This window comes from Nicotiana sylvestris, chromosome 8, assembly GCF_000393655.2.
Source record: "Nicotiana sylvestris chromosome 8, ASM39365v2, whole genome shotgun sequence".
NCBI lineage: Eukaryota > Viridiplantae > Streptophyta > Magnoliopsida > Solanales > Solanaceae > Nicotiana > Nicotiana sylvestris.
Genome location: NC_091064.1, coordinates 150,856,190 through 150,928,278, shown reverse-complemented (window position 1 = coordinate 150,928,278; position 72,089 = coordinate 150,856,190). Strand labels below are relative to the sequence as shown.

The window sequence follows — 72,089 nt, the reverse complement described above, 5'->3', positions numbered from 1 at the left end:
CTAAAATTCTACAAAGTATGGAATTAGGAACAAAGTCTGAAGATATCATAAATAACAGAAGATAAGGGAGAAAACGGGTTTGCAAATGTCATGCAGCTACCTCGATAACTCCGATGAAAACTGAACAGCAGAAAACTCGCTCTATGCCTCAGGAATACCTGTACTTGCACACATGGTGCAGGGAGTAATGTGAGTACTCCGACCCAGTGAGTAATAAATATAAATAATGACTGAAGGTAAGAAAACACGTTAAGGCACACAACATTCTATACAGAAGCAGTGAAATCATTTAAAATAACAATTCAGTGAAACATCATGTGAAATTTCTTTTAAACCAGTAAAACAGGTAATTTGGCAGTAAAATGACGAGTAGAAATCTGCCCCTCGGGCTCAATATCAAAACAACAAGTAGAAATCTGCCCCTCGGGCTCAATATCAAAATAACAAGTAGAAATCTGCCCCTCGGGCTCAGTATCAAAATAATAATTAGAAATCTACCCCTCGGGCTCAGTATCAAAATAATAAGTAGAAATCTACCCCTCAGGCTCAGTATCAAAATAATAATGATAAATCTGCCCCTCGGGCTCAGTATCAAAATAATAATTAGAAATCTGCCCCTCGGGCTCAGTATCAAAGTAATAAGTAGAAATCTGCCCCTCGGGCTCAGTATCTCAGAATAGTATCAGCTTCTCAGGCTCAGAATAGTATGAAGCAACCAGTCAATGAAATAAGAGCACATAATTATTATGGCAGATAATGCAAATAAGGAATAAATGCATGAGTGCAATGCAATGCATATGACGGTACCCTCTGGTACCCACTGCGGCGTACAGCCCGAGCCATCCATATTTATTTATCGTCGACGGCGCAACCGCAATATCAAGCCATCTCGTGGCATCAAATCTAGGCCCTCGGCCTCATATCAATATCAGTATAATCACCCAGGCTCTCGGCCTCAATATCAATGTATCAACCAAGCTCTCGGCCTCAATATCAATGTAATCAACCAGGCTCTCGGCCTCAATATCAATGTAACACTGTTGCGGCGCGCAGCCCGATCCATGCTCAGTCCAGAAATCATCATAAGCCCCTTGGGCATTCGTAAAATAATAGTTCTCAGCCCGAAATATCATTTAGAAATATCATTTATGTTTTCAAATCTTAGAAAGATGGCTGAGTTTGCAAAACAGTATTTAAAACCTTGGACTGAGATCAAATGATATGCAAAATATGCAAAAACAGTGATATCAATCCCTGAAGGATTCAAATAATTGGCAAGAAGCCCAAATGTAACAATCAAATCTAAGTAAGGATGATTCTCAATTTAGTTCAAGTAGAAAACACGGTAAAAACATCTCTCGGGACGGACCAAGTCACAATCCCCAATGGTGCTCTACCCCACGCCCGTTATCCGGCGTGCAAGTCACCTCAATATAGCGCTACGATGTGAAATTCCGGGGTTTCAAACCCTCAGGACATCATTTACATCAATTACTCACCTCAAGACGGCCAAAAGTCTAGCTCGCTATGCCCTTGCCTCTCGAATTGGCCTTTTCGTGCGTCGAATCTATCCAAAATCAGAACGAATATGTCACATTATGCTGTAGGAACAATACCCAATCGAAAATAACTGAAAAACATCAAAATCCCGAAATTTGGCAAAACCCGAGCCCCGGGCCCACTTCTCGAAATTCAGAAAAATTAACATCAACGGATTCCTTATCTCGCCACGAGTCTATACATATAAAATTTACCAAAATCGGACATCAACTCGACCCTCAAATCTTCAAATCTTATTTTCAAATCTCTAGGCCTAAATCCCCAATTTACTCCTCAAAAACATGTAATCTAGTCGGATTATTCGATGATAATTCAATATTACGGAGTAGAAATAATCACAAGTGACTTACCTCAAGATTTCCCATGATTTCTTGCTCAAAAATCGCCCCAAGTCGTGTTCTTTCACAAGAAAAACGTAAAAATGAGCTAAAAAACAGAACAACACTAATAAAGCTCATTGTGGTCGCTCAAAGACCTTTCCGGTCGCTAAAGGTGCCAAATCTGGTCGCTAAAGGTGCACACCAGAACCTTCTGCACCAGCAATATTTATTTTCACTAAAAAGGCTCTAACTCCACCATACGAACTCTGAATTCGATGATTCTTGTTCTTATGAGTCACAAATAATGATACAAACATAGTCCTTCAATCGAAACTCAATTCGGAGCTCGTTTGCTCAGTGCGATATCCATTACGCTCGTTAAACAATTAACAGATGTTTCGCATCAAAAACCCAATCGCGACTTGATGAAATTAGACCAAACTTTCCAGATCAGTCCTATAATTCATAATCAAAATTCCGGAAGTCTCGAAATCAAATTTCAATCGCTAGAACTAAAAATGGACCTTTGGATCATTACGTGCTTATGCTCAAAACGACAAAAATCTTCCAAAAACTCTTCCAAAACTTATCCGAGCCTCATGTGACCCCGACCAAACATGCCAACACACCCATAACATCATTCAAACTTTTTCCAATCAACAAAATACCTCAAACAACATCAAAACCATCAATTCACATCGAATTCAAGCCTAAGTTTTCCAAAAACTTCCGAAACACGCATTTGATCAAAAACCCGACCAAATCACCTCCGATTGACATGAAATTTTTCACACACATCCCAAATTACATAATTAAGCTACAGAAACTCTCGGAATTCCATTCCGACCCTTGGATCAAAATCTCACCTATCAACCGGAAATCGCTAAAATACTACTTTCGCCAATTCAAGCCAAATTCCACACCGGACCTCCAAAACCAATTACGATCGCGCTCCTAAGTCATAAATCATCTAGTGGAGCTAGAAAAATCATAAAAATTTCGATCCGAGATCATTTACACATAAGTCAACTCTTGGTAAAACCTTTCAATTTCAAAGCTTTCAACTGAAACTATTCTTTCAAATTCATTCCGATTTTTTTTTCCTGAAAATCAAAACCAACGATCTACATCAGTCATAATACATAACACGGGGCAAGTCATGCCCGAGAACTAGCGATCAAAGTGCAAAAGCTCAAAACGACCGGACCGGTCGTTACATCCTCCCCCACTTAAAGACACGTTCGTCCTCGAATGTTCCAGAGTTGTTCTAGAAGCTAACCAATAGCTGAATAACCTTACCAAACACATACCCGGGGGTCCCACATCACCCTATCTCATATAGTTCCGATAGCACAATATAACTGAAATTTCACAACACAATCTAGCCCATAACCTTAGAACCACATTTCCATTTCCGAAATCATACACAAGGTCAGAACCTCACATCTATATTCAGAATAAGCCTGAACCAGCTGTAATAACCGATACCTACAACCTCAGGTGCAATTACATGATAGACCACATAACTCAAACGCCTGTAGTGATAACTTCTAATCACAGCAGTTGCACACAACACCCGAATACCGATAGAAAAACTCTTATCAACTAAAGTGTCATATCAACACTTTTACATACTGCCAATGCTAACTAAATCACGCGGTAAGCCATAACCATTTTCCATATCAACCATTCATGAAGCCACTTCTCCTTTGGCAAATGCTACATCAAATATTTGAGCCGAAGATCAATATTATCCTTCCAACATGCTGAAATCAAATCCGTTCGTATTCATTAATGATCCCACTGATCTCTTCTAATCCAACACATTATTTTGGTGACATGACACATCAATATAGGCCTAAGCCACCACTCTCACAATACGCGCACCAATAAGCAACCGTTCGAGCATACTCAATTCATGAAAATGACAAAAAACGAAAGAGCTGTACCTCAAGCTCACCAGTACCACCACAATACAAGGCTGAGAACCCGTCTCACATCATAGAAATATAACACACAAATCTAAACCGGAAGGTCATATCTCCATATAGCTTCGCTGCCATGCGCGACCCTATCCAGACACTAGTTCACATGAGACGCCCCAAGTCACCATGCTCAAAATCATCAACCAAGCGCAATTTGATATCTAGTACCACCAGTGAATCACCATACCCACGGAGAAGTACATAATACAATGCCATACCGGAAAACCTCACTATTGCGCCATCCGGTTACCCCAAAAAGGAAGAATACCTTAAAGAAAAGAGCCGCTTTGCAAGTTCCACAAGTACCACCCCAACGATATGCTATGGACTCGTCAATCACAGTGGAACCAAGATATATGAATAGAATAATAATAACCGGCTCTTCTATAGCTCACATTGACATCAACCTCACGAGCAACTTAGCTGCCAATAACATAATCCACCTGGCACGGTCATAGACCTCCAGTCCAAGCATATCATATAGAAGAAATCCAACAAGTACACATGTATATGCTAACTGAAACAAGATTCTCATTCTCCTTGACTGGAATAAATAACACTCTATATCGTAGGCATGAGCAAACTGCGCTGTCATAGCTCAAATTAGCAAGTTAACACAGAATTTGTAATTACCAAGTTTGTTCTGGAATTTAGCATCTTGGAAATCTCAAGTATAGTCCAGATAGTTCTTAACAGAGTTACGCATACGAGAAAAATTATACCTTAGCCCAATATCCCACTCTAGGCATATCATAGCCTACGTATCTTCCGAGCATTAATATTAGCTCAGTGCTTGCACACAGGTTCAACCCTCACATATATTCTCGCTCACAGCGCATAGTTATCACCATCAATTAGCTCAACTAGTGCATCCAAAGAGTTTAGATAAGACACTTACCTCAAACATGCCACAATCCCGAAATAGTATATTTTTGAGAATTCCCCGTCTCCAAATTCCTAGATTACATAAATCACCGTAACTGATCACAACCTCAGCACTCAATGACTGACACATCCCTTAAGTACAATCATTTCATGATAATTATTCTCAAAAGTTTCCTACAATACATAGCAAGATTGAAATATTGGCAGTCGATCAACCAAGTGGGTGTTGAAATACCAATAGACATTTGTTGGTTAAAATATAGTGTGCACCCTTCTAAGGTCTTACCGAGTAGTTGTAACATTCATCTAAATACCTCAAACTGACTATTCCATCCAGAACTCGTGACTTTCCCTTTAAGAATGAACTGCCACGTTGCACATGAAAATATTAATCATGTACCACACACCACGTCTATCATGCCATCTTGTTGCAAACACAAAATCTCATTAGAAATTTTTGGGCTATAGGAAAATTACATTCCGGTAGTTAGAAATCTTCTATTTTCTCCCATTTAGGAGGAGTTCGTAATATACAATATGTTCTGCGCACCGGTAGAAGATATCCGGCTCGAACTATGGTAAAAACCATCAAGAAAACTTTCAAATCTGCTCACACATACCCAAGTTATCAAAACGGAATTCCTCTGGCTTGACCAGGCCATGTAGGTCACCAACCCAAAAATATTTCCATAAAACATCTATAAAGCATCACAATATACGGTATATGAATCTGAAGCTGATGGCAAAACCAACACTGGAGATGTGGTCAAAGCTGTCTTGAGCTTCTGAAAGCTCTTCTCACATTCGTCCGACCATACAAATGGTGCACCCTTATGAGTCAACTTGGTCAAGGGCGATGCAATGGATGAAAAATCCCTCACAACTGGGATAGAATCGATACTAGTAGTCTCAGCTCCAACATCTAGCACAAACGCTAGATATGACAGACAACCCTTTCCAACTATACACTGGGCTTTCAAGAAAGAAATTACTCTGTTAGGAACATAATCAGTCATACCACGCCACTCGATCCGCGGTACACTCGGCATAGCCAAAGTAACTTTCTTAGCATGACAGTCTAGAATAACATGACACGGAAATAACCAATCCATGCCCAATATAACATCAAAGTCCACCATGCACAATAGCAATAGATCAACTCGGGTCTCCAGACCCTCAATAATCACAACACATGACCGGTACACACGGTCTACAATAACAGTATCACCCACCGGGGTAGATACATGAATAGGTAAAGAAGGAAACTCTCGGGGCGTACCCAAATAATGAGCAAAATATGAGGACACATAAGAATAGGTGGAACCGGGATCGAATAATACAGAGGCATCTCTGTGGCAGACTGGACAATTCATGTAATGACAGAATCTAAAGTAATAACATAAAAAAACAGGCCCGTCCACCGCCTGATCGACCTTAATCCCCGTAAGCAATAACTGACTCACCAACACGCCTCAAACTAGAACCAATATAGCACATAATCGTGCAATCAACTTATTTAATAGCAAACTCCCCAACTTGGCTCAAAGACATAGATCAAAACGCACTCAATAAATCATAACGCACATACTCTATTATTGCCGTAATACCATAGTGAGATTGAACTCACTCCTTCATAAGCTTGTGGAAACACAAATCATCTACAATTTTAACTCTTCTGCAATTCTTGCATCCACTCACATAACACTTAAGCCCACTCTCTAGGCGACCAAATTGAGATTTTAACGCATATTCTTCACTTGTAAATGAGATCTTCTAATAGACAGTATAAGAATCGCACCACCTTAGAACACTCCGCAGGAGAACCCACCTGTTTCACTTCTAATTAATATTTTTGTATACCTTCCACCGTCATTCACATTACACAATCACTCAGTCTTCCTGAGTCTAAACTCATACCGTAACATGAAATTTACTTCACTCCAAACAGGAGACATGAAAAGATTCTTCACGCGCCCATAACTCGGGGCTACACATCAGATCACAATGAAAATCAAACACTTAATAGTTCATCTATCATCCTGCTACCCTTCCTCGTCACCTCCATATCATATAGATATATCTCGCAGTACTAACATACTCCTCACGTGGCTATCCAACCATCATTCCCACTAATAGGGACAATACCATACATATAATTTCAAAACTCTTGCTCGCACAATCAGCACTTCGATGCTCAAGCCATAGGCAAGGATCCAGCCTCAAGTCCTCTAGACTGGCCTAACATCAAACTCACAGCGATTACGTCTCGCCCTTCGACCAGGGAATTACAAGCCATCAAGGCACATCTAATACTGAGCGCTCGTTCGCGCATACGAACACGTGGATGGAATTGTAAGAGTTACTTTTTTTCCAGCTGAATCAAGGACGCACGATAAGAATTCAAGAATATGAAGTTTTCCTAAAGGTTCTGCAGCCTCTCGAGGATAAATACAGACGTCTCCGTACCGATCCGCGAGAGTCTATTAAACCTTCTCATGACTCGCGAGACCTAGTAACCTAGGCTCTGATACCAACTTGTCACAACCCAATTCCCGAACCTGGTCGTGATGGCGCCTCTCATGAAGACAAGGCCATCCATTCAACTCAATTCATCCTTTTAAGACAATTAATTAACACAATTATAGTATAAACATGGTTTAATAATATCCAATAGCAGAAAGTATAGATAAAATACGGAAATCCAACCCAACTCAGCCCTAACCGGGGTGTCACAAGTCATGAGCTACTATAAAGTTTACTAAAATTTTACAAAGTATGGAATTAGGAACAAAGTCTGAAGATATCATAAATAATAGAAGAAAAGGGAGAAAACGGGTCTACGAACGCCATGCAGCTACTTCGATAACTCCGACGAAAACTGAACAGCAGAAAACTCGCTCTATGCCTCAGGAATACTTGTACCTGCACACATGGTGCAAGGAGTAATGTGAGTACTCCGACCCAGTGAGTAATAAATATAAATAATGACTGAAGGTAAGAAAACATGTTAAGGCACACAATATTCTATATAGAAGTAGTGAAATCATTTAAAATAACAATTCAGTGAAACATCATGTGAAATTTCTTTTAAACCAGTAAAACAGGTAATTTGGCAGTAAAATGACGAGTAGAAATCTGCCCCTCGGGCTCAATATCAAAACAACAAGTAGAAATCTGCCCCTCAGGCTCAGTATCAAAATAACAAGTAGAAATTTGCCCCTCAGGCTCAATATCAAAATAATAATTAGAAATCTGCCCCTCGGGCTCAGTATCAAAATGATAATTAGAAATTTGCCCCTCGGGCTCAGTATCAAAATAATAATTAGAAATCTGCCCCTCGGGCTCAGTATCAAAGTAATAAGAAGAAATCTGCCCCTCGGGCTCAGTATCTCAGAACAGTATCAGCCTCTCAGGCTCAGAATAGTATGAAGCAACCAGTCAATGAAATAAGAGCACATAATTATTATGGCAGATAATGCAGATAAGGAATAAATGCATGAGTGCAATGCAATGCATATGACGGTACCCTTTGGTACCCACTGCGGCGTGCAGCCCGAGCCATCCATATTTATTTATCGTCGACGACGCTCACTGGGGGTGTGTACAGACTCCGGAGGGGCTCCTACAGCCCAAGCGCAATATCAAGCCATCTCGTGGAATCAAATCTAGGCCCTTGGCCTCATATCAATATCAGTATAATCACCCAGGCTCTCGGCCTCAATATCAATGTAATCAACCAGGCTCTCGGCCTCAATATCAATGTAATCAACCAGGCTCTCATCCTCAATATCAATGTAACACTGTTGCGACGCACAGCCCGATCCATGCTCAGTCCAGAAATCATCATAAGCCCTTGGGCAATCGTAAAACAATAGTTCTCAGCCCGAAATATCATTTAGAAATATCATTTAAGTTTTCAAATCTTAGAAAGATGGCTGAGTTTGCAAAACAGTATTTAAAACCTTGGACTGAGATCAAATGATATGCAAAATATGCGAAAACAGTGATATCAATCCCTGAAGGATTCAAATAATTGGCAAGAAGCCCAAATGTAACAATCAAATCTAAGTAAGGATGATTCTCAATTTAGTTCAAGTAGAAAACACGGTAAAAACATCTCTCGGGACGGACCAAGTCACAATCCCCAATGGTGCTCTACCCCACGCCCGTTATCCGGCGTGCAAGTCACCTCAATATAGCGTTACGATGTGAAATTCCGGGGTTTCAAACCCTTAGGATATCATTTACATCAATTACTCGCCTCAAGACGGCCAAAAGTCTAGCTCGCTATGCCCTTGCCTCTCGAATTGGCCTCTTCGTGCGTCGAATCTATCCAAAATCAGAACGAATATGTCACATTATGTTGTACGAACAATACCCAATCGAAAATAACTGAAAAATATCAAAATCCCGAAATTTGGCAAAACCCGAGCCCCGGGCCCACTTCTCAAAATTCAGAAAAATTAACATTAATGGATTCCTTATCTCACCACGAGTCTATACATATAAAATTTACCAAAATCGGACATCAACTCGACCCTCAAATCTTCAAATCTTATTTTCAAATCCTTAGGCCTAAATCCCTAATTTACTACTCAAAAACATGTAATCTAGTCGGATTATTAGATGATAATTCAATATTATGGAGTAGAAATGATCACAAGTGACTTACCTCAAGATTTCCCACGATTTCTTGCTCAAAAATCGCCCCAAGCCGTGTTCTTTCACAAGAAAAACGTAAAAATGAGCTAACAAAACAGGACAGCACTAATAAAGCCCATTCTGGTCGCTAAAAGACCTTTTCGGCCGCTAAAGGTGCCAAATCTGGTCGCTAAAGGTGCACACCAGAACCTTCTGCACCAACAATATTTATTTTCACTAAAAAGGCTCTAACTCCATCATACGAACTCTGAATTCGATGATTCTTGTTCCTATGAGTCACAAATAATGATACGAACATAGTCCTTCAATCGAAACTCAATTCGGAGCTCGTTTGCTCAGTGCGATATCCATTTCGCTCGTTAAACAATTAACAGATATTTTGCGTCAAAAACCCAATCGCGACTAGATGAAATTAGACCAAACTTTCCAGATCAGTCCTATAATTCATTATCAAAATTCCTGAAGTCTTGAAATCAAATTTCAATCTCTAGAACTAAAAATGGACCTTTGGATCATTACGTGCTTATGCTCAAAACGACAAAAATCTTCCAAAAACTTTTCCAAAACTTATCTGAGCCTCATGTGACCCCGACCAAACATGCCAACACACCCCATAATATCATTCAAACTTTTTCCAATCAAAAAAACACCTCAAACAACATCAAAACCATCAATTCACATCGAATTCAAGCCTAAGTTTTCCAAAAACTTCCGAAACACGCATTTGATCAAAAACCCGACCAAATCACCTCCGAATGACATGAAATTTTGCACACACATCCCAAATCACATAATTAAGCTACATAAACTCTCAGAATTCCATTCCGACCCTTGGATCAAAATCTCACCTATCAATCGGAAATCGCTAAAATACTACTTTCGCTAATTCAAGCCAAATTCAACACCGGACCTCCAAAACCAATTATGATCGCGCTCCTAAGTCATAAATCACCTAATGGAGCTAGACAAATCATAAAAATTCCAATCCGAGATCATTTACACATAAGTCAACTCTTGGTCAAACCTTTCAAATTTAAAACTTTCAACTGAGACTATTCTTTCAAATTCATTCCGATTTTTTTTTCCTGAAAACCAAAACCAACGATCTACATCAGTCATAATACATAACATGGGGCAAGTCATGCCCGAGAACTGGAGATCAAAGCGCAAAAGCTCAAAACGACCGGTCGGTCATTACAGGAGGACTGCCAGGTTATGCTGGAAAGTTGACTGGGTTATGCCGGAAAAGAAAAAAGGGCCTCGGGTTGTGCCCGGGGAGATCCACGGGTTATGCTGGGATAATAGAAAAAAGGTCCTTGGGTTATGCCAGGGAGATCCACGGGTTATACCGGGATAAAAGAAAAAAGATCCTTGGGTTATACTAGGGAGGTCCACGGGTTATGCCGGGATAAAAGAAAAAGGGTCCTTGGGTTATGCCAGGGATTTCCACGGTTTATGCCGGGATAAAAGAAAAAGGGTCCTTGGGTTATGCCAGGGAGGTCCACGGGTTATGCCGAGATAAAAGAAAAAGGGTCCTTGGGTTATGCCAGGGAGATCCGCGAGTTATGCCGGGATAAAAAAAAAGGTCCTTGGGTTATGCCAGGGAGATCCACGGGTTATGCCGGGATAAAAGAAAAAAGGTCCTTGGGTTATGCCGGGATAAAAGAAAAAAGGTCCTTGGGTTATGCCAGGGAGATCCACGGGTTACGCCGGGATAAAGGAAAAAGATCCTTGGGTTATGACAGGGAGATCCACAGGTTATGCCGGGATAAAAGAAAAAAGGTCCTTGGGTTATGCCAGGGAGATCCACGGGTTATGTCGGGATAAAAGAAAAAGGTCTTTGGGTTATGCCAGGGATCGATTAGGGAGTGGAACCCTATAATGGAAAAGATTACCAGGTTATGCTGGGAGTGACTAGGGAATGAGACCCTATGTTGGAAGAACGTAGCTAGAGATTGGATACCCTAGGCTACCACGCTTTTGGAATTTTTCTTCTTCTTGCTTTCATTACCTCACTTTCTTTTTATTTAGGAGAATGAATGAAGAGTTTAAAAGGACTTCCCTTTTCGGGTCAATTTTTTTGCTGCAAAACCATTTTGGTTTCTGCGTGCCTTGCTTTTATTGCACCTGCTTCTTGCAGGGTTGTTTTGAAATGCACCCGTTTTCCTGTTTTCACACCAAAGAACAATTTGTCAGTTTGAAACGGTGGTTGGCTTTGTGGCCTTGATTGTTTTGATCGCTTGATCTCGGCCCAACTCTTTTGGTGATAACCTTTGCTACTTGCTGGCTTTTTTGAAGTTTGGTCTCTCTCCTAAAACCGAGGAACTCAAATTTTCAAAATTTCTCATGACGGCCCGCCCGTATAGGGCTTTGACCCTTCCACTTTATTCTGCCTCTAGGGTTTTTGACTTGGATTTCTTTTCATTTTCAATAACTCTGGTTTCAGAGCATCGGCCATTATGGCCAGCCGGGATCGACTTGATGCACCCGCTGAGGTTGGGTATTTTCTTGGACTTGGCTTTTATTAAGCGAAAACCTGTAAACTAATCTTGCCACCTTTTCTTTGTATCAGTTTCGGAACAGAGTTAGACCGAAAGGGATTCAAGGAAAAGTAAATAAAGGACAAGAAAAATGAATTTAAAGGAGAAGCGTCCCTTTCGGGAAGGAAGGAAGAACTTATCTGTGGTGCATGCGGGCTTCAATAGACATGACATGCTTCTTGGACTGGATGTCTGATCCTTACAAACTAACCCCACTTCTCATAAACCAATTGCGGCCCGTGTCTTAAAACCGAGAAACCTTTCCAGGATTCTTTCAATACTAATGGTGGTGAGGGGTTTCTTCTTTTCGATCAACGGCGCCCTTTGTGGGTTTCGCCAATCGACCTCTCTCATTTCTCTTCTTACCATCGCCTTATAGTTCTCTTTTACGAGTTTTCACTAACAATACTCTCTCATTTTCAATTTCTCTGCTCTCCATCACCTCAAGGTGCCCGTAGGTTTTCACCAATAAGACTCTCTCATTTTATTTCTCTCATTTTGATTGTGTTAGATCCAAGCAGCTATGTTTTCTAATTCCGATGCCTTTGCCGATTGATCAGAAGGACCTGGACAGGGTTCGGGTAAAAAGAGAATTGGATCGCATTACAACTTTGGAACCGTTCGGCGGGATCATTGCCGAACCATTATATTATCTGCCCCAATTTCACTTTTTGGGGAAAATTGGCTTTTTGTTTTGGTGTGACTGAACCCCAGGGAGAGGCTGCTTATGTATCCTTTCGGAATCAAGTCGAACGTAGTTCAGGAAAACATTTTGTTCTGTTGTTTCTGGTTCTTTTTTTTTCATAACACTTTCTGGTTCCAAAGAGGGCAATCAAAGAAGAGTAACCGACTCAAATGGTTTACAAAAGGTAGATAGTGTTTGGGTAGCGAGAATGAAAGCCTTCGTCATCCCAATCAAACAATGTTGTCGCTGCAGAAAGCCTAAACATAATACCTTTTGACTGCATCCGCATTTATAGCTGCTTCGGGATCAATTCCTTCGATATCGCCCAGATACAATGCTCCTCTCGGAAATATCTTTCTGATGATGTATGGGCCCTTCCAATTAGGAGCAAATTTTCCTTTTGCTTCCTAGTGATGGGGGAGGATACGCCTTAAAACGAGTTGCCCCACTTCAAACTTTCTAGGACGCATTTTCTTGTTGTAGGCACGGGCCATTCTTTGTTGGTACAACTGCCCGTGGCAGACTGCGGCCATTTGCTTTTCATCGATCAAGGTTAACTATTCCAGACGGGTTTTAACCCACTCACTGTCTTCAATTTTAGCTTCAACAATGATCCGGAGAGAGGGGATTTCAACCTCTGCGGGCATTACGGCTTCAGTGCCATAAACCAAAAGATATGGGGTGGCTCCAATTGATGTGCGCATAGTAGTGCGATATCCCAACAATGCAAACGACAACTTTTCATGCCACTGTCTGGAACTTTGAATCATCTTTCTCAAAATCGTTTTGATGTTTTTGTTTGCTTCTTTGACGGCACCATTGGCTTTGGGCAGATAAGGAGTAGAGTTCCGGTGCATTATCTTGAATTATTCACATATCTCTCCCATCAAATTACTATTCAAGTTTGCAGCATTGTCTGTGATAATAGTTGCAGGAATGCCAAAACGGCAGATAAGATTGGAGTGCACGAAATCTACCATAGCTTTCTTGGTGATGGATTTGAGAGTGATGGCTTCAACCCATTTCGTGACGTAGTCAATGGCAACTAGTATGAATCTGTTCCCCTTTGAGGCTTTCGGCTCGATTGGCCCAATGACGTCCATACCCCAAGCAACAAATGGCCAAGGTGCTGACATGAGATGTAGTTCCATGGGAGGTGCATGAATCAAATCACCGTGCACCTGACACTTCCAGACAAAGCTGAAACAGTCCTTTTCCATGATTATCCAGTAATAGCCTGCTCGAAGGATTTTCTTTGCTAAAACATACCCGTTCATGGGGTCCGCATACTTCCGCATGTACCTTATTCATGATTCTTCCAGCCTCTTCTGCGCCGACACATCTTAACAAGTTGAGGTCCGGAGTTCTCTTGTACAAAACATCACCACTCAAAAAGAAACCACTTGTGTGCCGCCTAATGGTTCTCTTCTGGTCTCCACTGGCTTGCTCGGGGTATTCTTTTGTTTTCAAAAACCTTTTGATGTCATGGTACTATGGTTGGGTATTTGGTGCTATTTCAACCGTATTACAATAACCATGCCTTTCCCGGATTTGGATTTCCAAGGGATCAATGTGGGCATTGCCTGGGTATGGCAGCATTGAGGCCAAAGTGGCAAGTGCATCAGCTAGTTCATTATGGCAGCAAGGAATGTACCTGAACTCTATTGACTTGAATTGCTTACCAAGTTCTTCCACATGTTGCCTATAAGGAATAAGCTTAACGTCTCGGGTTTCCCATTCTCCTTGAGCTTGTCGGATAATCAAATCTGAGTCTCCCATGATTAACAGTTCTTCTACATCTTGGTCAATTGCCATGTTCATACCCATAATGCAAGCTTCATACTCGACAGTGTTGTTTGTGCAGAAAAACCGAAGCTTGGCTGTGGCCGGGTAATGCTGACCGGTGGGCGAGATCAAGATTGCCCCAATTTCAACACCTTTTACGTTTAACGCTCCATCGAAGAACATTTTCCAAGCATTGACATCTTCGGATATTGTCTCAACTGATTTTACCTCTTCATCCGGGAAGTAAGTATTCAAAGGTTGGTATTCATCATCGATCGGATTTTCAGATAAATGATCTGCTAACGCCTGGGCTTTCATTGTCGTGTGTGTGACATATACTATGTCGAATTCCGTAAGCAGGATCTGCCATTTTGCTAGCCTCCCAGTGGGCATTGGCTTCTGGAATATGTATTTTAAAGGATCCAACCTGGTTATGAGGTAAGTGGTGTAAGCTTGCAAATAATGCCTCAACTTCTGAGCGACCCAAGTCAAAGCACAACAAGTTCTTTCCAACAAAGTGTACTTGGCTTCATAATTGGTGAATTTCTTGCTCAGACAGTAAATGGCCTGCTCTCTCTTTCCGGTCACATCGTGTTGCCCGAGGACACAGCCGAAGAAATTTTCCAAAACCGTCAGGTACAAGAACAAAGGCCTCCCTGGCTCAGGCGGGACCAAGACTGGCAGATTTGACAGATATTCCTTGATTTTATCAAAAGCTTCTTGACATTCATCTGTCCACTTGACTGCCGCGTCTTTCTTCAGCAATTTGAATATGGGTTCACATGTGGATGTCAACTGGGCAATGAACCGGCTGATGTAGTTCAATCTACCTAACAAACTCATAACATCCTTCTTGGTTTTTGGAGGAGGCAAATCTCGAATAGACTTTATCTTTGTTGGGTCTAACTCGATGCCCCTCCGGCTGACGATGAATCCCAAGAGTTTGCCGGATGGTACCCCAAATGCACATTTGGCTGGGTTCAGCTTTAAATCATATTTGCGCAGCCGCTCAAAGAACTTTTTAAAGTCCCAAATGTGGTCGTCCTGGGTTTTGGATTCGATGATTACATCGTCCACATACACCTATATCTCTTGGTACATCATATCGTGAGAAATGGTAGTCATGGCCCTAATATAGGTTGCCTTAGCATTCTTTAGACCAAATGGCATGACTCTGTAACAATATGTACCCCAAGGTGTGGTAAAAGTTGTCTTCTCCGCATATTCTTCATCCATCAACACCTGGTGATATCCTGCGTAACAATCTACGAAAGATTGTATCTCATGCTTGGCGCAGTTATCAACAAAGATGTGGATGTTCGGCAAAAGGGAATTTATCTTTGGGGCTTGCTTTGTTTAAATCTCTATAATCCACACACACCCGGGTCTTCTCGTCTTTCTTTGGCACCGGGACAACATTAGCTAGCCATGTGGTGTACCGGACCACTCGGATCACCCCCGCTTTCAACTGCTTCGTGACCTCTTCTTTGATCTTATCACTGATATCAGTTTTAAACTTTCTTTGCTTTTGCTGGACTGGGGGACAGTCTAGGTAAGTAGGCAACTTATGAACCACCAAATCAACACTCAGTCCTGGTATGTCGTCATATGACCAAGCAAACACATCTTTGAACTCAAACAGGAGTTGGATTAAGGCATCTCAGGTTTTTTCGTCTGTGTGAATGCTTATCTTGGTTTCCCTGATTTCTTCAGAACTACCCAAATTAACCGGTTCAGTATCATTTAAGTTCGGCTTAGGTTTATTCTCAAATTGTTCCAATTCTCGAATTATTTCCCTAAAAGCCTCTTCTTCATTGTATTCCGGTTCTTGGTTCATCATTTCACAGTTAAATAGCGTGTTTGGATCTGGGCATGAAGTCCGCAAGCATGTCATGTTATTTAAAGCCGCATTATTAGAACTGAAAGAAGAAATAAAAGAGAAAAAATAACAAAATCAGAAAGAATAGAGAAAGATGAACGATGAAATATTGATTTCATTTCTTGGATTTTGAAGATAACAGGCTTTACATTGAAAAATTAAAAGACAAGAAACTAAAGAAAAAATCTGAGTTACACCCCAAAAATAACTCATGATGCAGAAAAAGTGGCAGGACAGGTCTACCGGGACTCCCGCCTGATTGGGAATGGCGTAGCCTTCCAATTCTGCAGCCTGGCATTAGGTCCCATATACAACACCTTAGCGTGCTCGAGCCCTCCCCAGGTTGGACCATGTGGGTTTCATATAGTATCTTCCTCATTGTCCCACAGATCTCTTCAATCCCTTTGGATGTGAAGGCTTCATCTTCTTCTTCCTCATGGTATTTCGGCTTGACAAATATTCTGTACAGATGCGGCACCGACTAAGGCAAGACCCAACCATCATTCTTTCTATCATTTGCCCATCTTATATCAGCTGGGGTGGGTCAGAAACCTACCCCGAAGAACTTTTCACTAGCAGGCAGGGTGATGGGTTCAGCTATTCCTTGCAATGATTTCCCGAGCCTCTTCCCCGGTTAGAAATCATGTCTGATCATTTCTTTGGCCACCATGATTAATGCATTAGAAAGAAAGGGTTGGGGGCAAGGGTTTCCCTCTTCGTACTGGTCTGCGACCACAATTTCAAAGGCCTGATAAACTATGTGCTCACTCCCCTCTCTTGCTTCAAGACATGGGACTGATGGATCCCGATAAATTGATTGCTTGTCTTCCCCGTGGACCACAATCTCTTGATCTTCACGCTCAAACTTTACCATTTGGTGAAGGGTAGAAGGTACAGCCCTCGCTGCATGAATCCATGGCCTCCCCAAAAGAAAGTTGTAGGATGTGTCCATGTCCAGAACCTGGAAGGTTACATCAAAGTCTACTGGGCCGATGGTCAGAATCAGATCGATCTCTCAAATTGTGTCCCTTTTTATACCATCGAAGGCCCGTACATAGACATTGTTGGGTCGAATTCTTTCGGTCCCAATTTCCATGCGTTGTAGAGTTGAGAGTAGGCAAATGTCTACCCCAGAGCCTCCGTCAAACATAACCCTTTTCACGTAATACCCTTCGCATTTGACTGTCAGGTGCAGAACTTTGTTATGTGTGGCACCTTTTGGGGGCAAATCATTTTTGCTGAAGGAAATCTGGTTAATTGCGAAAAACCTTTCTGCCATCCTCTCCAACTGCTCTAATGAAGTCTCAACAGGCACATATGCTTCGTTAAGGGTCTTGATCAGTACCTTCTGGTGTTCGGCGGAGTTCATCAACAAAGCCAACAAGGAGACTTGTTCGAGAAATTTTCAAAGCTGGTCGATCACCTCATAATCCGCCATTTTCATCTTTTGAAAGAAGGTCTCCGCTTCTTCGGCACTCACGGGCTTCTTGGATGGGAAGCGCTTTCTAGTGGCATTTTTCACCTCTTCCAAATTAGAATATTTTTCAATGGGATTATTTTCTTGAACTTCTCCTGAGATTTCTTTGCCCTTATAGGTCACCACCATTTTGTTGTAGTTCCAAGGCATAGCGGTAGGATCTGTCATGGGATTTTGTGGTGCGCATCCAATAACCACGGGCTCATTCAGCCTTGGTGGATTAATTGTCCCCCGCATCACATAAGCCCCCTTGGCCACATACATCTGGGTTGTCTTGTTCAACTCGAATCTCCTAGGGGGACTCAAAGTCATCTGCTTTTCTTTGCAGCCTCACGGGACATAGAGAACAACATCTTTGAGAGGCGTTGCCCCAGTTTCGACTTCAACTTTCTTCTCTAACTTTGGAGGAGTAGTTTTGTTCTTTTCCTCCCCTTTGTCTTGCTTCGTGGCAGCTTTTTGTTTCTTTTCTACATCAGCAATGGCAATGATGGCCTTCAATGCTGGGTAAAATTCCTTATCCTCACAAATCATTCCGATTACTGGCCCGTTGTTGTGGGCCGGCAGTGGGTTGTTAGTCACATTGGGAATATCTTCATCCTTTAGCACTATCTTCCTCTATTCTATCAAATCTTCCACAACTCTTTTCAAAGTCCAACAATTTTTTGTATCATGCCCCTCAGCCCCTGAGTGATAAGCGCATCGGGTGCCATATTGGTAAGAAAGTGATTCTGGGTTTTGCCTATTTGGGGGTACGGGCTGCAACAAACCCATTTGGACCAATTTTGGGAATAGGCTAGAATAAGACTCGCCAATTGGAGTGAAGTTTGATTTCTTTGGCGGCTCCCGGGCACGAAAGTTGTTTTGTGGAGGTCGGGGATTGTAGTGGGCTTGGTAAGGAGGCTGGTTTCTGGGAAATAGAGCTTGGTTTCGGTTGGCTTGTTGTTGTGGTCAGACATAAGGTTGAACATTCATGACCGGGTATGGTTGAGGAGCATAAGTCATGTCTTAGTGGGAGTAATAGTGCTATGGGGGTTTTTCTGAGAAAAGGGATCTGGGAGTACGGTGTTTTCTTGCACCTGACGCTGCCATGGATGTTTCTTCCTTCTTCTTGCCCTTTGATACTCCTCCAGACCCACCCTAAATGGCTTGGGAGGTGTCTCTAATAGCAGATTAGCTTAGAACTCGACCTGTTTTCAATCTGTTTTCAACCATTTCGCCAATCTTGATGGCTTCAGCGAACGGTTTGCCCATTGCGAACATCATATTTTGGAAGTAGTCAGCTTCCTGAGCTTGGAGGAAAACCGTGACCATTTCAACCTCATCCATTGGAGGCTTTACCTTGGAGGTCTGCTCACGCCACTTAACTGCATTCTCTCGGAAGCTTTCCGAGGATTTTTTCTTCAGGTTTGTCAATGAGTTCATATTTGGAGCAATATCAATGTTGTACTAGAACTGCCTGACAAAATCTCTAGCAAGATCATCCCAGATGTGCCAGCGGGATATATCTTGGTCCATGTACCACTCAGATGCGATGCCCACCAGACTTTCTCCGAAATAGGCCATGAGGAGTTCTTCCTTTCCACCGGCTCCTCGCAGCTGGTTGCAATATATCTTAAGATGAGCAATAAGATCACCGTGTCCATCATACTTCTAAAATTTTGGGGTTTTGAATCCCAATGGTAGGTGCACATGGGGAAACATGCATAAGTCGGCATAGGATACATTTTTCTGTCCACTCAAGCCTTATATGCTTTTGAGACTCTGTTCTATACTCCTCATCTTCCTCACACTTTCTTCTTGCTCAGGAGTTTTGGTGGTCTTTTCTTTCCCCGCAGTGAACTCAAATTGGGGTGGCTGAGGGTAAGTAGGAAACTGAGGAGGTTCCATTTGGAAGGTGAAAGCTGAGGGGTCAAAACTAGGCCTAGGCAGTGTAGGTTGTGCCGTGGCCGAGCATGGGGGAGCGGTGAAGATATTTGAAGCTGCACCGGACATTAACACCTGGGGGCGAACCTCAGAAGGTGTTCCCACAAAATGAGCTGAGATAGTTGGGTGTCCTAATGGTGTGTTTGGGTGACTGATCAGAATAGTGAAGGCACCACTTGCTCTAGGAAAAAGTTCGGGGAACCCCAGGATTGAGCCATTTCTGAAGACATTTCGACGCTCCCCATTGATCTCATTAAGTATGGGTGCGAAGCCAGATTATCACAAAAACCAACCACCATTCTATAAAAACCTGGACTGGAAGAACAACATCAACGGTTAGTTTGAAACAAATAACAGATAAATAATCGCACGTTGGGGGTGTGATGCACCTATACAGTTAAATGTGTTTCTACATGTTTTGCAATGGTTGCATGCTTCATCCCGGCTTTACTTATTCTTTCCATTTTCTTCTTTCCATTTCCGCTCTTTTTTTTTTCTTTCCTTCTCCTTACTCTTTAAGGTTACGATCGAATCCTATGTAGATTGCCTACGTATCATGACCCCGCATGAATCAGACCAAGCGAAGTTCTGGGGGCAATAAATGTAAAAAATAAATAACCAAACATTTTGGGATTTTCAATTTTTCTCATAAAAGGGAAATACTCTGGATTACAACGATTCAAAACTAAAAGACTCAAAAAGGAAAACAACAGACTCCAACAACAAGATGACAATATACACCCAAAAACTGACTAACAAAATCAAAAATAAACTAACAGACTCCTACAGAAAAGAAAGATACGGACCCAAGTAAAAATTAAGAATACATTAATGCTCCTGGTGCCCGCAGGACATCATTCGGTCTCGCCGCGGGCCTAAATGCGAGATCCCCTTGCAGTTGCTCCAAATCACTCATAACTTGGCGGACAAAAGTCATCACTGCAGTGAAAAAGGTGGTATGAGTCATGTCTTCACACGCTTGGCACTTCATGGTAATGTAGTCAGCGATAGTTCTGATCCTCTCTCTAATCCTGCCTTTTTCCTGAAGCAACTGCCCTATCTGCTGATTTCGGGCTTCTAACACTTGAGAGTCATGAAGGTGTTGATCTTGCAACTGCTACATTCCTTCCTCCATTTGAGCCATCAAATCATAACAGTGTTCCCTATCAGCTTTGAAATCTTTAGCCTGCTTGGCTGCCTCATTCTCAAGGGTAGTCACCTTTCTTCTCAGGCTGGTGATTGTCCCTTCATACTTTCTCTTTATTTGTTGCACCAACTATGTCCGACCTTTTGCATTCTCTGCTAATTGAGCCCGGGCATTTGCTAGACTAGCCTCAGCCTTTTCTAGGTCATATTGGCACTCAAGGGTTTTCTTTTTCAGACTGCTTATAAGCCTTTCGTCCGCTCAGCTTCTCACCGGGTTTCTAGCAGCTATTTTCATCTTCCGGATTTGAGCTTTGAGGGATTCATTCTCTTGAGTTAGTTTTTTATTTTCTCCCTCGTCTGCGACGGCTTGCAAGCCATTTTCAAACTGAAGGTCCATGACTTGCCTTTCTAACTTGCTTATTTTAGCCCTGTAACTTTCTTCGTTTGCCAACCAGCCCCACTGCTCTTGCGAGTCACTAGTAAATTGTTGAACGTGGACTCTCTTAGCAGGTCTCTCAGGAATCTAAAATCTTTTACCGAAACAAACAATGTACTTAGGGTCCAGTTCACCTCTAGCTAGATCTCACACCATGGTCTTAGGTTCAAGAAACCTACATTCATTCCACACCTGGCGAATTCTCCCTTCTGGAAATGCGGCTTTTGGGCCCAATTCAATGACATGTTTGCCCAAATATTCGTCATGAGTGCAATACCCTTCAGATAAATTTCCATCCTGAATATCCCGACTAATACTCAGCAAATCCAGAAATCTGTGGGGAGATAGGTCTTGGTGACAATGGATATCGACTTCTAAAGTTTCCATTAAGGCCCGCATAACCTGCAACTTCCTCCAGTGTGGGTGTGAGCTCAAAGTTAGAGAAACGGAACACATTGCGAGTTGGGTCCCAAAAAGGTATTAATGCTTCAATTATGTCCAACCTCGGCTTGACGTTCAATAGTCCGACGAGGCCTCCTAGAACTTTGGCCACTATTTCTCTTCTGCCTTTTCCTAGATCATTTCACCACATGTGGAGCTGTAAGGGGATCTCTTTAAGGACTGTAAAGGGTTCAATTTTATTTGTGCTCATCCTACACATTTATTAAGGTGATTTAAAACTTATTTTGACGCAAAAGTGATACTATTTTTCAAAATTTTTCTTTAAAAAATAAAACCCAGTTTTGCAGACACGGCCTTTCAGCACTTCGGGGAAGAAGATTTTAAGGTTGTGCCTGCTAACCGTACAAAATGACCAAAGGGCTATTCTTGTAAAAACAGCCTTCCAGCGCCCTTTTGGGGACATTCGGCTTATTTTAAACAAGAATGGCACCACCTTGCTTATTTGTGACAAAAATAAAATTTTGTTGTTTTTGGGCTATTTTTGCAAAAAGGGAAGTTGGACCCGATGGGGTTGCCTACGTATCCCACATCCGGTGAGAATCAAACTGGCGTAGTTCGGGCAGATGGGACGAAAATAAACCAACTATTTTTCAAACAGGAGTTTCAGCACATTTTTGGACACTGATTTTTTAAAACAAGTAATTATCTCTCCGAGCCCTCACATTGATTTTCTTTTTCCAACTTTTCTTCTATTATTCATAAGTCGGTCAACATGCAAATCTGAAGCGAATAAATGCACAAGTAGCAAGTAGGATGCATCAGGATGGTCTTTTTATTTTGGGTACACCTATCCTAGACAGACCCAACCCCTGTGTTGAGTCTCCTAAGTCAAATGCACGTGATGCAAACAAATTTTCCTACTAGGGATCCGGCATGTGGTTTTGTTATACTAGGTTTAAAACATGGGTTTATTGTTCTAGACCTGGCTTACCCGAGCGGACAACTCGAGCCGGGGGGGGAGCGTACCGGGAATACAGAAGCTTCACCGGCTTAGCAACTTGTCCGAACCTCATTCTAAAAATGGGATAAGACTATAGAAAGAAGAGAAGTCACACGAAGTGCACCCTTCTCCATGATTTAGAAGACTCAGAGAGCGGAAGGGTTACGTAAAAGTTTATATACAGTTCACAAAATATCAAAGCGGTAAAGCACTTAGCACATTAGGCTCAAACATGTAGGAAAATCAGATAACAGATAAAGCCAATCATAACAGCTATTTTAAGCTCGAATTCTTGAACCCTGAACCAGAGATTCTGGGTTCGATTCCCCAGCAGAGTCGCCAGAGCTGTCTCACCTCCTTTTTACACACCCGAAGGTAGTACAAGGGAGTTTTTCCACTTTAAGTGACATTATTCAAAATGGGATTATTTATTCAATTTTTGTTCATAGTCGCCAAGTCACCAGTTTATTTTAAATTCCAAATCTAGGAAGATTTCGACTTTCTTTTGAAGTCTGCGAACCAAAAATTCTGAGCAAGGAATTCTGTTAACCCGAGGGAAGGTGTTAGGCACCCCCGGATTCTGTGGTTCTAGCACGGTTGCTTAAACTATCATAATTGGCCTATTATCTGATTTTATTACATGTTTTAACCTATGGTACAATTTTTAGAAATTATTAACCGTTTTTAATTATTTTAAAGAAGATTTAACGTCGTTCAAAACATGTATTTGGATTGCGCCACATGAAATGCACCCGCAATCCGAAACACATCTTATTCAACGTTGTTGAGATTTGGATTTGGGTCACATGAAATTCACACCCGAGTTTAGGAAGGTAATGTTATTAAAATAACGCGCCTAAAGCGACTATGCATTTTTTTTAACTTTGCGAGGGCCATAGAAATTTGTTAAATGGTGTGCTTCGAATTCTAAGGATTTTAAAGAAATAGTTAAATAAAGGCCACGTATTTGGAGATTTTATTTGGTGCGGCGCACCTCCATTTTAATTTTTTAAGGATATTCAAACTAAAATTTGGAGGGCCATGACTATTGGTGTTACTAATATGGCTCAACTCCAATCTAATTAACGGGCTTAATTTGCTAGATGCTAAGTGCAATTAAATGTGTTACTCAAAACCATTAAAAGCTTATGTGAGAAAGAGTCAATTATCTTAAACAATGGGATTCGACCCAGTCCCAAATGGACCAGTAGCCCAACGAGAGAAGAACGACCCAAGTCTCATTTAAAAGGGACAGTCACGCCTGAACCCAAGGTCAAGCCCAAACTCAAACAAGGACGGTTTCAAACAATGAACAGGTCCTTAGTTCGAATCCACAACTCAACTCGGAGGCCAGTCGCTCACATTTTCATTTTTAAACTATTAAACCAAAGGGAAACAGAGATTACGACAAAAGCTTTCAAGGCTTTGGGCCTGAATTAGGCCCAGTCCTGACAGAAAGGAGAGCAACGATGGGTCTTGCCCAGGGATCGAATCCCTGAAGACCAAAACACAATTTCAAAACCCTATTTGAATTCGAGGCATCATAATATCTGGCATCCATGCTAATAATTAAAAATGACTTGAGCTATTCAAAGCATAAGTGTATAAAATTTCAGAATATCTCATGAAAAGCAATTTTTGAAATCTGATGAAGTAACACAACTGCCTAAAAGTCACTTGAACAGAAAAGGTTACTGAATTTAAACCTTGTTCAAACTTCACACTAAATATAACTAAACATGCTTGATTTTCACTACACATTTAGCCATGTAACAACTATCTAAATCAACTTAAAATCACTAACATTGCAGATGAAGCACCTCTCTTAACCATTCTCAAACAGAACTAAACCCACAATATAAAACAAACTAAATGGCTTCAACCTTCAACATTATGTTTAACCTTAACTATATTAACCTTATGCTTAACAAAACCTTCAACAATTTGAACAAAGATATGCATGACTCTCAAAACTAATCGTCATTTCAACCACAAGCTGAACTCAGGAATTAAACAGACAAAACCAACATGTGCTGCATAAGAGTCCTATTACAATTTTGATATAAACTTCGATAAACTAAGAAGGAAAACACGTTGAGCTAAAAATCGACAGAGCAAACTAAAAAAAGAAACTAAGAAGAAACAACATCTGATAAAGAGGAAAAATCCCCATTTTCTCTTCAACCAAAACGCTTCATGAACTGTGTTACATGCTTAACTCAGGGATGTGTACCTGGATGTAGAAGAAAATAGAGAAGATGAGTAAGGAACCAACAGCTAAAGAACAACAATCCACAGCAGTTAAACAGCTCAGCCAGATTAAATTCAAAAGTAACAGAAGGTAGCCTCACTCGAGCAAATAACAGAATTCAAAACCAAACCTCCAAACCCAATTTCAATCCACTTTTGAACTATCTTAACCAAGAAAACCTTTTTAGGGATTGAGAACTTCAGAAATTACACAAGATGAGCAATGGAACAGTGATTTTTCCTTAAGTTTTAGCCGTTTTCTCTTTTCTGTATTTCTTAGCTCTTTTTTCCAATATGAATTGATCCTCAAGTAACAATGCCTTTATAGGCAAGTTACTAGGGCAGCCTTAAGGGCTTAGTTTTTTTTCACTTTAGACCTTTCTTAGTTTTTTTTGCTAGTTAGTCCCTCATTTTCTGACTTGCTAGCCAAGCTAGGCTATTTTCAGCTTTCTAGGAAGCTTCGTAAGGTAGTTACTGCAAGATTCCCTAAGGATAAATTCCAAATTACCCCCCATAGCCCCTGAAATAACCAGATAGACCAAACGGGTATGGGTCAAGTTGACCCTGGGTTGAATTAACTCAAAACCCAACCCAGACCATGAGCCTGAATCTAAAGGCATTAACCCCAGGCCCAAATACAATCATAACCAAATTAACTGAAGCAAAACAAAAAACATAAGCAATTCGAGCAGCCTTTGGAAACTCAACTAACGAACAAACAATTTTATGGAATGGAAACTAAATAATAACGGACTGTTTACACTAATTAAAGAAGAGAAAACTAACATGCATGTAAAGGACGACTCTAAAACTAGGAAAACAAAATAGTTCAAAAGAAGAGGGAGAAGTAGATGGCAATGAAAGGTAAAAATGAAAGAAAAAGTAAAGAAGATTAACAAAAGAAAACTAAAAAAGAAAAACCTACAGTGGCTCAGGACGGACTTGAACAAACTTGAAGAACTCCTTCGATTTCTTGACAAGAACAGACTTTAATCGTATGTTTTCATGTGAAAACACATGAGTAAAGGCCATTACAGCCTAGAATCTTCAAAATGCCCGTTGGATTTGAGTTTATGGAATTTGGGCTTTCTTGTGATCCAATATTCGAGCAGTTTGAGGGGAATTAGAGGGAAAAGAGTGACAGATTCGGGATGAGGAAGGCTCGGGGGTTCTTTGGTGTTAGTCTGGGGTCGATTGGTGGTAGAGTCGTCGGCTTGAGTCAGTGGGAAATTAGGGCGGCTCTAGGGTTTCTGGGTTGTCTGTGAAGAGAGGGGGTGAGATGAGAGAGATGAGTTTGAGAGGGAGGGGGGATAGGCTTAGGAAAGATATATAACACATAACCCCCACTTCTCAGCCGTCTGATCAAACAACATCGACGGTTGAGATCGCGACTTAACAAAACGGGGTCGTTTGGACGGAGGGAGTTCTGGACCGGGTGTGACATGGGTCCTGGACCAATTTTAAACGGGTTTCAGGTGTAATTGAATTGGGCTTGGGAATTTTTAAATTTCTGGCCCAAAATTCGGACCCTTTCAATTCTTTCCCTTTTCCAATTTTCCTTTTATTTTAAAAATTCTTTTTCCTTTTTCAAAAATTAAAAATAAAACCTAAATTAATCCCTAATACAAATTATCCTATCAAATTAAATTAATAACTCTAAATAATAATTACCACAACTAATTAAATACAAAATTAAAGAAAAGTAACAAAATTCGAAGCTCAAAAATTAAAAATGCAAAAACGAGTTATTTTTTGTGATTTTTCCATTTTTGTAAAACAAACTAATTTACTAATTAATCTAAGAATGTAAAATTAAATCATAAATGCAATGCGTGATATTTTTTGCTATTTTTCATGATTTAAATAAAATTAAATATGAACACAAAATGCAAACAAACACGAAAATTGAGCAATTAATTCCTTAAAACCAAATAATAAAATAAAAATCCTAATTTTGGGGATTCCGTAGGAGTAATTCATGCGAGGCAAAAATCACGTGCTCACAGCTGCCCCTCTTTGCTCGGAGACACGAAGGGTTTTCAGGCAAAGATAAAATGAGCAATTATGAGGGATTTTTGCCCGTTTGACACTCCATGAGAAGCATTTTTGAAAAGAGTCTGACCGAACCCTACTTCAAAGGTTGCCTACATATCCTTGGCTATAAAGGAACCAGGTCAGTGTAGTTTTGGAAGTTTTGGTAGCTGAGACTACCAGGAAGCTGTGATTTTACTATTGCTGCTGTTGCTGCTGTTGCTACTGCTTGCTGACTTCCTTATTACACCAAAAGGAAAATCAAAAAGCTAAGCTAGCTAGGCCTACCAACTACGAGTTACAAAATTCCTATCTATAAATCTCCTGAAGCTTGATCTCGAGTCGTACCTGACTTTGCTGTGGACTCCGATATGAATCTTGATGCTCGTCAGCTGCGTGTGTTGGTTCTCTCTTCAGCTTTTGGATCAAACCGGGTCATGCGAAGCCTGTGACCTCAACAATATCATGAGCAGTCCGCATCTTTGTCCGTTTTAGCACTCTAAGTTCACTTCTTTTGATCTTTTCTTCTTTTCTTTATTTCGGATTGAGACTCATTCTTTTGGTCATCTCGAATCCCGTGCCTTGAGGTAAAACCTGCTCAGACACCAAAACAAACAAATGAACGAAATTTTTCTGCCCCAGTCTTTACTAGGAAAATTTTGTGAGTTAGTTGCAACACAAATCCAAGCTATCTCTTTATTGAAAGCAATAAAAATCAGGGTTGTGTATCCTTGGGAGTAGGGTGTGGAGCCCTAAATCGGGAGGACTGCCAGGTAATGCTGGAAAGCTGACTGGGTTATGCCGGAAAAGAAAAAAGGGCCTCGGGTTGTGCCCGGGGAGATCCACGGGTTATGCCGGGATAAAAGAAAAAAGGTCCTTGGGTTATGCCAGGGAGATCCACGGGTTATGCCGGGATAAAAGAAAAAAGATCCTTGGGTTATGCTAGGGAGGTCCACGGATTATGTCGGGATAAAAGAAAAGGGTCCTTGGGTTATGCCAGGATAAAAGAAAAAGGGTCCTTGGGTTATGCCAGGGAGGTCCACGGGTGATGCTGGGATAAAAGAAAATGGGTCCTTGGGTTATGCCAGGGAGATCTGCGAGTTATGCCGGGATAAAAAAAAAGGTCCTTGGGTTATGCCAGAGAGATCCACGGGTTATGCCGGGATAAAAGAAAAAAGGTCCTTGGGTTATGCTAGGGGGATCCACGGGTTATGCCGGGATAAAGGAAAAAGATCCTTGGGTTATGCCAGGGAGATCCATGGGTTATGCCGGGAAAAAAGAAAAAAGGTCATTGGGTTATTCCAGGGAGATCCACGGGTTATGCCGGGATAAAAGAAAAATGTCATTGGGTTATGCCAGGGATCGACTAGGGAGTGGAACCCTATAATGGAAAAGATTATCAGGTTATACTGGGAGTGACTAGGGAATGAGACCCTATGTTGGAAGAACGTAGCTAGAGATTGGAGACCCTAGGATACGACGCTTTTGGAGTTTTTCTTCTTCTTGTTTTCATTACCTCACTTTCATTTTATTTAAGAGAATGAATGAAGAGTTTAAAAGGACTTCCCTTTTCGGGTCAACTTTTTTGCTGCAGAACCATTTTGGTTTCTGCGTACCTTGCTTTTATTGCACCTGCTTCTTGCAGGGTTGTTTTGAAATGCACCCGTTTTCCTGTTTTCACACCAAAGAACAATTTGTCAGCTTGAAACGGTGGTTGGTTTTGTGGCCTTGATTGTTTTGATCGCTTGATCTCGGCCCAACTTTTTTAATGACAACCTTTGCTGCTTGCTACTTTTTTGAAGTTTGGTCTCTCTCCTAAAACTGAAGAACTCAACTTTTCAAAATTTCTCATGACGGCTCGCTCGTATAGGGCTTTTACCCTTCCACTTTATTTTGCCTCTGGGGCTTTTGACTTGGATTTCTTTTCATTTTCAATAACTCTGGTTTTAGAGCATCGGCCATCATGGACAGCCGGGATCAACTTGATGCACCCGCTGATGGTGGTGATGGGTTTCTTCTTTTCGATCAACGGCGCCCTATGCGGGTTTTCGCCAATCGACCTCTCTCATTTCTCTTCTTACCATTGCCTTATAGTGCTCTTTTACGAGTTTTCACTAATAAGACTCTCATTTTCAATTTCTCTGCTCTCCATCACCTCAAGGTGCCCGTAGGTTTTCACCAATAAGACTCTCTTATTTTATTTCTCTCATTTTGATTGTGTTAGATCCAAGCAGCTGTGTTTTCTAATTCCGATGCCTTTGCCGATTGATCAGAAGATCCTGAACAGGGTTCGGGTAAAAAGATAATTGGATCGCATTACAACTTTGGAACCGTTCGGCGGGATAATTGCCGAACCATTATATCATTTGCCCCGGTTTCACTTTTTGGGGAAAATTGGCTTTTTGTTTTGGTGTGACTGAACCCCAGAGAGAGGCTGCCTACGTATCCTTTCGGAATCAAGTCGAACGTATTTCAGGAAAACATTTTGTTTTGTTGTTTTTACTTCTTTTTTTCATAACACTTTCTGGTTCCAAAGAGGGCAATCAAAGAAGAGTAACCGGCTCAAATGGTTTACAAAAGGTAGATAGTGTTTGGGTAGTGATAATGAAAGCCTTCGTCATCCCAATCGGACAATGTTGTCGCTATAGAAAGTCTAAACATAATATCTTTTGACTGCATCCGCATTTACAGCTGCTTCGGGATCAATTCCTTCGATATCGCCCAAATACAATGCTCCTCTCGGCAATATCTTTTTGATGATGTATGGGCCCTTCAAATTAGGAGCAAATTTTCCTTTTGCCTCCTGGTGATGGGGGAGGATACGCCTTAAAACGTGTTGCCCCACTTCAAAATTTCTAGGCCGCACTTTCTTGTTGTAGGCACGGGTTATTCTTTGTTGGTACAACTGCCCGTGGCAAACTACGGTCATTTTCTTTTCATCGATCAAGGTTAACTGTTCCAGACGGGTTTTAACCCACTCACTGTCTTCAATTTCAGCTTCAACAATGATCCGGAGAGAGGGTATTTCAACCTCTGTGGGTATTACGGCTTCAGTTCCATAAAACAAAAGATACGGGGTGGCTCCAATTGATGTGCGCATAGTAGTGCGATATCCCAACAATGCAAATGGAAACTTTTCATGCCACTGGTTGGAACTCTGAATCATCTTTCTCAAAATCTTTTTGATGTTTTTGTTTGCTGCTTCGACGGCACCATTGGCTTTGGGACGATAAGGAGTAGAGTTCCGGTGCATTATCTTGAATTATTCACATATCTGTCCCATCAAATGACTATTCAAGTTTGCAGCATTGTCTGTGATAATAGGTGCAGGAATGCCAAAAGGGCAGATAAGATTAAAGTGCACGAAATCTACCACGGCTTTCTTGGTGACGAATTTGAGAGTGATGGCTTCAACCCATTTCGTGAAGTAGTCAATGGCAACTAGCATGAATCTGTTCCACTTTGAGGCTTTCGGCTCGATTGGGCCAATGACGTCCATACCCCAAGCAACAAATGGCCAAGGTGCTGACATGGGATGCAGTTCCATGGGAGGTGCATGAATCAAATCACCGTGCACCTGACACTGATGACACTTCCGGACAAAGCTGAAACAGTCCTTTTCCATGCTTATCCAGTAATAGCCTACTCGAAGTATTTTCTTTTCTAAAACATACCCGTTCATGTGGGGTACGCATACTCCCGCGTATACCTCATGCATGATTCTTCCAGCCTCTTCTGCGTCGACACATCTTGACAAGTTGAGGTCTGGAGTTCTCTTGTACAAGACATCACCACTCAAAAAAAACTACTTACGTGCCGCCTAATGGTTCTCTTCTGGTCTCCACTGGCTTTCTCGGGGTATTCTTGTGTTTTCAAAAACCTTTTGATGTCATGGTACCATGATCGGGTATTTTGTGCTATTTAAACCGTATTATAATAACCATGCCTTTCCCAAATTTGGATTTCTAGGGGATCAATATGGGCATTGCCTGGGTATGGCAGCATTGAGGCCAAAGTGGCAAGTGCATCAGATATTTCATAGTGGCAGCGAGGAATGTACCTGAACTCTATTGACTTGAATCGCCTGCCAAGTTCTTCCACATGTTGCCTATAAGGAATAAGCTTGACGCCTCGGGTTTCCCATTCTCCTTGAGCTTGTCGGATAATCAAATTTGAGTCTCCCATGATTAACAGTTCTTCGACATCTTGGTCGATTGCCATGTTCATACCTATAATGCAAGCTTTATACTCGGCAGTGTTGTTTGTGCAGAAAAACAGAAGCTTGGCTGTGGTCGGGTAATGCTGACTGGTGGGCGAGATCAAGATTGCCCCAATTTCAACACCTTTTGCATTTACCGCTCCATCGAAGAACATTTTACAAGCATTGGCGTCTTTGGATATTGTCTCAACTGAGTTTACCTCTTCATCTAGGAAGTAAGTATTCAAAGGTTGGTATTCATCATCGATCGAATTTTTAGCCAAATGATCTGCTAACGCTAGGCTTTCATTGTCGTGCGAGTGACATATACTATGTCGAATTCCGTAAGCAGGATCTGCCATTTTGCTAGCCTCCCAGTGAGCATTGGCTTCTGGAATATGTATTTTAAAGAATCCAACCTGGTTACAAGGTAAGTGGTGTAGGCTTGCAAATAATGCCTCAGCTTTTGAGCGACCCAAGTCAAAGTGCAGCAAGTTATTTCCAACAAAGTGTACTTAGCTTCATAATTGGAGAATTTCTTGCTCAGATAGTAAATGGCCTGCTCTCTCTTTCCGGTCACATCGTGTTGCCCGAGGACGCAGCCGAAGGAATTTTCCAAAACCGTCAGGTACAAGAACAAAGGCCTCCCTAGCTCAGGCGGGACCAACACTGGCGGGTTTGATAGATATTCCTTGATTTTATCAAAAGCTTCTTGACATTCATCTGTCCACTTGACTGCCGCGTCTTTCTTAAGCAATTTGAACATGGGTTCACATGTGGATGTCAACTGAGCAATGAACCAGCTGATGTAGTTCAATCTACCCAACAAACTCATAACATCCTTCTTGGTTTTCGGAGGAGGCAAATCTTGAATAGACTTTATCGTTGTTGGGTCTAACTCGATGCCCCTCCGGCTGACGATGAATCCCAAGAGTTTGCCGGATGGTACCCCAAATGCACATTTGGCTGGGTTCAGCTTTAAATCATATTTGCGCAGCCCCTCAAAGAACTTTTTCAAGTCCCGAACGTGGTCGTCCTGGGTTTTGGATTTGATGATTACATCGTCCACATACACCTCTATCTCTTGGTGCATCATATCGTGAAAAATGGCAGTCATGCCCTCACATAGGTTGCCCCAGCATTCTTCAGACCAAATGGCATGACTCTGTAACAAAATGTACCCCAAGATGTGGTAAAAACTGTCTTCTCCGCATCTTCTTCATCCATCAACACCTGGTGATATCCTGCGTAACAATCCACGAAAGATTGTATCTCATGCTTGGTGCAGCTATCAACAAGGATGTGGATTTTCGGCAAAAGGGAAGTTATCTTTGGGGCTTGCTTTGTTTAAATATATGTAATCCACACACACCCGGGTCTTCCCATCTTTCTTTGGCACTGCGACTACATTAGCTAGCCATGTGGTGTACCGGACCACTCGGATCACCCCCGCTTTCAACTGCTTCGTGACCTCTTCTTTGATCTTGTCACTGATATCAGTTTTAAACTTTCTTTGCTTTTGCTAGACTGGGGGACAGTCTGGGTAAGTAGGCAACATATGAACCACCAAATCAACACTCAGTTCTGGCATGTCGTCATATGACCAAGCAAACACATCTTTGAACTCAAATAGGAGTTGGATTAAGGCGTCTCAGGTTTTTTCGTCCGTGTGAATGCTTATCTTGGTTTCCTTGATTTCTTCAGAACTACCCAAATTAACTGGTTCAGTATCATTTAAGTTCGTCTTAGGTTTATTCTCAAATTGTTCCAATACTCGAATTATTTCCCTAAAAGCCTCTTCTTCATCGTATTCCAGTTCTTGGTTCATCATTTCACAGTAAACAACATGTTTAGATATGGGCATGAAGTCCGCAAGCATGTCATGTTATTTAAAGCCGTATTATTAGAACTGAAAGAAGAAATAAAAGAGAAAAAATAACAAAATCAGAAAGAATAAAGAAAGATAAACGATGAAATATTGATTTCATTTCTTGGAATTTGAAGATAACAAGGTTTACATTGAAAACTTAAAAGACAAGAAACTAAAGAAAACATCCGAGTTATACCCCGAAAATAACTCGTGATGCAGAAAAGGTGGCAGGACAGGTCTATTGGGACTCCCGCCTGATTGGGAATGGCGTAACCTTCCAATTCCGCAGCCTGGCGTAAGGTCCTATATATAGCACCTCAGCGGTGCTCGAGCCCTCCCCAAGCTGGACCATGTGGGTTTCATATAGTATCTTCCTCATTATCCCACAGATCTCTTCAATCCCTTCAGTCGTGAAGGCTTCATCTTCTTCTTCCTCATGGTATTTCGGCTTGACAAATATTCTGTACAGATGCGGTACTGGCTGAGGCAAGACCCAACCATCATTCTTTCTATTTGCCCATCTTATATTAGCTGGGGTGGGTCGGAAACCTACCCCGAAGAACTTTTCACTGGCAGGTAGGGTGATGAGTTCAGCTATTCCTTGCAATGATTTCCCGAGCCCCTTCCCCGGTTTGAAATCATGTCTGATCATTTCTTTGGCCACCATGATTGATGCATTAAAAAGAAAGGGTTGGGGGCAAAGGTTTCCCTCTTCGTACTGGTCTGCGACCACAATTTCAAAGGCCTGATAAACGATATGCTCACTCCCCTCTGTTGCTTCAAGACATGGGACCGATGGGTCCCGATAAATTGATTGCTCGTCTTCCCCGTGGACCACAATATCTTGATCTTCATGCTCAAACTTTACCATCTGATGAAGGGTAGAAGGTACAGCCCCCGTTGCAGGAATCCATAGCCTCCCCAAAAGAAAGTTGTAGGATGTGTCCATGTATAGAACCTGGAAGGTTACTTCAAAGTCTACTGGGCCGATGGTCAGAATCAGATCGATCTCTCCAATTGTGTCCCTTTTTATACCATCGAAGGCCCGTACACAGACATTGTTGGGTCGATTTCTTTCGGTCCCGATTTCCATGCGCTGTAGAGTTGAGAGTGGGCAAATGTTTACCCCAGAGACTCCGTCCAACATAATCCTTTTCATATAATACCCTTCGCATTTAACTATCAGGTGCAGGACTTTGTAATGTGCGGCACCTTCTGGGGGCAAATCATTTTTGTTGAAAGAAATCTGGTTAATTGCGAAAAACCTTTCTGCCATCCTCTCCAAGTGCTCTACTGAAGTCTCAACAGGCACATATGCTTCGTTAAGGGTCTTGATCAGTACCTTCTGGTGTTCGGCAAAGTTCATCAACAAAGCCAACAAGGAGACTTGTTCGGGAAATTTTTGAAGCTGGTCGATCACCTCATAATCCGCCATTTTCATCTTTTGAAAGAAGGTCTCCGCTTCTTCGGCACTCACGGGCTTCTTAGATGGGAAGAGCTTTCTAGTGGCATTGTTCACCTCTTCCAAATTAGAATACTTTTCAACAGGTTATTTTCTTGAACTTCTCTTGAGATTTCTTTGCCCTTATAGGTCACCACCATTTTGTTGTAGTTCCAATGCACATTCAGCCTTGGTGGATTAATTGGCCCCCACATCACATAAGCCCCCTTGGCCATATACATCTGGGTTGTCTTGTTCAACTCGAATCTCCTGGGGGGACTCAAAGTCATCTGCTTTTCTTTGCGGCCTCGTGGGACATAGAGAACAACATCTTTGAGAGGTGTTGCCCCAGTTTCGACTTCAACTTTCTTCTCTAACTTTGGAGGAGTGGTTTTGTTCTTTTCCTCCCCCTTTTCTTGCTTCGTGGCAGCTTTTGATTTCTTTTCTACATCAGCAATGGCAATGATGGCCTTCAATGCTGGGTCAAATTTCTTATCCTCACAAATCATTCCGATTACTGGCCCGTTGTTGTGGGCCGACAAAGGGTTGTTAGTCACATTGGGAATATCTTCATCCCTTAGCACTATCTTCCTCTGTTCTATCAAATCTTCCACAGCTCTTTTCAAAGTCCAACAATTTTTTGTATCATGCCCCTCAGCCCCTGAGTGATAAGCGCATCGGGTGCCACGTTGGTAAGAAGGTGATTCTAGGTTTTGCCTATTTGGGGGTACGGGCTGCAACAAACCCATTTGGACAAATTTTGGGAATAGGCTAGAATAAGACTTGCCAATTGGAGTGAAGTTTGATTTCCTTGGCGGCTCCCAAGCACAGAAGTTGTTTTGTGGAGGTTGGGGATTGTAGTGGGCTTGGTAAGGAGGCTGGTTTCTGGGAAATGGAGCTTGGTTCCGGTTGGCTTGTTGTTGTGGCCGGACATAAGGTTGAGCATTCATGACCGGGTATGGCTAAGGAGCATAAGTCATGTCTTGGTGGGGGTAATAGTGTTGTGGGGTTTTTTCTAAGAAAAGGGATCTTGGAGTATGGTGTTTTCTTGCACCCGACGCTGCCATGGATGTTTCTTTCTTCTTCTTGCCCTTCTCTACTCCTCCAGACCCACCCTGAATGGCTTGGGAGGTGGCTCTGATAGCAGATTGGCTTCGACCCGTTTTCAATCCGTTTTCAACCATTTCGCCAATCTTGATGGCTTCAGCGAACGGTTTGCCCATTGCGGACATCATATTTTGAAAGTATTCAGCTTCCTGACTTGGAGGAAAACTGTGACCATTTCAACCTCATCTATCGGAGGCTTTACCCTGGAGGCCTGCTCACGCCACTTAACTGCGTTGTCTCGGAAGTTTTCCGAGGATTTCTTCTTCAGGTTTGTCAATGAGTTCCTATCTGGAGAAATATCAATGTTGTACTGGAACTGCCTGACAAAATCTCTAGCAAGATCATCCCAGATGTGCCAGCAGGATATATCTTGGTCCATGTACCACTTAGATGCGATGCCCACCAGACTTTCTCCAAAATAGGCCATGAGGAGTTCTTCGTTTCCACCGGCTCCTCGCAGCTGGTTGCATTATCTCTTGAGATGAGCAATAGGATCACCGTGTCCATCATACTTCTCAAATTTTGGGGTTTTGAATCCCGATGGTAGTTGCACATGGGGAAACATGCATAAGTCGGCATAGGATACACTTTTCTGTCCACTCAAGCCTTATATGCTTTTGAGACTATGTTCTATACTCCTCATCTTCCTCACAATTTCTTCTTGCTCAGGAGTTTTGGTGGTCTTTTCTTTCCCCGCAGTGAACTCAAATTGGGGTGGCTGAGGGTAAGTAGGAAACTGAGGAGGTTCCATTTGGAAGGTGGGTGTTTGGAAGGTGAAAGCTGAGGGGTCAAAACTAGGCCTAGGCAGTGTAGGCTATGCCGTGGCCGAGCATGGGGGAGCGGTGAAGATATTTGAAGCTGCACCGGACATTAACACCTGGGGGCGAACCTCAAAAGGTGTTCCCACAAAATGAGTTGAGATAGTTGGGTGTCCTAATGGTGTGTTTGGGTGACTGATCGAAACAGTGAAGGCACCACTTGCTCTAGGAAAAAGTTTGAGGAACCTCGGGATGGCGCTTGGTGGCTCTCTTCCATTTTCCAGAGCGTCCCACATTTCCATAACCCGAAGACGTAGGATTTTATTTTCTTCGGCAGCTGCCAATTCTAAGGTCGGGATGCCTGAGATTGGACTATCATCCATGATAGGAATTGTTGGCAGAGTCATTTCTGAAGACATTTTGACGCTCCTCTTTGATCTCGTAAAGTATGGGTGCGAAGCCAGATTACCACAAAAATCAACCACCGTTCTATAAAAACCTGGACTGGAAGACCAACATCAACGGTTAGTTTGAAACAAATAACAGATAAGTAATCGCACGTTGAGGGTGTGATGCACCTATACAGTTAAATGTGTTTCTACATGTTTTGCAATGGTTGCATGCTTCATCCCGGCTTTACCTATTCTTTCCATTTTCATCTTTACATTTCCTCTCTCTCCTTTTTTTCTTTTTCTTTTTTTTCTTTCCTTCTCCTTACTCTTTAAGGTTACGATCGAATCCTATGTAGATTGCCTACGTATCATGACCCCGCGTGAATCAGACCAAGCGTAGTTCTGGGGGCAATAAATGTAAAAAATAAATAACCAAACATTTTGGGATTTTCAATTTTTCTCATAAAAGGGAAATACTCTGGATTACAACGATTCAAAACTAAAAGACTCAAAAAGGAAAACAACAGACTCCAACAACAAGATGATAATACAGACCCAAACACTGACTAACAGAATCGAAAATAAACTAACAGACTCCAACAGAAAAGAAAGATACGAACCCAAGAAAAAATTAAGAATACATTAATGCTCCTGGTGCCCACGGGACATCATTCGGTCTCGCCGCGGGCCTAAATGCGAGATCCCCTTGTAGTCGCTCCAAATCACTCATAACTTGGCAGACAAAAGTCATCACTGCAGCGAAAAAGGTGGTACGAGTCATGTCCTCGCACACTTGGCACTTCATGGTAATGTAGTCAGCGATGGTTCTGATCCTCTCTCTAATCCTGCCTTTTTCCTGAAGCAACCACCCTATCTGCTGATTCCGGGCTTCTAACACTTGAGAGTCATGAAGGTGTTGATCTTGCAACTGCTACATTCCTTCCTCCATTTGAGCCATCAAATCATAATAGTGTTCCCTATCAGCTTTGAAATCTTTAGCCTGCTTGGCTGCCTCATTCTCAAGGGTAGTCACCTTTCTTCTCAGGCTGGTGATTGTCCCTTCATACTTTCTCTTTATTTGTTGCACCAACTGTGTCCGACCTTTTGCATTCTCTGCTAATTGAGCTCGGGCATTTGCTAGACTAGCCTCAGCCTTTTCTAGGTCATATTGGCACTCAAGGGTTTTCTTTTTCAGACTGCTTATAAGCCTTTCGTCCGCTCGGCTTCTCACCGAGTTTCTAGCAGCTATTTTCATCTTCCGGATTTTAGCTTTGAGGGCTTCATTCTCTTGAGTTAGTTTTTTCTTTTCTCCCTCGTCTGCGACGGCTTGCAAGCCATTTTCAAACTGAAGGTCCATGACTTGCCTTTCTAACTTGCTTATTTTAGCCCTGTAACTTTCTTCTTTTGCCAACCAACCCCACTGCTCTTGCGAGTCACTAGTAAATTGTTGAACGTGGGCTCTCTTAGCAGGTCTCTCAGGAATCTGAAATCTTTTACCGAACCAAACAATGTACTTAGGGTCCAGTTCACCTCTATCTAGATCTCGCACCATGGTCTTAGGTTCAAGAAACCTACATTCATTCCACACCTGGCGAATTCTCCCTTCTAGAAATGCGGCTTTTGGGCCCAATTCAATGACATGTTTGCTCAAATATTCGTCTTGAGGAACGGTTTGAAATCTTCCTAGTTGGTGCAAAACCCTGTGGGGAGCATATGGTTGGATGCTCTAGATGCCCATCAGGAGGATATAACACACTTCAGCTTACATGTACACTGCTTCGGTGACAGGAAACCATCCGAATGCCCATTCAATTTTATCGTTAGTCAAAAAGCTTAAATGTGTAAACCAAGCTTCAGTACCTTCGGGGAATTCAATACCCACTACTCGGCTTTCAAATTCTTCAATGCAACTCAAACCGATCATACCATAATTCATATATCCAACCCGGTGACAGAGATGTTCCTGTATCCATAATTGTAGTAACAGATTGCAGCCTTGGAAGAACTTTCCCCCTTCCCGACAGATAGTCAAGGCTCGGTATATCTCGAATAAGATCAGGGGAACCACAGAACTGTTGGCTTTCTTGATTGCAACATCGACCATTCCTACGAGACCCACCTCTATATTACCATCTTTTCGCGGAAAGACTACAACACCGAAGAATGCTACAATAAAAGCCAAACCCTGCCTTGCTTCCCATTTGTCTTTATTCCCAGCATGGGTCAGACCAGTGTTCGGCTCTTCGAAACCTCGAGGGTTACCGTAGCGTTGATACAAGAATTGGAGAGTGCAATACCCTTCAGATAAATTTCCATCCTAAATATCCCGACTAATACTCAGCAAATCCAGAAATCTGTAGGGAGATACCGGTCTTGGTGACAATGGATATCGACTTCTAAAGTTTCCATTAAGGCCCGCATAACCTGCAAGTTCCTCCAGTGTGGGTGTGAGTTCAAAGTTAGAGAAACAGAACACATTGCGAGTTGGGTCCCAAAAAGGTATTAATACTTCAATTATGTCCAACCTCGGCTTGACGTTCAATAGTCCGACGAGGCCTCCTAGAACTTTGTCCACTATTTCTCTTCTGCCTTTTCCTAGATCATTCCACCACATGTGGAGCTGTAAGGGGATCTCTTTAAGGACTGTGAAGGGTTCAATTTCATTTGTGCTCATCCTGCACATTTATTAAGGTAATTTAATAACTTATTTTGACCCAGAAGTGATACTATTTTTCAAAATTTTACTTAAAAAAATAAAACCCGGTTTTGCAGACACGGCCTTTCAGCACTTCGGGGAAGAAGATTTTAAGGTGGTGCCTGCTAACCGTACAAAATGACCAAAGGGCTATTCTTGCAAAAACAGCCTTCTGGCGCCCTTTTGGGGACATTCGGCTTATTTTAAACAAGAATGGTATCACCTTGCTTATTTGTGACAAAAATAAAATTTTGTTGTTTTTGGGCTATTTTTGCAAAAAGGGAAGTTGGACCCGATAGGGGTTGCCTACGTATCCCACATCCGGTGAGAATCAAACTGGCATAGTTCGGGCAGATGGGACGAAAATAAACCAACTACTTTTCAAACAGGAGTTTCAGCATATTTTTGGACACTAATTTTTTAAAACAAGTAATTATCTCTCCGAGCCCTCACATTGATTTTCTTTTTCCAACTTTTCTCCTATTATTCATAAGCCGGTCAACATTCAAATCTGAAGCGAATAAATACACAAGTAGCAAGTAAGATGCATCAGGATGGTCTTTTCATTTCGGGTACACCTCTCCTAGACAGACCCAACCCCTGTGTTGAGTCTCCTAAGTCAAATGTGCGTGATGCAAACAAACGTTCCTACTAGGGATCCGGCATGAGGTTTTGTTATACTAGGTTTAAAACCTGGGTTTATTGTTCTAGACCTGGCTTACCCGAGCGGACAACTTGAGCCGAGGAGGGGCAGCGTACCGGGAATACAGAAGTTTCATCAGCTTAGCAACTTGTCCGAACCTCGTTCTTAAAATGGGATAAGACTCTAGACAGAAGAGAAGTCACACGAAGTGCACCCTTCTCCATGATTTAGAAGACTCATAGAGAGGAAGGGTTTCCTAACAGTTTATATACAGTTCACAAAATATCAAAGCGGTAAAGCACTTAGCACATTAGGCTCAAACATGTAGGAAAATCAGATAACAGATAAAGCCAATCATAACAGCTATTCTAAGCTCGAATTCTTGAACCCTGAACTAGAGATTCTGGGTTCGATTCCCCAGCAGAGTCGTCATAGCTGTCACACCTCCTTTTAACACACCTGAAGGTAGTACAAGGGAGTTTTCCACTTAAAGTGACATTATTCGAAATGGGATTATTTATTCAATTTTTGTTCAAAGTCGCCACTTGGGATGGTTTATTTTCTAGTGTCTCAAGCCACCGGTTTATTTTAAATCCCAAATCGAGGAAGATTTCAACTTTCTTTTGAAGTCTACAAACCAGAAATTCTGAGTAAGGAATAGTGTTAACCCGAGGGAAGGTGTTTGGCACCCCCGGATTCTGTGGTTCTAGCACCGTTGCTTAAACTATTATAATTGGCCTATTATCTTATTTTTGTACATGTTTTAACCTATGGTACAATTTTTAGAAATTATTAACCGTTTTTAATTATTTTAAAGAAGATTTAACATCGTTCAAAACATGTCTTTGGATTGCGCCACATTAAATGCACCCGCAATCTGAAACACATCTTATTCAACGTTGTTGAGATTTGGATTTGGGTCACATGAAATGCACACCCGAATTTAGGAAGGTAATGTTATTAAAATAATGCGCCTAAAGCGACTACGCATTTTTTTAACTTTGCGAGGGCCATAGAAATTTGCTAAATGGCGCGCCTCGAATTCTAAGGATTTTAAAGAAATATTTAAATGAAGGCCACGCATTTGGAGATTTTATTTGGCGCGGCGCACTTCCATTTCAATTTTTTAAGGATATTCAAACTAAAATTTGGAGGGCCATGACTATTGGTGTTACTAATATGGCTCACCTCCAATCTAATTAACGGGCTTAATTTGCTAGATGCTAAGTGCAATTAAATGTGTTACTCAAAATCACTAAAAGCTTTTGTGAGAAAGAGTCAATTATCTTAAACAATGGGATTTGACCCAGCCCCAAATGGACCAGTAGCCAACGAGAGAGGAAGGACCCAAGTCTCATTTAAAAGGGACAGTCAAGCCTGAACCCAAGGTCAAGACCAAACTCAAACAAGGACGGTTTCAAACAATGAAGAGGTCCTTAGTTCGAATCCACAACTCAACTCTGAGGCCAGTCGCTCACATTTTAACTTATAAACTATTAAACCAAAGGGAAACAAAGATTACGACAAAAGCATTCAAGCTTTGGGCCTGAATTAGGCCCAGTCCTGGCATAAAGGAGAGCAACGATGGGTCTTGCCCAGGGATCGAATCCCTGAAGACCAAAACACAATTACAAAATCCCATTTGAATTCGAGGCATCATAATATCCGGCATTCATTCTCATAATTAAAAATGACTTGAGCTATTCGAAGCATAAGTGCATAAAATTTAAGAATATCTCATGAAAAGCTTTTGAAAAGCAATTTTTGAAATGTTATGAAGTAACACAACTTCCTAAAAGTCACTTGAACATAAAAGGTTACTAAATTTAAACCTTGTTCAAACTTCACACTAAATATAACTAAATATGCTTGATTTTCACACATTTAGCCATGTAACAACCATCTAAATCAACTTAAAATCACTAACATTGCAGATCAAGCACCTCTCTTAACCATTCTCAAACAGAACCAAACCCACAATATAAAACAAACTAAATGGCTTCAACCTTCAACATAATCTTTAACCTTAACTATATTAACCTTATGCTTAACAAAAGCTTCAACAATTTGAACAAAGATATGCATGACTCTCAAAACTAATGGTCATTTCAACCACAAGCAAAACTCAGGAATTAAACAGACAAAACCAACATGTGTTGCATAAGAGTCTTATTACTGTGTTACATGCTTAACTCAGGGATGTGTACGTGGATGTAGAAGAAAATAGAGAAGAGGAGTAAGGAACCAGCTGTGAGCACGTGATTTTTGCCCTATATATGAATAATTCCCAAAATTCAAACAAAATAATTTTTCTTTATTTTTACAATTCTTGTGAATTTTGGTGTCATTTCGTGTTAATTGTTTGCATTTTATTTGTGCATGTTAATTCATATAAAATACAAAAAATATGCATTTGCATTTAGGATATAATTTTAGATTTTTAGGACCGATTAGGGGTTAGTTTGTTTTAGATCCGAACATGAAAAATTACAAAGTAGCTCACTTTCGCTTTTTAATTGTTTTAATCAAAATTGGCGTAAAATAGGTTTTAGATAATTTTAGAATTTAATTAGTCTAGTTTTGAAATATATTAGGACTTTATTTTAATTGTTACAATTTTATAAAATCAGAAAAATAATTACAAAATTACAAAGTGGAAAACAAAATAGATAAAATGAAATAAAAAAGGAAACAAAGCAAAAAGGAAGCAATTGGGCCTTTTTCTGAAATTGAGCACCAGCCCAATCACGCCCAAGCAGCCTAGAACCCTCCGGTCCAAGGTGTTAGATCAAAACGACGCCGTTTGGCGTCGATTAATCCAAACCGTCGAGGTTAGCAAGATCAACGGCTCAGAGGCGGGGTAGGCATCCTATAAGGTTATCCGAAAGTCCCCCCCCCCACCCCAATCCTCATCGTCTTCCTCAACCCCCATAAACCCTAGCCGCGCCGCCCTGAAAACCCTAGATCGCCGGTGGCGGCGCCGACGCTGATCACCCCCAAATTTACACCCCTCGTCCTCCTCACTCTCCTCTTTCCATTCCTACCATTGGTTTCCCTCGAATATGGCCGGAGCTCGTCGAATCTCCGATTGAAGTTTCCAGCCAAGTCGCAAGTTTATCCAAACCCGTCCAAAATCATACCCCACAATCCCCAGACTTCCCTCAACCCAAATCCATGACTATTTTCCTTCGAATCCTGGTGAAGTAGCTCGGATTTCAAATCTGAAAATTTTCGGTCAAAAACCTAACACAAAATCTTGTGATTTTGGGCCGTACTATCCTTAACCATGTGTTTATTGTGAGAACACATGGTTAGGGATATTACGAGTCAAAAATTTGGAAAGATTTGAGCAAGTAGTGATTAATCAGAGGTTTAGCTCCATTGGTAAGTTTTTCTTCAACTCTCGGAGTCATTTTTTTTATTTTAATATAGTCTAATATTCCCTTTTTCTCCTTCTCCCTTCAGTTTGGTTGATTTCTGGACATCAGTCATAGTTAATTTCGGTTTATTACTGGTTCAGGCTTGAATTTCATTATGTTAGTTTAGTTCATGTCGTTGTTTCTAAATCCGCTTCAGTTGACATTAGGATTTAGGCTCTGACCCATCGTTACCTTAATTGGTTAGTTGGATTAGTTGTTTATCGATCATATTTTAATGTCATTCATAGATAATAGTAGTTATTAATTTGAATGGCTAGTATTAATGTTAGCTCATGCTGAATTGCTGATACCTGTTTTGATCGCCCTGTTTTTATTTTTCTGATTGTTTAATTATTCTGGGTTTAGATATTAGTTTAATGTTGACGACTTCTCTCGTTTGATTAATGGATTGTTAGAATATGCATTAGGATAAGTTGTATTTTAATTCAATCTTGATATTCTGCCTTAGAGTTGGACCCGGTTGGTTATAGATGAGCAAATCTTTTGTTTTAGTTAACTTTAGTTAGATTTTAGTTGGGGTTAAAAGGATTGGGATCAGTTAGCATTGGGTTGTAAATTCCAGACTAGTAGAAGGGCATTTTAGGGATAGAAAAGGGTAGTTTCTTTAGGAATAGTAATTTCAAAGTAAGGGTAAGGGTAGTATAGTTATTTGGTGGGTAGAAGAGCATCCTAGGGCCTTCTAGAATGGTATTTTAGTGCAGATGTTGGCATAATATAGGGACTTGCTTGTTTGGCAAGTCACAAATAAAGGGACCAAACTGAAAATAAGGAGGGACTAAAAAAAAGAAATGATTTCCCACTCTTGTGTTGCCTATAAATTGGCATCCTCATGCTTGTAAAAGGGGTCTTCTTTTCTCAGCCATTTTTCGACTCAAAAACAGTTCCCTGCCACTAGCCTATTTCCAGTAATTCTTAAGTTCCAAGTCTGTTAGCTACCACTACTGATTTGAATGGTTTTTATCCAGTTGGATTGGATTTCGAATGTTGACTGAAAATTGGTAGACATCTGCTGGTTAATTGTTAGAGATTTTGGTCTGGTTTTGAGATTGATTTGAGTATTGCTCTTTCACTTTTTTTTTTGATTTCAAACTACTCTGGGTTGAAACTTACATCTCTGGGGTTGTGCATTGCATATTTGTTGGTTTGGTATTGTCACTGCCGCTGGTGACCTTCATTTCCTCTGTTGAAACTCCATTCTCAGGTACACACTCGATCATTGTATTGGCCCAGCTTGGAAATTGAGATATTGAAATAAAATTGGCCTTCCATTTGCCATCAGAAGTTTATATGTTCGATTATTTTAGCAAAAGTAGTCAATAATTGTTTAATATCATTTGATTTTGCTTTGGGTGTGTTCATTATGCCTAGTTGGACTGTATAAATGTTCTGTTAATTCTAGATGAACTAGTGGTTGGACTGTATGAATGTTCGAGTCATTGGTATTAGTTTAAACTTTCTCAATACACTCAGACTTGTGACTGTCACCTTTTTGTTATTCGTAGTGTCATAGAAAAATTAATTCAATTGTTTTTTTTACATAACAAATTCAGTGCTTTCAATTACTTAATGAATTTAGTAGGATAATTTAGTACCAAATTGGAGGTTGAGTGGTCAGTGCTCTACTGCAATCATGTTGAGCAACCTGAAGGAAATGTCTTTGATAATCTGTCTGTGTTAAATTCAAATGAGACGCTCTGCAGGCGTTGTTTGGGATTCGTTGCTATTCTGGGCATCACAATGGCATGGGCTATCTACGCCGGCTGGAGACTCAAACCTAAGTCCTTGATTAAAAGCAGGCTCGTGGTTCTACTTAAGTGGACGTTTTCCGTTTGGGCCAACCTTTGGCCCATGGGGTTTATTAATTTGAGCCCGTTTCAAAAATAGCAATTCAAGGTTCGAATGATAAAATCTGGGTTATGAGTTAGGTAGCTGGTTCAAGCTAAAAGGTGTGTCCTTTTGTTTGGACCCGGACTTGAACTCGAGACCCGGACTTTGATGTTAACCAATTAGGATCTTTCCTTTTTCTTTTAGAAACAAAAACAAAAATAGAAAATATAGTCGCTCTTAGGTTTATCCTTTGAAATGAACTGAGACGAGCCTCGCTCAAGAAAACACAAAATGCGGGGCCCTCAATAATTGGTTATCGAAATACTTAGAAATTCGGGACGGGCCGTTTAGCGAATTTCGCGGCCTTCCCAAAAGATAATGACGCGTTAGACCCTTTAGGAGCGTTTTTAATAAAATTACTTTCTTAAACTCGGGTGCACATTGATACGACCCAAGTCCAAATCTCAACGGAGTTGGAATGTGTCAATAGCCACGGGTGCATTGATGTGACGTGGTTCGAGACACATTTTCACGACGTTGCAACTCTCGTTAAAAATAATGATAAAAGCGGTTAAAAGTAAAATTGGCACATAGGCTCTTCATGTGATAAAATCCGATAAAAGGCTAAATACAACAATTAAGCGACCGTGCTAGAACTACGGAGCCCGGGAATGCCTAACACCTTCTCCCGGGTTAACAGAATTCCTTACTCGGATTTCTGGTTCACGGACTGTTAACAGATTCATATTTTTCCTCGGTTCAGGATTCAACCGGTGACTTGGGACACCATTCATATCTCAAGTGGCGACTCTGAATCATTAATAATTAAATCCCGTTCCGATTGTCCTTTAAATGGAAAAACTCCTTTACGCCCTTGCGGGTGTAGTGAAAAAGGAGGTGTGACAGCTCTGGCGACTCTGCTGGGGATCGAACCCAGAATCTCTGGTTCAGGGTTCAGAATTCGAGCTTAGATAAATTGTTGTATTTAATTGTATCTGATTTTCCTATATGTTTTATGCTGAATGTGCTAAATGTTACCGCTTTGATACTATCTGAACTGTATATAAACTGTGCCGACACCATTCTCTCTTCACCTCCGGGGATGTGCTTACTGGTTGAGACTCCCTATTCTGTTAGTGCCATACCTTGAAATAAGAAAGAGGCCGGACAAGTTACGAAGTCGGATGGCCTTTTGGTTCCCGGTAAGTTGCCCCCTCCTCGACTCGAGTTGTCCGCTCGGGTACACAATCTAGAACACCGACTCAGGTTTTGAAAATAGAATAATGTGACTTCATGCCGGATCCCTAGTAGGAACGCTTATTTGCATCACGTTGCATTTGACTTAGGGGACTCAACACAGGGGTTGGGTCCGTCTAGGACTAGCAACCTGAAATGAAAAGACCATCCTGATGCATTCGCTTGTGTTGTGCATTTATTTGTTCTGAACCTGCATGTTGACCGGTTTCTGAATCTCGGGAACGTTGGAAAATTGAAAGAAAAAAAAAGAGAGAGAAAAAGAGAGAAATAACAGTTAGGGAGATTAATTGATTATTTTAGAAAAACCCAAATACTGGCGAAACTCTGCCGAAATTTTGAGGAAAAAAAAAGAAAATGTTTTATTTTGTTTTACTAAAAAAAAAAGCAAAGAAAAAATAGAAAAAAGAGTCTTTTATTTTTGGAAAGTTGGTTGTTGAAAAAGAAAAGGATAAGAAAAGTTTTTGTTTTAGTTTGAAAAACATAAGTTGTTTCATTATTTGTTGAAAAGGAAAGGGAAAAAGAGTCTTTTATTTTAGTTTGGAAAATAGGTTGTTTTATTGCCTGTGGAAAATGAAAAAAAAAAAGAAAAAGAGTTTTTTATTTTTTTTAGTTTGGAAAAATAGGCTTCTTTATTTGTTGAAAAGAAAAAGAAAAAAAGAGAGTCTTGTTTCTAAAAATAGTTTTATTCGCTTATGAAATGCCAAAAATAAAAATGGAAAGAGTCATGTTTTAAAAATAGTTCGGTTAATTTGCCCGAACTACGCCGGTTTGATTCTCACAGGGTATGAGATACGTAGGCAACCCTCAACGGGTCCAACCTTTCCTTTGCAAAAATAGCCAAAAAATGTCAGAATTTTTATTTTTCGCTATAACAAATTGAGTGATGTTGTTTTGTCAAAAATAGCCAAATGTTCCCAAACGGTACGCCGGAAGGCTGACCTTGCATAAATAGTCACCTTTGGTCATGTTTTCATTTTATCGACCCTCACAGCCTTAAGTTTTCGTCCTCGAGGCGTTGAAAGGCTGTGTTGCAATACCGGGTATTTTGTATCTTAAATAAAAACAAGTAAGAATTGTGAATAAGCTAAGTAGAGCCATCTTGTCATAAATAGCCTTAAAATCTTTGTTCCCAAAGTGCTGAAAGGCCACGTTTGAGAATCAAGTTCTTCATTCGAAAATATAGGTAATTTTGAGTCGAAAATATAGATAGTTTTTTTTAGTCGAATAAAAGTTTTTTTTCTTTTTGCTTAAACGCTTTAATAAATGTGCAGGATGAGCATGATGATAAATGAGCCCTTTTCAATGATGACCAAAATCCCTTTTGAGCTGCAATTATGGTGGAATGATTTAGGCAAAGAGGGGTAAGACGAAGTGAAAAAATATTTGAAAGATCTTCCGGATTTATTAAACATTCAGCCTCGGGGGATATTATCAGGGCATTGGTCGCCTATTGGGATTCGGCACATAATGTATTTCATTTCTCAGAATTTGAGCTCGCCCCGACATTGGAAGAAATAGAGGGGTATATCGGAAGTGATCAAGCTCCATTGAGGTTCAAATACTTAATTGCTCCCAGGGCCATTACCGTACACCGGTTCTTGGATTCCTTGAAAATACCCTGAACAGTTCATCATCCAGATTTTGCAAAGGGTTTCTGCAGTTTCCGCTTCATATATGATAGATATGGCCACGTGGGCGGGTTCAACAATCCAGACTTTAAGCTATGCAGTAGAAGTAAGCGACAAAAATGGGAGGAACACAGACGGGTGGCTTTTATGATAGCCTTTTTGGGCCTCATAGTATTCCCAAGCAAAGATGGTACTATTGATTTGAAAGTAGCGGGGGTCGTCAGTACTTTGCAAACCATGGGGAAAAGCACTTTAGTACCTATAATTGTTACAAATGTGGATGACTGAGCATTTGTGCTCCCTCTCTCAGTTATTGAGTTATGGTTCATTTGAGAAAACTTGTATAGGAGAATTTTACACAAGAATCAAAGGGGCTAGTCTACCTGAAGGAGTCACGGCCTGGACATCATTATTTCGGAACCTCAATGCCAGCCAGATACAGTGGTTGCTTGGATGATTGCCTGTCGAAGAAGTCATATATATGCCAGCAGCCCGCCCGCATTTTTTGTTGATGGGACTCAAAAGCATCCAGCCCTATGCACCATATCGGGTTCTGAGGCAACTCGGGAGGTATCAAGTAGTACCGAGAGATGAAGATCTGAGTACCCAAGTGGTCGAAATTAGTCCTGACGGTCGGTTCCCCGAGGAAGAGGTTCGCCAAATCTGGAGTGAGTGTCAACATTTGATGGCGAACACTTGTGTGTCAGATAAGGTCAAAGGGGAAGTTGCCCCAGGGTATCATGATTGGTTCAGAAGTGACGTGGCATGTGGGAGACCGGCTAAAAGACCTCATCTCGAAGATTTTGCCAAGTCGTCCCAAGAGCAGTGGGATTGGTTAGCAAAGGAAGAAGGCTATCGAGTTGAGATTGGTAAACTGAAGGAGCAAGTTGAGAGTCTGAAATTCGAGAACAGTGTACAGGTTGCCGCGGATCAAGGTGAAAAGAACAGACTGGCTCAAGAAAACGAGGCGTTTAGGGCCCAAATCAGGCAATTGAGGATAACCGTCGATAAGCAACCAAGGAGTCGATCAGATGAGCAATTGATAAAAAAGCTGGAAAACGAAGTCAGGGAATGGCGGGATGAATTAGAAAAATCTGAGAATATCATGGCAGAGCTTAAAGCACAGTGGGCTACAAGAACAGAGGAGCGTCGCCAGTACTTGAATCAGTTGAAAAGGGACCATGAGAAAATTGTTGCCAATTTAAAGAGAAAAGTGGTTGCCCTTGAGGGTAAAGCGGTTAGGCAGGCTAGAGATTTTGGAATTGAAAGTGGACACTGTTACGACTTGTTGGCCCAAATGGAGGTAGAAGTGCAGCAGTTGCAAGATCAACACCTGCAGGACTCTCGAGCTTTAAAGACGTGCAGCGATCAGATAAGACGCTTGCTTATAGAAAAGAAGCAAACAAAAGACAGGATTAGAGCCATTGCTCATGCCATTTTCAGGAGATGCCGGGCTTGTGAAGACATGACCTACACTACTTTTGTCTCAGCAGTAATGATATATGTGAAGCGAACCATGAATGAATTAGAGCAGCTTGAAAGGGATTTGGATCCTAGGCCCGCGGCGAGGCCGAACGACGCCCCGCGGACACCTAAGTTTGAAGCACTAGAGTATGCATAGTCCGTGTCTGTAATTTTCTACCATTATGAGTCAGTCTTTCGTATGTCCGTTATCTTTCCAGGTCAAGTATGTCTGCAGTCTTAGAGTCTGTGTTTGCTTTTAATTTGCGTCTGTTAGTTTCATTCCGAAAAGTGTTTAGTTTGTAATAGTTTGTTTTAGTAATGAAAATTGAAAATTTCAAAAAAAAATCCTTATTTCCACCCTTTATTTTTGCATTTATTTTCACAAACTACGATTGGTCTGATTCGTGCGGGGTCACGATACGTAGGCAATCTCCATAGGATTCGACCGTAATCATAAGAAAAAAGAGAAAAAAAGAAAAACCAAAGAAAGAGATAAAGAAAGAAAAGAGTGGAAAAACAAAAAGAGAAATGAGCGGGAACACAAAAGAGAAAGAAATAAAAGAAAGAGAAGAGCACAAGAGAGGGATGAGGCGATGAAATTTGAAAGAAAGGTAAAAAGAAACAAGGAACGAAATGCCGGGATGACGCATGCAATCGAGCAAACGCATAATAGAAATGATTAACTGTATAAGTGTATTCATGCCAACGTGCGATTGTCAAATCTGTTAAAACTTAATCGCTAACAAAGTGGTTGTCTAAATGTGTGAGTTCAGGCAGGTGGTTAGTTGATTGGAAATTCTGGCAACTCACCCGTACAACACCCGGTCGAAAGATAAAGTAAAAATGACAGGGCAGGATTCGGAAATCAGCATCGTAGACCCTTCGAATGAAGTTGAGGTAACAGATGTGGGTGCTATGAAAGAAGAGATGAGGAAACTAAAAGCACAAATGGCTGAAATGCATCGGGCATGGTCTCAGGGACATCCGGCACCACTATATCCCGCTAATCCATCTTACATCCCACCCCTGGCTCAGGCTCAGGAGCCTACCACTCCCCACGCATCTTCAGCCTTCCTCTATCATGCCCAGGGCTATGGTACCACTGCATATGCTCCCCCAGCTCCACCCCCCAAACAGAACCCTCCCCCACTCATGGTTCCAGTCTTTGTGGCACCTCCCCCAGCCCCACTACATAGATCGTCCAGTGAGCCACTATTCCAAGCTCATGACACCCAATATTACCCTCCCGAACCCACTTTCAAAGCGTCTGAGCCATATACCTATTCTCCCCATTTTGAAATCACGGGAGAGGTTGAGAAACCGGTTAAGAATACAGAACAGGAGGAAGTGATTCGTAAAGTCAAAATCCTGGAGCAATCCTTCAGGAATATGCATGGTTTAGGTAACCAAGTCAGCGTCGCATACAAAGATTTGTGCCCTTTACCTGATGTTCAGTTGCCTGCGGGGTTGAAAATGCCGAAGTTTGACTTATATGAGGGGCATGGTGACCCAGTAGCCCATCTGCGTGGCTTTTGTAGAAAAATGAGAGGTGCTGGGGGGAAGGATGAACTGTTGATAGCATATTTCGGTCAAAGCCTGAGCGGATCCGCACTAGAATGGTACACGAGACAGGACCCCGGCCGATGGTATACATGGGATGATTTGGCACAGGCATTCATTGGCCATTTTCAATATAACCTTGAGATAGTCCCCGATCGTCTGTTATTGTTGAAACTAGAAAAGAAGCCTGGGGAAAGTTTTAGAGAGTTTGGTTTCCGCTGGAGGGAACAAGCAGCAAGGGTTGATCCTCCAATGAGGGAGAGTGAGATGGTAGATTACTTCTTGCAAACATTGGAGCCTACCTATTTTGGTCATCTGGTGACATCTGTCGGAAAGTCGTTTAATGAAGTGGTAAAGATGGGAGCCATGATTGAAGAGGGATTGAAATCTAACAAGATCTTGAGCTACTCGGCATTGAAAGCAACCACCCAGGCCATCTAAAGCGGTATTGGTGGTGTGCTTGGAAAGAAGAAGAAGGAAGAAGTTGCTACGGTTGAAGCTAGTGCTTGGTCCAGGCCCAATAACCCTCCATTCTACTATAACCAACCCAGACCCCACCACCCAAACTACCAATATACCCCATATGGCCCACCGCAACACTACTATCCATCACCAGAACCACACTTTTCTATTCACCACGCCCAGACCTCACTCAGCCTCTGGTGCACTCACAATGGCGTGCACCGAATCCTCAAAACACACATCCACCCCCACAAAACATCTATCCACCTCCCAGTGCAAACAGACCAGGAACCAGCTTTCGCCCAAACCAAGCTTTTAGAAGTGAAAGGCCCCAAACAGAAAAACATTTACTCCGCTGGGAGAATCTTACACCGCTCTCTTCCATAGATTGAAACAGTTAGGAATGTTGACCTCAATTGAGTCCAAAGCACCAAACCCCCTTCCAGAAACCTGGACCATTCTGTTAGCTGCGAGTATTGCTCAGGGATGCCGGGGCACGATACTGAAAAATGTTGGAAGTTGAAAAACGCAATACAAGAACTCATTGATAATCGCCGTATTGAAGTACAGGCTCCAGAGGCCCCAAACATCAATCAAAATCCGTTACCAGCGCATTATGAAGCCAACATGATCGAACTGATACATAAGGGAACAGAGCCTAAAAACCCTCGCAGGTGGTTATGGTGATTCATTCTACGGAAGCCAAGGTCAAAGAAAAGACAGTGAGCGCAAGGCCAGTGGTTCAGCTAAAAGCAATAAAAGATAAGCCAGTGTTGGTAATGGGAAAAGGACCATTTGTTGCTGCAAAAAGCCAGAGCCAGTTAAGTTAGTGGTACCAGGGTCATCATCTGCACCCGTGGTTATTGTGAAAGGGGCCTACGTAGAACCAGTTGTCATAAAATCGGTAGTCCAATTACCCGTGGTTGATAGCAAAGTCGTACCGTGGAAATATTACAAGGTAGTGGTGACATACAAAGGAAAGGAAATTGAGGAAGAGAGTTATGAAGCACAAGGGCTAACTCGGTCGGGACGTTGTTTTGCTCCCGAAGAGTTGAGAAAGGCTAAGGGCGCTAAAGACAATCCAGTGCTAGTCAAAAAAGTGGTGACGGAAGAAGAGGAAGAAGAGTTTCTGAAAAAGATGAAAGTGCAAGATTATTCCATTGTTGAACAATTGAGAAAAATACCGGCCCAAATCTCGTTGTTGTCATTATTGATCCATTCTAACGAGCATTGCCGAGCTTTGATGAAGATATTGAATGAAGCTCATGTGCCCGACAAAATTTCAGTGAACCATCTGGAGACAATTGCCAACAAGATCTTTGAAGTGAACAGGGTAGCATTTTCTGATGATGAATTGCCTGTGGAAGGCACAGAACACAATAAAGCTCTCTACTTGACGGTCAAGTGTGAAGGTTCAATGGTTACTCGGGCACTGATCGATAACGGGTCGAGTGCTAATATTTGCACGTTGTCCACATTGAACAAGTTGAAGATTGATGATGATAAAATCCGCAAAAATAGCATTTGTGTTTGAGGGTTCGACGGAGGGGGAACAAACACAGTAGGGGATATTGTACTCGAATTGACTATTGGCCCGGTCGAGTTCACTATGGAATTTCAGGTGTTGGATGCTGCAGTGTCCTACAATCTTTTGTTGGGTCGACCATGGATCCACGCGGCCAAAGCAGTGCCTTCCACATTGCACCAAATGGTCAAGTTCGAGTGGGATAGACAAGAAATTGTGTTATATGGGGAAGATCCCACATGCGCCATGAGTGATGCCATTGTGCCCTTTATAGAAACTGAACATGATAAGGGACCATGGGTTTATCAGGTCTTCGACACGGTCCCGGTGAGCAGAGTGCCCGAGGGTAAAAGCATTCAATGTCCCAGAATGGCAGCTGCGACCGTCATGGTAGTATCAGAAATGCTGAGTAACGGGTTCGTGCCAGGGAATGGTCTGGGGGCTGAACTTTAGGGCATTATTCAACCTGTTTCTCTGCCCAAAAATTTGGACACCTTCGGATTGGGGTTCAAACCAACAGCGGCAGATGTTAGAAGGGCTCGTAAATTGAAAAAGAAAGCTTGGGTTCTCCCCAAACCGGTTCCGCGCTTGTCCAGGTCTTTCGTCAGGCCGGGTAGCAAGAAGCAATCATTGGCAAAGGTGTCAGGTTCACTGATTGGGGCAGAGGGGAACTTGGATAAGGTGTTCAAGAGAGTATTTGCTGAAGTGAACATGGTTGGAGCCGGGGAAGGGTCAAGCGGAGCAGATATACAGTACATCGGAGCACATGCTAACATTAACAATTGGGAAGCTACTCCTCTTCCAATTCGGAGGGAGTCGTGGTAGTGGGTTTTGTTTTCCTTTTGTCACCTGGATTATTCCAGGGTTTGTAATCCAGTTGCTATGTTTCGTCCGTTTGGATGAGTTAAAACCTTGTTATCTTTACATTCAATGAAATGCAATTTTCTTTGTTCCTAATTTTGTTTCCATTTTTTTTTCTTTTCTTTTGTACAGTTCTTTTTATGCTGATATTAATGATATGACATGCATGAGGAATCTTCGGCCCAGTTTTAAAAGCCAATCTAGCTCAGAAGTAATAATATAAGAAATCGAGTGTGATGATGGGGTGGATTGTAACAATGATGAAGCTTATGAGGAAATTAGTAAAGAATTAAGTCATTTTGAAGAAAAACCCAAACCTAACCTAAATGACACAGAAGCAGTTAATCTAGGGGACCAAGACAATGTGCGGGAAACTAAAGTAAGTGTTCATCTGGAGCCACAACTCAAGGAGGAGATAATTAAAGTATTGCATGAGTACAAAGATGTTTTTGCATGGTCATATGATGATATGCCAGGTCTAAGCACCGATTTGGTGGTTCATAAATTACCCACTGATCCGGCACTCCTCCCTGTCAAGCAGAAGTTGAGAAAGTTCAAAACGGACATAAGTGTGAAGATCAAAGAAGAGATTACCAAGCAGTTTGAGGCAAAGGTCATTCAGGTTACACGATACCCCACTTGGTTAGCTAATGTCGTGCCTGTGCCGAAGAAAGATGGCAAGACCAGGGTGTGTGTCGATTATCGAGATCTTAACAAGGCAAGTCCAAAAGATAATTTCCCACTGCCCAACATCCATATACTGATTGACAATTGTGCCAAACATGATATTGGCTCTTTTGTGGATTGTTACGCGGGTTATCATCAGATTCTAATGGACGAGGAAGATGTAGAAAAGACGGCATTCATCACGCTGTGGGGAACGTATTATTATCGGGTCATGTCGTTTGGTTTGAAATATGTTGGGGCAACTTATATAAGGGCCATGACAACCATATTCCATGATATGATACACAAAGAAATCGAGGTGTATGTGGATGACGTGATCGTGAAATCTAGACAGCAATCCGACCATATCAGAGATTTGAGAAAGTTCTTTCAAAGGCTTCGCAGGTACAATCTTAAGCTCAATCCTGCAAAGTGTGCTTTAGGGGTGCCATCTGGGAAGTTGTTGGGGTTTATAGTCAGCCGGCGGGGTATTGAATTAGACCCGTCGAAGATCAAAGCTATTCAGGAACTGCCACCTCCAAGAAACAAAACCGAGGTGATGAGTTTGTTGGGAAGATTGAACTATATCAGCACGTTCATTGCTCAGCTCACGACAACTTGTGAGCCGATTTTCAAATTGTTGAAAAAAGACGTTGTGGTCAAATGGACTGATGAATGTCAGGAGGCTTTTGATAAGATAAAGGGGTATTTGTCGAACCCACCCGTGTTGGTCCCGCCCGAACTAGGGAGGCCCTTAATTCTATATCTGACGGTTTTGGATAATTCATTCGGTTGTGTACTGGGGCAGCACGATGTTACGGGTAGAAAGGAGCAGGCTATCTACTATCTCAGCAAGAAGTTCACATCTCACGAGGTTAAGTATACTCATCTGGAAAGGACATGTTGCGCTCTAACTTGGGTGGCACAGAAGTTGAAACATTATTTGTCATCCTACACTACTTACCTCATATCTCGCTTGGACCCGTTGAAGTATATTTTTCAGAAGCCCATGCCCACAGGGAGGCTTGCAAAGTGGCAGATCTTGCTTACAGAGTTCGACATTATCTATGTGACACGGACTGCGATGAAAGCACAGGCACTAGCCGATCATTTGGCTGAGAACCCCATCGATGAAGATTATGAACCTTTGAAAACTTATTTCCCTTATGAAGAGGTGATGTACATTGATGAATTGGAACAAGCCGAGAAGCCGGGATGGAAACTTTTCTTTGATGGGGCTGCAAATATGAAAGGTGTGGGAATAGGAGCGTTACTTATTTCTGAAACCGGTCAGCATTACCCTGTTACAGCTCGGCTTCGTTTCTACTGTACGAACAACATGGCAGAATATGAGGCGTGTATATTGGGATTGAGATTAGCTGTGGATATGGGCGTACGGGAAGTCTTGGTCATGGGTGACTCGGACCTACTGGTACACCAAATTCAAGGAGAATGGGAAACACGGGATTTGAAGCTTATACCGTATCGGCTGTGTCTACATGAGCTTTGTCAACGGTTTCAGGCCATAGAATTCAGGCACATTCCAAGGATTCATAATGAGGTTGCCGACGCTTTGGCTACTTTGGCGTCGATGTTGCATCATCCAGATAAGGCTTATGTTGATCCATTGCAGATTCAGGTCCGTGATCAGCATGCTTACTGTAATATGATAGAAGAGGAAATTGACGGCGAGCCGTGGTTCCATGATATCAAAGAGTACATTAGGGTGGGAGTATATCCGATACAGGCTACCGGTGATCAGAAAAGAACGATTCGGAGATTAGCAAGCGGGTTTTTCTTTAGTGGAGGAGTGTTGTACAAAAGAACTCCAGACCTCGGGTTGTTGAGATGCATGGATGCAAGACAGGCCACATCTATCATGACTGAGGTACATTCCGGAGTTTGTGGACCGCATATGAGTGGGTACGTTCTAGCAAAAAAAATTCTTCGAGCAGGTTATTATTGGCTCACGATGGAGCGGGATTGTATCAGTTTTGTGCGTAAGTGTCATTAGTGCCAAGTGCATGGAGATTTGATTCATTCTCCACCATCAGAATTACATACGATGTCTGCAACATGGCCTTTTGTTGCATGGGGCATGGATGTTATTGGGCCAATTGATCCAGCAGCGTCAAATGGGCACAGGTTTATTCTGCTAGCTATAGACTATTTTACCAAATGGGTGGAAGCTAAGACATTCAAGTCTGTGACTAAGAAAGCTATAGTCGACTTCGTGCACTCAAATATCATCTGTCGGTTTGGGATTCCGAAGGTAATCATCACGGATAATGGAGCTAATCTTAATAGTCAATTGATGAAGGAGACATGTGAGCAGTTTAAGATTACCCATAGGCATTCTACTCCATACTGTCCCAAGGGAAATGGTGCGGTTGAAGCAGCCAATAAGAATATAAAGAAAATACTCCGGAAGATGGTTGAAGGGTCTAGACAGTGGCATGAGAAATTACCGTTTGCATTGTTAGGGTACCGCACCACCATTCATACCTCGATGGGGGCGACTCCTTATTCATTGGTGTATGGCACCGAGGCAGTAATACCTGTAGAGGTGGAAATCCCGTCTCTGCGAATTGTTGCAGAGGCCGAGATCGATGATGATGAATGGGTGAAAAGCCATCTTGAGCAGTTGAATTTGATTGACGAGAAGAGATTGGCATCAGTGTGTCATGGTCAACTGTACCAACGAAGAATGGCAAGAGCATACAACAAGAAAGTGCGTCAAAGGAAATTCGAAGTCGGACAGTTAGTACTGAGGCGGATTTTGCCTCATTGGGCTGAAGCAAAAGGAAAATTTTCCCCAAACTGGCAGGGACCATTTGTAGTAACCAGAGTGTTGTCTAACGGAGCATTGTATTTGACGGATGTGGAAGGAAAATGTATAGAAATGGCCATTAATTCTGATGCGGTCAAGAGATATTATGTATGATTTCTTTATTTCTGAATGTATCTGTTTGTATTTGGCATATCTTAAAGATTGAAATGATGAAGGCGTTTTGTCCTGCTATCCAAACACTTTTATCTCTTGTCATCCCCTTTGAGCCTTAATTATTTTTCATACCCCTCTTTCGGGATCAACGGCACTATCAGGGAACACATGTGTCGAACATAAAGGAAAGAAGAGAAAAACAAAGGAAAAAGAAAAAGAAAGAAAAGAAAAAGGAAAAAAGAAAGAAAAAGAAAAGAAGAGAAAGAAAAAATGAAAGCGAAGGAAAAGAGAAAGAGAAGAAAAGAAAAAGAAAGAAAAGGAAAGAAAGAAAAACACAACAACAAAGGTAATTATGATACAGTGAACTACGTTTGACTTGATCCTGAAAGGGTACGTAGGCAGCCTTACTCCGAGGTTCAGTCATACCAAAATAAAATCCAAAAATCCCCAAGCAAGAAACTAGGGCAGAGGTTGTGATTGTTGTGAAAAATTGGATTCCGAAAGTTGTAATTCGAACCCATTTGAATTGTTTTGAGCCTTTTTATACCTTTCTTTCAAACCCAATCCAAAAGACTACATTACGGTCCAAAGAAAGACCTTCTGATCAATTTTTAGGAAATGCCAAGTCGAGCAGGTAACGGTAATTCGTGGCAGTGGCAACACTCTGGTTCAAGCAAGAAGAACAAAAGATAAAAATGAGAGAGTCTAATGGGTGAAAACCCTCACAGGCACCGTAAGGCGACGGGAGCTGAGAGAAAAATAAATGAGAGAGTCTCATTGGTGAAAACCCTCGCAGGCACCTTGAGGCGAAAGTAAGTTGAAAGATGCTTAAATGGAAAACGGTCTGTGGGTGGAAAACTATTTCGAGGTACCGCAGGAAAACGAGGTTAAGGTCTGGGTAATTCAAACAATTGTTGGAAGTTCTGGGCAACAAAGTACGGCAATTGAAAGCTGGTTAGTTGGACAGATTGGGTCGATTAATCCAAAATGCATGTCATGACCATTGGTACCAGCTGTCTCGCTCAGATAAGTTTCTTTTCCTTCTATTTTCAAACAGTCATCTGGTTTTGGATTCTTCTTATCCTTAACTCAAAAAATCATTGCATTTCATTTTCTTTTAAGGGTTTTATCTAGCTGAGATGTTTCAGTGCCAGTTTTGTTCAATGCAAGCAGAAGGGACTTCAAAGCTCACTACCAGCTTCCGGAATTGTAAAGCACAACGTGGTCAGAGCATGTCAAAAACAACCTGATGACAAGTGGAATACAGGGAATTAATGGAAGTTTCATCGGTGAATGATTGGGGAATGTCATGGGAAAAGCAAAGGTTCAAACAAAAGGGTTAGAAAAGTGAAATAACAGCAGGGGTGTAAAACATTTAGGTCGCCAGAGGTTGGGAAATTTAAAAGTTGGTCAGAAAGTCAAGCGGTTCAGGGTCAGTGCGTGGAAATCAGTCAACACAAAGCAAGGCAGTGGAAGGATTTTTCAGCAAGAATGCCATCAACTAACCACCGTTTTAAACTGACGAAATTTTCTTTGATTAAGCAGGGGCAGAAAAGTTAGCTATTGAGGAGGAATTCTCCAAGAGGGAAAAACAAGCAGTAATCAGGTTTGACCGCAAAGAGTCCGCCTAGAGAACAGAGACATACTTGTCAAGTTTGATGTCAGGAGTCCGCCTGAAGAACGGGGACATACAGTTTAAATTTTAAAAGTCAGGAGTCCGCCTGGAGAATAGAGACATTCAATTTCAAATTCAGAAATCAGGAGTCCGCCTGGAGAATAGAGACATACCATTCAAATTTTAAGCAATCAGGAGCCCGCCTGGAGAATAGAGGTGATACAATTCAAATTTTAGTTTTCAATCGATTTCTTTATCTTTTTGAAGTCAGGAGCCCGCCCTAAGAACAGAGGCATACAATTCAAGTTTCGGAAGTCAGGAGCCCGCATGTATAACAGAGGTATTTCGAGTCAAGTTTTTCTAGTAACATGTACCAGATTCCAAACTGGGGCAGAAAGTTTTCTTTGTTTTGTCTATTTTTATGAAGTCAGGAGCCTGCCTGGATAATAGAGGAATACATTTCAATTCCAAGTTCAGCAGTCAGGAGCCCGCCTGGATAACAGAGGAATACATTCAATTTCAAGTTGCGGAAGTCAGGAGCCCGCCTGGACAACAGAGGAAAACATTCAAGTTCAAGTTTATTCAGGGTCAGCAATTTGGAGAAAAGGAATAACATCTCAGTTAACAATTAGAAGTAACAACAATGGATTTCACCAAGAGAACACAATGCAACAAGGCAACAAAAAAAACGCAAGATAACAAGACAACAAGGAAGTACAAGAACAAGTTTGAAGAATTTAGATAGGATTTTGTAATTCGTAGCTCGTAGCTTAAGCTAACTTCTTTTATTTTCGACATGGTGTAAGAAGGAAGGTCAGCGAGCAGTAGCAGCAGCAGTAATCGCAGTGAAATCACAGCTCCTGGTAATCCCAGCTACCAGACATTCCCGAACTACACTGACCTGATTCCTGTTTAGCCCAGGATATGTAGGCAACTTCTGAAGCTGAATGCGGTCAAACTTTTCAAAATGCTTCACAACGAAATGTTTGAATGGGCAAAAATCGCTCGTATTTGCTCACTTATCTTTGCACGAAAACTCTTCGTGTTTCCGAGTAAAGAGGGGCAGCTGTGAGCACGTGATTTTTTCCCTGTATATGAATAATTCCCAAAATTCAAACAAAATAATTTTTCTTTATTTTTACAATTCTTGTGAATTTTGGTGTCATTTCGTGTTAATTGTTTGCATTTTATTTGTGCATGTTAATTCATATAAAACACAAAAATTATGCATTTGCATTTAGGATATAATTTTATATTTTTAGGACCGATTAGGGGTTAGTTTGTTTTAGAACCAAACATGAAAAATTACAAAGTAGCTCACTTTCGCTTTTTAATTGTTTTAACCAAAAATTGGCGTAAAATAGATTTTAGATAATTTTTGAATTTAATTAGTCTAGTTTTGAAATATATTAGGACTTTATTTTAATTGTTACAATTTTATAAAATCAGAAAAATAATTATAAAATTACAAAGTGGAAAACAAAATAGATAAAATGAAATAAAAAAGGAAACAAAGCAAAAAGGAAGCAATTGGGCCTTTTTCTGAAATTGAGCACCAGCCCAATCACGCCCAAGCAGCCCAGAACCCTCCAGTCCAAGGCGTTAGATCAAAATGACGCCGTTTGGCGTCGATTAATCCAAACCGTCGAGGTTAGCAAGATCAACGGCTTAGAGGCGGGGCAGGCGTCCTATAAGGCTGTCCGAAGCCCCCCCCCCCCCACCCCAATCCTCATCGTCTTCCTCAACACCCATAAACCCTAGCTGCGCCGCCCTGAAAACCCTAGATCGTCGGTGGCGGCGCCGACGCTGATCACCCCCAAATTTACACCCCTCGTCCTTCTCACTCTCCTATTTCCATTCCTACCATTGGTTTCCCTCGAATATGGGCGGAGCTCGTCGAATCTCCGATTGAAGTTTCCGGCCAAGTCGCAAGTTTGTCCAAACCCGTCCAAAATCATACCCCACAATCCCCAGACTTCCCTCAACCCAAATCCATGACTATTTTCCTTCGAATCCTGGTGAAGTAGCTCGGATTTCAAATCTGAAAATTTTCGGTCAAAAACCTAACACAAAATCTTGTGATTTTGGACCGTACTATCCTTAGCCATGTGTTTATTGTGAGAACACATGGTTAGGGATGTTACGAGTCAAAATTTTGGAAAGATTTGAGCAAGCAGTGATTAATCGGAGGTTTAGCTCCATTGGTAAGTTTTTCTTCAACTCTCGGAGTCGTTTTTTTTATTTTAATATAGTCTAATATTCCCTTCTTCTCCTTCTCCCTTCAGTTTGGTTGATTTCTGGAAATCAGTCATAGTTAATTTCAGTTTATTACTGGTTCAGGATTGAATTTCATTATGTTAGTTTAGTTCATGTCGTTGTTTCTAAATCCGCTTCAGTTGACAGTAGGATTTAGGCTTTGACCCATCGTTACCTTAATTGGTTAGTTGGATTAGTTGTTTATCGATCATATTTTAATGTCGTTCATAGATAATAGTAGTTATTAATTTGAATGGCTAGTATTAATGTTAGCTCATGCTGAATTGCTGATACCTGTTTTGATCGCCCTGTTTTTCTTTTTCTGATTGTTTAATGATTCTTGGTTTAGATATTAGTTTAATGTTGACGACTTCTCTCGTTTGATTAATGGATTGTTAGAATATGCATTAGGATAAGTTGTATTTTAATTCAATCTTGATATTCTACCTTAGAGTTGGACCCGGTTGGTTATAGCTGAGCAAATCTTTTGTTTTAGCTAACTTTAGTTAGATTTTAGCTGGGGTTAAAAGGATTGGGATCAGTTAGCATTGGGCTGTAAATTTCAGACTAGTAGAAGGGCATTTTAGGGATAGAAAAGGGTAGTTTCTTTAGGAATAATAATTTCAAAGTAAGGGTAAGGGTAGTATAGGTATTTGGTAGGTAGAAGAGCATCCTATGGCCTTCTAGAATGGTACTTTAGTGCAGATGTTGGCAAAATAGAGGGACTTGCTTGTTTGGCAAGTCACAAATAAAGGGACCAAACTGAAAATAAGGAGGGACTAAAAAAAAGAAATGATTTCCCACTCTTGTGTTGCCTATAAATTGGCATCCTCATGCTTGTAAAAGGGGTCTTCTTTTCTCAGCCATTTTTCGACTCAAAAACAGTTCCCTGCCACTAACCTATTTCCAGTAATTCTTAAGTTCCAAGTCTGTTAGCTACCACTACTGATTTGAATGGTTTTTATCCAGTTGGACTGGATTTCGAATGTTGACTGAAAATTGGTAGACATCTGCTGGTTAATTGTTAGAGATTTTGGTCTGGTTTTGAGATTGATTTGAGTATTGCTCTTTCATTTTTGTTTGATTTCAAACGACTCTGGGTTGAAATTTACATCTCTGGGGTTGTGCATTGCATATTTGTTGGTTTGGTATTGTCACTGCCGTTGTTGACCTTCATTTCCTCTGTTGAAACTCCATTCTCAGGTACACACTCGATCATTGTATTGGCCCAGCTTGGAAATTGAGATATTGAAATAAAATTGGCCTTCCATTTGCCATCAGAAGTTTATATGTTCGATTATTTTAGCAAAAGTAGTCAATAATTGTTTAATATCATTTGATTTTGCTTTGGGTGTATTCATTATGCCTAGTTGGACTGTATAAATGTTCTGTTAATTATAGATGAACTAGTGGTTGGACTGTATGAATGTTCGAGTCATTGGTATTAGTTTAAACTTTCTCAATACACTCAGACTTGTGACTGTCACCTTTTTGTTATTCGTAGTGTCATAGAAAAATTAATTCAATTGTTTTTTTTTACATAACAAATTCAGTGCTTTCAATTACTTAATGAATTTAGTAGGATAATTTAGTACCAAATTGGAGGTTGAGTGGTCAGTGCTCTACTGCAATCATGTTGAGCAACCTGAAGGAAATGTCTTTGATAATCTGTCTGTGTTAAATTCAAATGAGACGCTCTGCAGGCGTTGTTTGGGATTCGTTGCTATTCTGGGCATCACAATGGCATGGGCTATCTACGCCGGCTGGGGACTCGAACCTAAGTCCTTGATTAAAAGCAGGCTCATGGTTCTACTTAAGTGGACGTTTTCCGTTTGGGCCAACCTTTGGCCCATGGGGTTTATCAATTTGAGCCCGTTTCAAAAATAGCAATTCAAGGTTCGAATGATAAAATCTGGGTTATGAGTTACGTAGCTGGTTCAAGATAAAAGGTGTGTCCTTTTGTTCGGACCCGGACTTGAACTCGAGACCCGGACTTTGATGTTAACCAATTAGGATCTTTCCTTTTTCTTTTAGAAACAAAAACAAAAATAGAAAATATAGTCGCTCTTAGGTTTACCCTTTGAAATGAAATGAGACGAGCCTCGCTCAAGAAAACACAAAATGCAGGGCCCTCAATAATTGGTTATCGAAATACTTAGAAATTCGGGACGGGCCGTTTAGCGAATTTCGCGGCCTTCCCAAAAGATAATGACGCGTTAGACCCTTTAGGAGCGTTTCTAATAAAATTACTTTCTTAAACTCGGGTGCACATTGATGCGACCCAAGTCCAAATCTCAACGGAGTTGGAATGTGTCAATAGCCACGGGTGCATTGATGTGACGTGGTTCGAGACACATTTTCACGACGTTGCAACTCTCGTTAAAAATAATGATAAAAGCGGTTAAAAGTAAAATTGGCACATAGGCTCTTCATGTGATAAAATCCGATAAAAGGATAAATACAACAATTAAGCGACCGTGCTAGAACCACGGAGCCTGGGAATACCTAACACCTTCTCCCGGGTTAACAGAATTCCTTACTCAGATTTCTGGTTCGCGGACTGTTAACATAGTCATATTTTTCCTCGGTTCAGGATTCAACCGGTGACTTGGGACACCATTAACATCTCAAGTGGTGACTCTGAATCATTAATAATTAAATCCTGTTCCGATTGTCCTTTAAATGGAAAAACGCCTTTACGCCCTTGCGGGTGTAGTGAAAAAGGAGGTGTGACACCAGCAGCTAAAGAACATCAATCCACAATAGTTAAACAGATCAACCAGATTGAATTCAAAAGTAACAGAAGGCAGCCTCACTCGAGCAAATAACAGAATTCAAAAACCAAACCTCCAAACCCAATTTCAATCCATTTTTGAACTATCTTAACCAAGAAAACCTTTTCAGGGAATGAGTACTTGAGAAATTACACAAGATGGCAATGGAACAGTGATTTTTCCTTCAGTTTTAGCCGTTTGCGCTTTTCTGTATTTCTTAGCTCTTTTTTTCAATCTGAATTGAGCCTCAAGTAACAATGCCTTTATAGGCAAGTTACTAGGGCAGCCTTAAGGGCTTAGTGTTTTTTTCAGTTTAGACCTTTCTTAGTTTTTTTTGCTAATTAGTCCCTTTTTTCTGACTTGCTAACCAAGCTAAGCTATTTTCAGCTTACTAGGAAGCTTCCTAAGGCAGTTACTGCAAGATTCCCTAAGGCTAAATTCCAAATTACCCCCCACAGCCCCTGAAATTAACCAGATAGACCAAACGGGTATGGGTCAAGTTGACCCTGGGTTGAATTAACTCAAAACCAAACCCAGACCATGAGCATGAATCTAAAGGCATGAACCCCAGGCCCAAATACAATCAGAACCAAATTAACTGAAGCAAAACAAAAAACATAAGCAATTTGAGCAGCCTTTGGAAACTCAACTAACGAACAAACAATTTAATAGAATGGAAACTAAATAATAACGGGCTATTTACACTAATTAAAGAAGAGAAAACTAACATGCATGTAAAGGACGACTCTAAAACTGGGAAAACAAAAGAGTTCAAAAGAAGAGGGAGAAGCAGATGGCAATGAAAGGTAAAAATGAAAGAAAAAGTAAAGAAGACTAAAAAAAGAAAACTGAAAAAGAAAAACCTATAGTAGCTCAGGACGGACTTGAATAAACTTGAAGAACTCCTTCGATTTCTTGACAAGAACAGTCTTTAATCGTATGTTTTTATGTGAAAACACATGAGTAAAGGCCATTACAACCTAGAATCTTTAAAAGGCCCGTTGGATTTGAGTTTATGGAATTAGGGCTTTCTTATGATCCAATATTTGAGCAGTTTGAGGGGAATTCGAGGGAAAAGAGGGACATATTCGGGACGAGGAAGGCTCGGGGGTTCTTTAGTGTTAGTTTGGGGTCGATTGGTGGTGGCGCCGCCGGCTTAAGTCAGTGAGAAATTAGGGCGGCTCTAGGGTTTCTAGGTTGTCTCTGAAGAGAGGGGGTGAGATATGAGAGATGAGTTTGAGAGGGGGGGTAGGCTTAGGACAGATATATAACACATGACCCCCACTGCTCAGCCGTCTGATCAAACAACATTGACGGCTGAGATCGCGACTTAACAAAACGGGGTCGTTTCAATGGAGGGAGTGATGGACCGGGTGTGAAATGGGTCCTGGGCCAGTTTTAAACGGGTTTCAGGTGTAATTGAATTGGGCTTGGAAATTTTCAAATTTCTGGCCCAAAATTAGGACCCTTTCAATTCTTACCGTTTTCCAATTTTCCTTTTATTTTAAAAACTCTTTTTCCTTTTTCAAAAATTAAAAACAAAACCTAAATTAATCCCTAATACAAATTATCCTACAAAATTAAATTAATAACTATAAATAATAATTACCACAACTAATTAAATACCAAATTAAAGAAAACTACCAAAATTCGAAGCTCAAAAATTAAAAATGCAAAAACGAGTTATTTTTTTGTGATTTTTCCATTTTCGTAAAACAAACTAATTTACTAATTAATCTAAGAATATAAAATTAAATCCTAAATGCAATGCGTGATATTTTTTGCTATTTTTCATGATTTAAATAAAATTAAATACGCACACAAAATGCAAACAAACACGAAAATTGAGCAATTAATTCCTAAAAACCAAATAATAAAAGAAAAATCCTAATTTTGGTGATTCTGTATGAGTAATTCATGCGAGGCAAAAATCACGTGCTCACAAGTGTTAAAATCTTTAAAAGATTGGGAAGAATAGATGAACATAGTGGATTAAAAAAAAGAATATCAAAGGGGTAATCTCAGTTCATAATTTAGATAATATGGTAACTATACCAGTCTATAGAATAAGAGAGAGAAAGTACCGAGTAGGATTTTCACAACATAAGAGTTTAATCGCAAAAAATAATTTTATTGTTAATGTCCAATAATCGTAATAACTATACAAATCTAGAAAGCTTTGCTAGGAGCCTTACTCAAAGTTTGGAAGAATTTATATTAGACATAGAAATCGGATGCCATAAAAACTTCATACTTGGTTTATACCTTTAATCAATCAAGTGATCACATGCCACACTTATATAATCTTCCCATGGGACACACTCCCACAACCTACCACAACAATATCTGGAGCGTACCTCCAAACCATCTGTCGCACTAACGCTAAAGAGCAATCACGAATTATTAACCGGACGCAAAACCCTTTTTACAAAACACCGATCTTAGGTGACGCTGAAGACAGTACCAACTTACCGTAAACATCGAAACGTATCTCCTGCTCATCCGAGCTCATGACATCTTGTCAAAAAATTTCCTTCACTCGTGCCATTCTCGGCCCAATTTCCACAACCAGAACTAACTCACCAGCATGCATCAAATCAGAACTAACATAGTACATAACCGCACAATCCGCTAACCAATAGCAAGCTCCCCAACTTGGCTCGAAGCCATAGATCACAACACACTATACTCATAACGCATATACTCCATTGTTGCCTCAATACCATAGTGAGGTTAAACTCAAATCCTCTGTAAGCTTGTGTAAACACATTTCATCTAGTACTTCAACTCTTTGGCAATCTCGCAACAGTTAAACTCACTCTCTTAAGTGAACCAAAAATTTCAAACTTCAACACTTACAATTCATTTGCACATGAGATCTTCTGTCATTCACATGAGGATCACACCGCCTCAGCACACTTCACGGGAGATAACCCACCTGCATCGCCTCAATATAACATTTTCGTATACCTTCCACCACCATAAGCATTACGCAGTCACTTGATCTTCCTGAGTCTGTACTCATACCGCAACATGCAATTTACTTCACTCCCAACTAGGAGACATGAAAAGATTCTTCACACGCTTATAACTAGGGCTATAACTTGAATCACGATGGACTTCAAGCATCTAGTAGTTCTTCCATCATTCAGCAGACCCTTCTTGTCGCTTCCAAATCATATAGATACGCCTCACAGTACTAACATACTCATCATATAGCCACAACCATCATTTCCACTAACAGGGACACTACCGAACATATAAGTTCAAAAACACATGTTCACACAATCAGACCTCGGCGCTCCCACCATAGGCAAAGATCCAACCTCAAGTCCTCCAGACTGGCCCACCATAAACTCACAGAGATAACACCTCACCCCTCGATCGGGGAATCACAAACCATCTAGGCACATCTGATACTGAGCGCCCATGCGCGCATATGAACGCGTGGAAGGAATTTTAAAAGTTTCTTTTCAAGATGAATCAAGGACGCACGATAAGAATTCAAGAATGTGAAGTTTTCCTAAAGGTTCTGCAGCCTCTCGAGGATAAATACAAACATCTCTGTACCGATCTGCGAGACTCTACTAAACCGGCTCATAACTCGTGAGACCAATTAACCTAGGCTCTGATACCAACTTGTCACGACCCCAACCCCGGTCATGATGGAGCCCAACACACTGCTAGGCAAGCCCGACCATTCAACAACATTATCCCAAATTCTTATTTAGATTATAGATAAATATCTTAGAGAATTTACTAAGTCATTTCATTCAAGTGTATAATTAATAATAAAATCTGCGGAAGTTCAATTAAAATACCACACCATAGCCCAACAGAATCCGGTGTCACGAATATGAGCCTCTAATACAGAATATCCACCTATTACAAGTCCGTCAAGGAAAAATACAGAATAAAATATAGAGATAGATGGGAGAGGTCAAGGCTGCGAACGCCATGCAGCTACCTCGATACTCCCGGATACTACTGCTCAGCTAAACAAATCTTCACTCAGCCTGTAGTGTACCTGGATCTGCACACAAGGTACAGGGAGTAATGTGAGTACTCCGACCCAGTGAGTAATCAACATAAATAAAGGCTGAGAATAAGAAATCATGGAAAAATACAAAGTAAACTATAACTGGAAGTTTAGAACAACAAATAGCGAAGCAACAAGTCAATTAAGTCAGAGTACCAAATACTGAGACAGGTATAACATATAAAAACAAATGCATGAGTGCAATGCAATGCATATGATGGTACACTCTAGTACCCACTGCGGCGTGCAACCCGAGCCATCTATTTATTTATCATCAACGGCGCTTACTGGGGGGGTGTGCAGACTCCGGAGGGGCTCCTACAGCCCAAGCGCAATATCAAGCCATCTCGTGGCATCAAATCTAGGCCCTCGGCCTCATATCAATCTCAGTATAATCACCCAGGCTCTCGGCCTCAATATCAATGTAATCAACCAGGCTCTCGACCTCAATATCAATGTAATCAACCAGGCTCTCGGCCTCAATATCAATATAACACTGCTGCGGCATGCATCCCGACCCATGCTCAGTCCAGAAATCATCATAACCCCTTGGGCATTTGTAAAACAGTAGTTCTTAGCCCGAAATATCATTTAGAAATACCATTTAAGTTTTCAAATCTTAAAAAGATGGCTGAGTTTGCAAAACAGTATTTAAAAACATTGGACTGAGATCAAATGATATGCATGTATGCGAAAACGGTGATGTCAATCCCTGAAGGATTCAAATAATTGGCAAGAAGCCCAAATGTAACAGTTAAATCCAAGTAAGGATGATTCTCAATTTAGTTCAAGTAGAAAACACGGTAAAAACATCTCTCGGGACGGACCAAGTCACAATCCCCAATGGTGCTCTACCCCACGCCCGTTATCCGGCGTGCAAGTCACCTCAATATAGCGTTACGATGTGAAATTCCGGGGTTTCAAACCCTCAGGACATCATTTACATCAATTACTCACCTCAAGACGGTCAAAGTCTTTAGCTCGCGACGCCTTTGCCCCTCGAATTGGCCTCCACGTGCGTCGAATCTATCCAAAATCAGAACGAATATGTCACAATATGATAAGGGAACAAAGCCCAATCAAAACAATCGAAAAATACCAAAATTCTCGAAATTAGCAAAAACCCGAGCAAAATACTACTCCACAATGCCTTTTCCTCTCAAATCGACCTCCGAATGCCTCGAATCTAGCCACAATAATTCGATTCAATCAATAAAAATTATAGGAATTAATTCCATATGGAATTCTACACTTTCCATTAAAAATCCGAAATTGCACTCAAAATTCGCCCGTGGGGCCCGCGTCTCGGAATCCGGCGAAACTTATAAAATCCGACAACCCATTTAGATACGAGTTCAACCATACCAAAATTATCAAATTCCGACAACAACTCGACCTCCAAATCTTAATTTTTCATTTTTGGAAGATTTTGCAAAAATTCTTGATTTCTTCCATTTAAATCTGAATTAAACGATGGAAATAAACATGGATTTATGTAATATAAACACTTTCAAGTATAGGACACTTACTTGAGTTGAAATCGTGAAGAACACCTCAAAATCGCCCAAGAACCGAGCTCCAAAAATCTCAAAACGAAAATGAAGAAATCAACATTTTTGGTCCTTAAGTTTCTGTCCGCCCGTCACTAAAAGTCCACCAGAGACAGCTTTACTATCCATATTCAATCGATCATAACTTTCTGTACAAATGTCTGAATGACAAATGGTTTAAATTTCTGAAAACTAGAATACAAGGGTTACAACTTTCATGTTTTATACATTTTCCGATTCCATATATATTTCGAGATATAAGCTTCCAAATTAGCCTCCTCGCATCAGAAATTTCTGGGAAATTTCAAAACAACTTTACTAGCCCTTATTCAATCGATTATAACTTTCTGTACAAATATCCAAATGATGAATGGTTTATATTTCTGGAAACTAGAATACAAGGGCTACAACTTTTATGTTTTATACATTTTTTGATTCCTTATAGATTACGAGATATAAGCTTCCAAATTATGCTCCTCTCATCAAAAAATTTCGAACCTTGCTGTCAAAAATCCAGCAAGTTAAATTGGCCTAAAAATGGCCCGAAACCATTCCGAAACTCACCCGAGCCCCTCGGGACTCTAACCAAATATGCCAACATGTCTTAAAACATCATCCAAACTTTCTCCAATCATCAAAACACCTCAACTAACACTAAAATCATCGAATTACATCGAATTCAAGCCTAAGTTCTTTTAAAAATTCCAAAACACGCATTCGATAAAAACCCAACCAAACCATGTTCGAATGACCTGAAATTTTGCACACACATCACAAATGACAGAATGAAGCTATAGCAACTCTCAAAATTCCATTCCGACCTTCGGATCAAAATCTCACCTATCAACCGGAATTCGCCAAAATACTAACTTCGGCAATTCAAGCTTAATTCTACACCGGACCTCCAAAATTACTTCCGATCACACTCTTAAGTCACAAATCATCTCCCGGAGCTAACCGAACCGTCGAAATTCATATCTGAGCTCTCTAAATCATAAGTAAACGTCTGATTGACTTTTTCAACTTAAGCCTTCTTAAAAGAGACTAAGTGTCTCAACTCCTTTCAAAACCTTTCTGAATCAACTCGTTCACACCCAACACCGATAATGAAGCATAAAGAAATAGGAAATGGGGAAAATGGGGAGGTAACTCATGAGACGACGGGTCGGGTCGTCACATCCTCCCCAACTTAAACAAACGCTCGTCCTCGAGCGTACCCAGAGTTGTCCTAGAAGCCAACCAATAGCTGAACGACTTTACCAAGAATATACTCGTGGGTGATCCCACACTACCCTATCTCGCATAGGTTCTATAACACAACATAGCTGAAATTTCACAATTCATCTAGTCCATAAACCATAGAACCACACTGCACCTTCCGAAATCATACACAAGATTAGAACTTCACATCCATACTGAGAATAAGCCCGAACCAGCTGTAATAACCCATACCTGCAACATCAGGTGCAATTATCTGATATACCACATAACTCAGACACTCGGAACGATAATTTCTATTCATAGTAGCTGCATATAATAATCGAATATCGATAGGAAACCTCTTAACAACTAAAGCCTCATTCCAACACTTTCACATACTGCCAATGATAAAGGAAACACGCAATAAATCATAACCATTTCCTATGTCAACCATTCATGAAGTCATTTCTCTCCTGGTAATTACCATAGCAAATTTTGAACGAACCTCAATATTTACCCATCACACATACTGAAATCGAATCCGTTCGCATTCATTAATGATTTCAACGATCTCTTCTGACCAAACACACTACTCAGGTGACATGACACATCAATACATGCCTAAGCCACAACTTGCATAATACATGCACCAATAAGAAACGGTCCAAACATACTCAAATCATGAAAATGACTCAACTGAAAGAGTTGTACCTAAAACTCACCAGTATTGCCACAACACAAGGCTGAGACCCTGTCTCACATCATAGAAATAGGACACACAAATTTGACCCACAATATCATGTTTCCACACTGCTTTGCTGCAACGCGCGTTCCTATCCAAATACTACTCCACAGGAAACACCTCAAGTCACTATGCTTGAAATCGACAACCATGCTCAATTGATGTCTGGAGCCAAAGCAAATCATTACACCCATGGTGAAACAAGTAAC

At 41.1% G+C, this 72,089-nt stretch overlaps 3 protein-coding genes across 3 annotated transcripts; all 3 read right to left on the bottom strand.

Moving 5' to 3' along the window:
• Positions 1-14,128: 14,128 nt before the first annotated feature.
• LOC138875845 (uncharacterized) lies at positions 14,129-14,740 on the bottom strand. Its single transcript, XM_070154719.1, has one exon. The coding sequence runs from the start codon at positions 14,738-14,740 to the stop codon at positions 14,129-14,131; it is 612 nt and encodes a 203-aa protein (XP_070010820.1).
• A 14,879-nt stretch (positions 14,741-29,619) lies between these two features.
• Positions 29,620-30,219, bottom strand: LOC138875844 (uncharacterized). The gene has a single exon (XM_070154718.1). The coding sequence runs from the start codon at positions 30,217-30,219 to the stop codon at positions 29,620-29,622; it is 600 nt and encodes a 199-aa protein (XP_070010819.1).
• Positions 30,220-31,462: 1,243 nt separating this feature from the next.
• LOC138875843 (uncharacterized) lies at positions 31,463-34,469 on the bottom strand. Its single transcript, XM_070154717.1, has 2 exons — positions 33,351-34,469; positions 31,463-32,329 (listed from the first exon to the last, which is right to left on the bottom strand). The coding sequence occupies exons 1-2, from the start codon at positions 34,467-34,469 to the stop codon at positions 31,463-31,465; spliced, it is 1,986 nt and encodes a 661-aa protein (XP_070010818.1).
• Positions 34,470-72,089: the final 37,620 nt, after the last annotated feature.

Excerpts from the sequence above, each read along its gene's own strand:
- LOC138875845 (XM_070154719.1), bottom strand. The coding sequence starts at position 14,740 with ATGAAAGCCCAGGCGTTAGCAGATCATTTATCTGAAAATCCGATCGAT.
- LOC138875844 (XM_070154718.1), bottom strand. The coding sequence starts at position 30,219 with ATGCACCGGAACTCTACTCCTTATCGTCCCAAAGCCAATGGTGCCGTC.
- LOC138875843 (XM_070154717.1), bottom strand. The coding sequence starts at position 34,469 with ATGGCGGATTATGAGGTGATCGACCAGCTTCAAAAATTTCCCGAACAA. Across the intron at positions 32,330-33,350 it reads AGGGCTCGAGCACCGCTGAG|AGTCATGCCATTTGGTCTGA; the intron begins GTGCTATATATA and ends ATTTTGTTACAG.